Source organism: Rhinatrema bivittatum, chromosome 8 (genome assembly GCF_901001135.1).
Source record: "Rhinatrema bivittatum chromosome 8, aRhiBiv1.1, whole genome shotgun sequence".
NCBI classification, from domain to species: domain Eukaryota; kingdom Metazoa; phylum Chordata; class Amphibia; order Gymnophiona; family Rhinatrematidae; genus Rhinatrema; species Rhinatrema bivittatum.
In genome coordinates, this window is record NC_042622.1 from 142,182,358 (window position 1) to 142,253,980 (window position 71,623).

At 48.0% G+C, this 71,623-nt stretch overlaps 1 protein-coding gene across 1 annotated transcript; it reads right to left on the reverse strand.

The window, feature by feature from the left end:
- Positions 1–3,299: 3,299 nt before the first annotated feature.
- On the reverse strand, positions 3,300–53,568 carry MAP3K11 (mitogen-activated protein kinase kinase kinase 11). Its single transcript, XM_029612170.1, has 10 exons — positions 51,653–53,568; positions 36,775–36,955; positions 35,155–35,303; positions 29,469–29,644; positions 28,297–28,537; positions 20,375–20,488; positions 20,106–20,247; positions 19,749–19,834; positions 18,387–18,902; positions 3,300–4,795 (listed from the first exon to the last, which is right to left on the reverse strand). The coding sequence occupies exons 1-10, from the start codon at positions 52,356–52,358 to the stop codon at positions 4,200–4,202; spliced, it is 2,907 nt and encodes a 968-aa protein (XP_029468030.1). The 5' UTR covers positions 52,359–53,568; the 3' UTR covers positions 3,300–4,199.
- Positions 53,569–71,623: the final 18,055 nt, after the last annotated feature.

Here is a 71,623-nt window from a genome sequence, read left to right on the forward strand (position 1 = left end):
CCAACTCCTTCCTAAGTGCGGGTCGGCCGAATAACCGCCTTCGTGGCACCATTTGACGTGTCCTCCCCTCCTGGGAGGGATGCAGAGCACAGTCCGTCCCGGGACACCCATGCGCAGCAGGCCACACCACGCAGCATCGGCGAAAAACCTGCCTCACTGGCTGAAAGACTATCTCCCTCCCTGCGGAGGTAAAAACAGCGCCTGCCGAACACTGCCTTCACGGCAACTGCCATAAGAAACTTGTTTTTTTTTTTATACTTAGCTGCTTGGCGGTCCCTGTGCCAAATAGGGTGAGTGAGCCAGGCTCCCAGAATCACCCCCGCCAGGAGAGGATGCAGGGTTCTCAACCTCCCCAACTCCAGCGGCCTCGAGAACCAGGGGGGATGGTCCCCTCAGAACCTGACAACCCCCTGGGAGGCAGTGAAACAGCTGCTGAAGCTTTTAGCCTCAGTTTGTTTTTTTTTTTTTTTTTAAAGAGCCAGTTCTGACCTATAAGCCCTAGACTAACCCTAACTGCCTACTTCACCTTTTTTTTTTTTTAAGGCAAACTACCACAGACTGCAGGATTTTGCACCTCCATCATCTGCTGGGAGACAGAGAAATACTCACGGACTGCAGGTGGCACCTCAAAATATAGGGCAGAGTCAGTCAAACATAGAAACATAGAAACATAGAAATGACGGCAGAAGAAGACCAAATGGCCCATCCAGTCTGCCCAGCAAGCTTCCCTCATTTCTTCTCCCATACTTATCTGTTTCTCTTAGCTCTTGGTTCTAATTCCCTTCCACCCCCGCCATTAATGTAGAGAGCGGTGATGGAGCTGCATCCAAGTGAAATATCTAGCTTGATTAGTTAGAGGTAGTAGGGGTAGTAACCGCCGCAATAAGCAAGCTACACCCATGCTTATTTGTTTTTACCCAGATTATGTTATACAGCCCTTATTGGTTGTTTATCTTTTTCCCTGCCGTTGAAGCAGGGAGCTATGCTGGATATGCGTGAGGTATCAGTTTTTTTCTTCTCCCCTGCCGTTGAAGCAGAGAGCTATGCTGGATATGCATCGAAAGTAAAGTATCAGGCACATTTGGTTTGGGGTAGTAACCGCCGTAACAAGCCAGCTACTCCCCGCTTTGTGAGTGTGAATCCTTTTTTCTTCTCCCCTGCCGTTGAAGTTATGCTGGATATGCGTGAAGTATCAGTTTTTCTTTTTCCCTGCCGTTGAAGCAGAGAGCTATGCTGGAAATTCGTGATGTATCAGTCTTTCTCCCATGCCGTTGAAGCAGAGAGCCATGCTGGATATGCGTCGAGAGTGAAGTATCAGGTACATTTGGTTTGGGGTAGTAACCGCCGTAACAAGCCAGCTACTCCCCGCTTTGTGAGTGCGAACCCTTTTTTCTTCTCCTCTGCCGTTTAAGCAGAGAGCTCTGCTGGATGTGTGAAGTAACAGTTTTTCTTTTCCCCTGCTGTTGAAGCAGAGAACTATGCTGGATATGCATTGAAAGTGAAGTATAAGAATGGAGTGATCAAGCTAGTTGAAAGGCATCAGGAATAGAGGAAGGTGGAGGTAGTAATTTGGATATTTGGTTTGGGGTAGTAACCGCCGTAACAAGCCAGCTACTCCCGTCTTTGTGAGTGCAAATCCTTTTTTCCACATTTCCTCTTGCTGTTGAAGCTTAGAGTGATGTTGGAGTCACAGTAACCATGTGTATGTTTATTGAATAAGGGTATTGTCTCCAGGCAGTAGCCATCATTCTGGCGAGTCACCCACTCTTCATTGGCGGCCTCTTGACTTTACGGATCCACAGTGTTTATCCCACGCCCCTTTGAAGTCCTTCACAGTTCTGGTCTTCACCACTTCCTCCGGAAGGGTATTCCAGGCATCCACCACCCTCTCCGTGAAGAAATACTTCCTGACATTGGTTCTGAATCTTCCTCCCTGGAGCTTCAAATCGTGACCCCTGGTTCTGCTGATTTTTTTCTTATGGTAAAGGTTTGTTGTTGCCTTTGGATCATTAAACCTTTCAAGTATCTGAAAGTCTGTATCATATCACCTCTGCTCCTCCTTTCCTCCAGGGTGTACATATTTAGATTCTTCAATCTCTCCTCGTACGTCATGCGATGAAGATCCTCCACCTTCCTGGTCGCCCTTCTCTGTACCGCTTCCATCTTGTCTTTGTCTTTTTGTAGATACGGTCTCCAGAACTGAACACAGTACTCCAGGTGAGGCCTCACCAAGGACCTGTACAAGGGAATAATCACTTCCCTTTTCTTACTCGATATTCCTCTCTCTATGCAGCCCAGCATTCTTCTGGCTTTTGCTATTGCCTTGTCGCATTGTTTCGCAGACTTCATATCATTAGACACTATCACCCCAAGGTCCCTCTCCTGCTCCGTGCACGTCAGCCTTTCCCCCCCCCATCGAATACAGTTCATTCGGATTTCCGCTCCCCATATGCATGACTTTGCACTTCTTGGCATTGAATCTCAGCTGCCATATCTTCGACCACTCTTCCAGTTTCCTTAGATCCCGTCTCATTCTCTCCACTCCTTCCGGCGTGTCCACTCTGTTGCAGATCTTAGTGTCATCCGCAAAAAGACAAACCTTACCTTCTATCCCGTCCGCAATGTCGCTCACAAAGATATTGAACAGGACCGGTCCCAACACCGATCCTTGCGGTACACCACTTAAAACCGCTCTCTCTTCAGAGAAGGTTCCGTTTACCATCACACATTGTCTTCTGTCCGTCAACCAATTTGCAATCCAGGTCACCACCTTGTCACTCACTCCCAAGCTTCTCATTTTATTCACCAGTCTCCTGTGCGGAACCGTATCAAAAGCTTTCTCTGTCTCCATCTGCTGGAGGGGAGGCAAAATCCAGGAGTCTGGACTGATCCGGGTACATACAGGGAACATGTACTTTCACTTCCTGGGGAATAAAACAGTTCTGAAAGATGCCAATAAAGGACAGGAATAGCAACACTAGTCACTCCTACAGTTGTGGGTAAATGTTAAACTTTTTGGTAGTCTTTATAGTTATTATGAATTAATATTAAATGTAGTTAAAAAAAAAGCACCCTGCACTAAATGCAACTGCCCTCTACTCTTGAGGTACCTCAATAGCCACCCTACTACCACCAGCCAGTCAGGGGAGACTGATGTCATTGGGGAGACATGGCATGAACTGCACTCACAGCACCATTGGTGATCTCAGAAAGGCACTCTAATGCAGTCCCAGGCAAGCTGAATATATATGCAGGATCTATGGAAATATACTGAAAACCAAAAGAACATTACACAGCTCTCTGAGAACAGTAAATATTTATTTATGTTTGGTCTTTTCTGGTTTTGGATTTCGGTCCACAGGTTGGGCCACGGATAGGCACAGCTTGCTTTGTTCACAGAACTCAAGTAGAATCAGCTTAGTACAGTACAGACCACATTTCTCAACCTCACAATCACATTTCATTCAGGTTTTTTGTTGCTTTTCTTTTGCTCTAAAGTTAAGGGCTCTTGGATAAAAAAAAAGCAAAAATGGGGTCAGAAAATTTAACATGGGCTGAACAAGCTTTCTGGGAAAAAGATTACTTGCCTCAGCGATTCTTTACAACTCAAACAAATGTACGAGCAGAAGGGCCTGGAGGAAAGGAGATGCTGGGAAAGAGGAGGGTTGAGCAGTGCAATCAAAGATTTAACAGTGCAGAGTTCTAGAAGGATGGAAGCCAGCCACCTAGGGCTCCAGTCATGATGGTGGTCTGTAGCAATGTGGTTATCTCTTCTGCAGCGTCATGGCTGAACCCCTGCTCACCTAAAGGCTTTTGGGTGATAACGGCTTTGGGTTACTGCTAAGGTGGGCTGGATGTGTACTGGCACATTAAGAGGTAGTGGCTTTAACAATTAAGTCATCTGAAGACAAGCCTGAGGCCTTTCATTTGTCTTCTCATAAACAGCTGGCTTGGTCCCGTGTTTGGGGGCCCCTCCAGATGTTGCACTCAGTAGTAAATTCCCTTACATATTCACTCATCTGTGTACTAAAAACATGCACTTTCCCCCAACCCATTTCACATGCCTAACATTCCCAGACACTTGATATTATGCGTCAAGAGGGCTGGGTCCTTCCCCAGAGGGGCTTCAAGGCAAACAATGTTGCAAAGATCAGATCTATGATAATTTTCTATTACTTCAAGGACCCCCAATGATCCCTTCATGGATTTGGGCTACAGTCTCTCACTGCTTGCTTGTTCTCCAGTTTGCCCAGTAAGTGTTCAGCAGTGGTTAGAAAAGGCCGAGGGGGGACCCTGGGGGAGGCAGAGGGGCTGTGCCCTGCCTGAGGGTACAAGGGAGGTGAGAGATGAGCATTGGGAAGCCCAGTCCTATTGGGGGAGGTGGTGAAGGGGTCCAAGTCACTGGAGATGAAAGGTGATGGCCTGGGCTGGTCATAACTCACAGTGGGGCCAGGGCCCCAAGCAGGATCAAAGGGTAAGCAGGAGCTAGAAGTCCTCGAAGATAAGGAGTCCGAGTTCAAAAAAGGATTCTTGGAAAACTTGGCCTTTCCCGTGGTTGTCCAGACATGGTCAGGAGAACTCCCACCGCCACTCCATGGTGCTGATTCGGGCACTGAAGGTGCTTTGGGGCCAGATGAAACAAAACTCCAGGGGTCTATGCGGCTGCGCACGGGGGATGGCCGTGGCCGAGGAATGATCCGGACGCTGGAATGTGAGAACTTTGGGCTGACTTCACCTTGGCAAGAGGGCTCTAAGCGCTCTGGGTTCATGAGCAAGGGAGACGGAAAAGTAGCACCTGTTGAAAAGGCAAGATAAAAGGGAGTTAGTTCCAATCATCAGCCAAAGCAAATCATACAGCAGGGATGGCCAACTCTGGTCCTCAAGAGCCACAAACAGGCCAGGTTTTCAAATCATTAGATACGGGCCTGCCACAGTATTTGCTGAACGTTCTTCAGCTGGTGCAAAATTCAACAGCAATGATGACTTTTTTAAGCTAAACTAGGGTATATAAGTGAGGCCATATATGAAAGAAAGTCATTGCATATCAGGGAAAGAAATGGAATATATTCCCAGATGTTCATTGCACTGACAAACTAAAAAATTGTGTGCCTACAAGGAAAGTAAATTGCAACATACAAGATGGAATGCGATGCTTCTTCAATCACTGGATCAACTCAGTGGAATAAAATCCTTGTGGAACTGAGATTAGAAAAGGATTTCAAAGTGTTTTGGAAGAAATTAAAAGCCTATCTGTTCATATAGACATATGGGGATTGATGCTCATGGTAGAATGCAGTGGAAGACTGGCTCAGAGAGGTGCATGGTATTTTACATATAAATGTCTGTTTTTATATTATTTTAAAGAAATGTGATGTTTATGTATTGAAATCTTGTTGATTTTCTGTATGTATTGAAATGTTATCTGCATTGAAAAAATTGAGGATTTGTGGATTATAAGTCTTTTTTAATAAATAAAATAAATATTCACAATGACTGTGCATGAGATAGATTTGCATGCACTACCTCCATTAAGCTAAAACTAATGAACCAAGAGTGAAAGAATGAAAAATATATCCCCATAACGCGATCTCACTCAAACACTATATAGCTTGGATAATAAATTCACAGATAAAAAGTTTGTGACCCTCATATAGCACAACCCAGGCACGAATATTTTCGCGTTCTCAGTGAGGCATGGTGCTAAGATTTAATCATCTGTCATAACAGTTGTTCAAAAATACTGATGTTTATATTTTTTTTTGCAATTAAAAGCTGTACTTAAGTGAACTTATCTTAACTGTATCAAGATCGAACGATAAGGGCAGTCAACGCCTGTGCAGCCTGACCATCACGGTCTTCTGCTGTGCAGCCCTTAACTCAGATCCGACATTGCAATGTTTTGGAAGAGAATTTCCTTCTTCAGGAGTAGCAGTTATATTTACGTTTTCATGCTATACTGCCAAATCTGCAGGAGTTTGCAGAGTCCTTTTTCCCAATCCGTTTGAGCAAAGACACCCCCCATTGTATGCAAATCTATCTCATGCATATTCATGGTGGATATCCTGAAAAGCAGTCTGTGGTTCTCAAGAACCAGAGCTGGCCATCCCTGTCATGCAGCATTTCTACAGTGAGTTCAAGGAGAAACAATAGGCTGTGTGTCTACTGCAGTGCTTCTCAACCCAATGCTTGGGGCACACCTAGCCAGTCAGATTTTCAGGATATCCACCATGAATATGCATAAAATAGAGTTGCATACGATGGAGGCAGTGCATGCAACTCTATCTCATGCATATTCATAGTGGATATTCTGAAAACCTGACTGGTTAGGCGTGCGAGGATTGGGTCTACTGCAGGGTTAGGCAAATCCCATCCTCACGTGCCACAAATCTGTCAGGTTTTCAGGATATCCATATTGAATATGTATGTGATCCATTTGCATGTAGTGAAAACAGTGCATGCAAATGCATTTTCAGTGAGGATTTCTTGAAAAGCCAACAGGTATGCAGCACTCAAGGACCAGAGTTGCCTACTCTGCTCTACTGCATACAAACATTGCTGATGAAGTGACTCTAAGGTTGGACTAGGATGGTTCTATGGGAACTGGAAGAGCTGAATCAGACTTTCCTACCCCATGCATGCTAGGATTTGTATTTCCTGCCCTTTAGAGAAATTGGAACAAGTCCCACAGGACTGGCTTGGCCTGTCCCTGCCGACATCAAGTTTTTGGCAACTCTACTCTCAGATGAGGGTGGAGGAGTTGCTTAATAGTCAAAGCGGCAGGGTGAGAAGCAGGGAATCCAGAGTTTAAATCCCACTTCTCCCACTGACACTCCTTATGACCTTGGACAAGTCACTTTGTCCACCATTGCTCCCAGTACCAATAGAGATTGTAAGCCCTCTCTGGGACAGGGTCCTATCTACTGTACCTAAACTATAACATAACAACATAACAGATGTCAGCAGAAAAGGATCAATCGACCCATCCAGTTTGCCCAGTTATTCTGGTCTACACTATCAAGGATATAGCCCAGTTGCTGCTGTACAAGCTTAACTACTTGTAGGATAACCCTCCTTATCCAAGTCAATTTTTGTTGTCTTCCTATTTGGTTCTCCACCAGCCTGGGTAGATGAGAGCATAAAATCACATTTTTAATCCAACACCCATAGTTTTGTAATAAATCTAAACAGCTCACAACATGAATGAGGCAGTTGCCTGAACATCTGGCCTCCTGCTTCCCTGGTGGCCTTGCTGAACAATATTAACATAATAAAGCAGATAAAGCCAAAATGGTCCATCCACTCGGTCCTGTTGAGATTTGTCCACTCTGGGCAGATGTGAATATAAATTCTCATATGCAACCCAATACCAGCTCCTCCTCCTCTTTCCCCCATATCCTTTCCTTATCTTCCAACCAGACCAGCCTTAAGCATGGGTTGTGCCCCCCCACTTCACAGCAGGTAAAGACAGTAACAGGCTTGCTGATATTCCATACATATTTATTTACTTATAGGCATCTGGGCTGACCTCAGCCTGCCAATATTCTGTCTCTAGCAGCTGGAAGGCAGGCTTTTCGTGCTCTTAGGTTTGGTTAGCCTGGTTGAAGGACCTTCAGAGTGGATAGGCAGTTTTTGAGGCAAAAGCCTTGTGCTCCTTCCCTCAGTGGATCAGTGCCTTAGACAAGAGGGCTTCCAGGGATTGAGAACTCAGTCCTCTGTCCTTCCCATCTTCTCTCTCCCTGCCCCCTCTTTTTAATTTTAAATTTAACCAGGCCGCCTCAGGGAAATTAAAAAAAAAAAAAAAAAAAAAAAAAAGCTTCCTTAGGTTTCTTTACTCCCTCAGTTGTTGTGCATTAATTAAAGCACAAAAAAAAAAAAGTAGCTAGAGTCAAAACATTTCCTTTTACAGGTGAGTAGGGAAATCTTGAATTTTTCTCCAGGGAGATTTTTTGTTTCTTCATAGCACATGTGAAGCTACAGCGGCTTCTGGTGAATGTGGGAAAAAGCCCATGCTCTGTGAGAGATGTGGCATTTGGAAACAGATGGGAGAAGGCCCGTGGTGCTGTGGCTGTGCGGACAGGGGAGGATGGTAGTTGGCAGCAGGAAATGGCTGTGCCAGGGGGAGCCGCATCGGTGGGTTCCATGGTTCAGCTAGTTTCCTCCGGCAGCAGTGCTGTTGTGGAGGACCTGGTGGCCATTTTAAAAATGCGACATGACATGGCTGATCCCTCCACATTTAGATCCTGCATTACAAGTGTCTACGGAATTTTCTTCTGGAGTCGCTTGGGTGTTGGGAGCTTAAAATGGGTGATCACTTCTCACTAATGTTAGTCTCTTCTTCAGCCTGGACCACTATTTCCTCACAAGTTTTAGGATATCTGCACCAGGCATTTTGTATGGGCCAGAGTGCAACAGCAGTTCCTTCCCTAGGTGTGGCTCCTTCTCAGGAGGGCAATCCTGGGATTTCAGGCATAAAAAGGGGAAAGTATGACAGAAAGGAGGCAGAAACATTTGGATGGCTTTTCCTTTGATTTTATTGGATTGAGGGAGAGGGCCAGTGAGTCAGAGTTGGAGGAAGGGTGGAATCCCCCTGACATTAAGGACAGATCTGCCATGGCAAGTGGATGAATGTTCTGAGTCCTCAGAAGATCTCATTATTGTTGATATTCGGAAACCAGCAAGGGCTTTAGCATTACATAAGCTGGTCACGGATTCGCTTGAGTTGGCGTGGGAATCACCGGAAGCTAATTTTGAGGGAGGTCATTCCTTGGCAAAGCTTTATCCTCTGGTCACCCAAGAGACAGAGAGGTTGAGGTTTCTGAAGGAGGATGCACTGGTGTGTGTGGTATCGTAAAGGACCAATACTCCTTTGGAGGGCGGTGCTGTACTCAAAGATCCACAGGATAGACAGTACTTAAGCAAGCCTTCAAGGCTTATAGTATTTCTCTCCAGATAACAGCATGTAGTGTATTATGGACAGGGCTACACTGCGATTGCTTGTAGCATGTTTAGGAGTGCGTGCAGGAGGGCAATGCATTATGCTTGGAAGAGACTGCCCATTTGAAGCTAACTGTGGCCTTCTTTGCTGATGCTGCATTTGATTCAGGTCGGGCATCTACTAGAAGTATAGCTTCTATCATAGCAAGGCACTTGCTGTGGCTCAGGAATTGGTGGGCAGATTCAATTTCTAAGAGTCTGCTGCCCAAGCCCGCTTTCAAAAGTAAACTCCTGCTTGGTGAGGACTTGGAGAAGATGGCCCAGCCCTGGGGTGAATCCAAAATTCCCAGGCTTCCAGAAGATAAGCAGAAAAGTTCACTATGTCAATTGCTTTTTAGGAGTATGGTGCAGAGCAGTTAGAAGGTAAGTTTCTTCATTTGTAGCAAAACAACAACCAAAGCAACTTTGCTATTCTGTGCAATTCAACAAACAAAATGTGACAAAATGTGACTTACTCTCTTATCGCCGGCTGAGGAGAGACTCCCTGACCCAGAATACCTTGCTGGGTGAGCTCTTAAGGAGGACTGGGCTAGATAACTGTGGCCGGTCCTTTAAGGTGTTCTGAGATTTGTTTTAGGGACTCAAAGAGGTTTAAACCAGAAAGATCTTCAGGAAGTCAAAGGTCTAGGCCATATGGTAGCTTTCAGTCCTTTTGAAATTTCAGGAGAATAGGAATGGAAGGGGAGCCAGGAAATATAGGAACTTCCTGAAGCTCCCAATGAAGGTATACAGACCCATTCTCTGGCGTTAAAGACTGGTGGCAGGTTGACAAAGTTTCTCCAGAGATGGGTCCAGATTACTTCAGACTAGTGGGCCTTAGAAGTAATTTCAGACGCTTTTATGGTTTCTCCTTGTCATTCTCCTTGAAAGAGGGGGGGTAATTCAGGTTATTCTTTGTCTCCTGAATATAGGTGCAATGGTTCACGTTCTGTTGGAGTGAAGGGGTCAAGCTTGCTATTCGATCTTTGACGTTCCAAAACAAGAGGGAACGTTTTGGATGATTTTGGATCTCAAGCAGGTCAACAGGGCTCTGAGAATTCCTTATCTCAGAATGGAAACTTTAAGTATGTGATAGTAGCTGTAAGACAAGGAAAATGTTTTACATCTCTGGCTGTGGCAGAAACATACTTACATATTCCTATCAGAGTGGACCGTCAAAGGTTTCTACATTTCTTGATGCTAGGCAGCGTAGTTCGCTCAAAGCTGAGCACATGACTGACTGCTCATACATTTCACAGCATCATTCACAGATTTTATGTGGTCACATATATCAACTTTTCTTTGTGCTATATACAAAAATGCAATGCTAATAATGGCACTCAAAAATTGTTGGTTTAAAAAAAATTGTTGCTCACGCAAAAAGAAAATTTGCACACATCTAGTCACTCTTTGGAGGGAGCATTGCTAGGTAGTCATTTTCAGTTTCAGACTCTTTCCTTTGGTCTAGCCACGGCACCCAGAATCTTCTCCAAGGTTATGGTGGTATCAGCGGCCTTCTTGCATTGATAGGATATCCTGGTTCACTCCTATCTGGTCTACTCCCATCTTCCCAGGAAAGCACGGTTGCCACTGAAAGAATGGTTCCATTTTTAGAAGAGCTAGGATGTGTTATAAATTTCACGAACAGCAAACTGCAGCCATCACAGTCTCTGGAGAATCTGGGGATACTTTTCAACACAAGGAGGGACCAAGTGTGAATAATGGTTCTGCAAATTCGGAAGTTGCAGGTGGAAGTGGAAGCCTTGTAAGATTCCAAGGGAATAACTGTTTGGACCTATCTTCAACTGTTAGGGTTTATGGCAGCAGCCTTGGCCTTAGTTCAAGGGCTCACATGAGGTCATTACAGAGCTTTCCAGGTGGGTCTTTACTATGCGGTCAGGTTGTCTGTTCTAATTCAGACAAGGGAGAATCTGGATTGATGAATGACAATTTGGAAAGAGTAATAGATTTGAAATCTCCTGGGTGGGTGGTGGTAACTATGGGTGCAGGTCTTCAAGGTTAGGGAGCACATTGCCAAGGTCAAGTGTCTCAAGGCACCTGGACAGCAGAGGAAACCAAGTAATTGATTAACCAGTTGAGAGGCCAGTGCAATTTGGCTAGCGTTAATTCAGTTTGTGCCATTTCTGAGAGGTCAGGTGGTCAGGATTTTGTCGAAAAATGCCTCAGCAGTGGCATATGTGAATCTTTAGGGGGTACCAAAAGCCCTCAAGTGTCAGTGGAGATCATTCCATTCTTGCAGTAGGCACAGAATCATTTAAAAATGATGTCAGCATCTCACATAGCAGGATGAAGAACGTTCAGGCAGCTGCTCTCAGCCGCAATGTTTTAGATCCTGGAAAAGGGATGTATGCAGGAGGGCAATGTTTACCATCGCATTGTGTTATGTTGGGGGGGAGCCAGAGTGGGGCTCATGGCAATCCACAAGAATGCAAGGGTAGAAAGATTCTTCAGCAGAAGGGAACAGGGAACGTCTGAGCTAGATGCCTTTATTCAAGCTCGGCCAGTGCATCAACTAATTTGTGTGTTCTCTCCATGGTTTCTAATAGGCAGAGTTCTGCAAAAGATTTCCAGACATCAGTGGCCTGTGATTCTGGTAGCTTCCGCTTGCCCCAGGAGACCATAGTATGCAGATCTAATTTGGATGTCGTACAGGAATCCCTTTCTTCCCTCTAGGAATTCAAATCTGCTGAAGCGAGATCTGGTCTAGCATGAGGATCCAGTTTGATTGTGTTTTACAGACTGGTCCTTGAGAGATCTCATTTGAGTAAGAAGGAATATTCTCAAGACGTGGTGGAGACCTTATTGCATTTATGGAAAGGTTCTACTTCCTTGGATTCATCTGGATTGATGAATGACAATGAATGACAATCTGGATTGATGAATTGATGAATGACAATTTGGAAAGAGTAATAGATTTGGAATCCCCTGGGTGGGTGGTGGTAGCTATGGGTGCAGGTCTTCAAGGTTAGGGAGCACATTGCCAAGGTCAAGTGTCTCAAGGCACCTGGACAGCAGAGGAAACCAAGTAATTGATTAACCAGTTGAGAGGCCAGTGCAATTTGGCTAGCGTTAATTCAGTTTGTGCCATTTCTGAGAGGTCAGGTGGTCAGGATTTTGTCGAAAAATGCCTCAGCAGTGGCATATGTGAATCTTTAGGGGGTACCAAAAGCCCTCAAGTGTCAGTGGAGATCATTCCATTCTTGCAGTAGGCACAGAATCATTTAAAAATGATGTCAGCATCTCACATAGCAGGATGAAGAACGTTCAGGCAGCTGCTCTCAGCCACAATGTTTTAGATCCTGGAAAAGGGATGTATGCAGGAGGGCAATGTTTACCATCGCATTGTGTTATGTTGGGGGGAGCCAGAGTGGGGCTCATGGCAATCCACAAGAATGCAAGGGTGGAAAGATTCTTCAGCAGAAGGGAACAGGGAACGTCTGAGCTAGATGCCTTTATTCAAGCTCGGCCAGTGCATCAACTAATTTGTGTGTTCTCTCCATGGTTTCTAATAGGCAGAGTTCTGCAAAAGATTTCCAGACATCAGTGGCCTGTGATTCTGGTAGCTTCCGCTTGCCCCAGGAGACCATAGTATGCAGATCTAATTTGGATGTCGTACAGGAATCCCTTTCTTCCCTCTAGGAATTCAAATCTGCTGAAGCGAGATCCGGTCTAGCATGAGGATCCAGTTTGATTGTGTTTTACAGACTGGACCTTGAGAGATCTCATTTGAGTAAGAAGGGATATTCTCAAGACGTGGTGGAGACCTTATTGCATTTATGGAAAGGTTCTACTTCCTTGGCTTACGTCAGGGTGTGGCAAGTATTTGAAGGGTGGTATGAGGCTCAGCAGATGGTGACTAGAGGTGCTTCTATTCCTACCATTTTGCAATTTTTGCAGGAGGGCTTGGATAACAGTCTAGCTCTGCATTCCTTGAATGTACAAGTATGGCAGCTATTGCTCGTTATAGGTATTTAGTTCAGGGTGGATCTTTGTCTGCTCAGTCAGATGCTTTGCGTTTCCTGAGGGGAATGAAGCACATAAGACCACCATGGAGGGAGGTGATCCTGTCTTGGAATTTAAATGTGGTGCTATCTTTCCTAGTGGCTTCCTCCTTTGAGAAAGGTCTCAGTTAAGCTTCTTGCCCTCAAGGTGGTGTTTTTGGTGGCCATCTGCTCAGTTTGACAGATTTCTGCATTACAAGCTCTTTCATTCAGGGAACCTTTCTTGGTATGTTCTGAAGAGACGGTGCTGTCCTTTCTTCTGAAGGTGATCTCGGCTTACCACCTTAGTCAGGTGGTGTGTCTCCCTTCTTTTTGCAGGGACTAGTGTGGGAAGGAATACCCTTTGCTTCATTCCTTGGATGTGCAAAGGGGATTGTTGTGATATTTGAAGGTTATGAATGGTTTCAGGAGGTCTGATCATCTTTTTATTCTGCTTGCAAGGCCAAAGAAAGGAGAGGCAGCAAGGTTTTGTTAGCGCAATGGATCAAATATATCACAGCAGCTTATATGGAGAGCATTGCTGCTTCCTAAAACAATAAGGGCTCATTCAATGAGAGAACAGGTGGCTTCTTGGACTGAGCTTTGTTTGGTGTTGCCATTAAGATTTGCTCTGTCTTGGTTATATTCTTTTGAAAAGCATTATTGTCAAGGGCGTTGTTAGGTACTTCAAAGATCCAGGGCATGGGCCCATAGACCCTCTCTCTCCACCAAGACATTTGATGACATGGGGACTTCACCACTGTCCCTGAACTTGACTCTCCCCTCTCTGTCCCTCCTTTTCTAGCATCCCCAGGATAGTAGCAATGAATAATCTACTAATGGATCAATAGAATCAATAGAGCTATCACTGATGAGTAATACTGTGCGATATTAATTGAAGGATATGATAAGAATATCCTAAGTCTGAGGAACCAAAGCTTAAAAAAAAATCTGATTGCCAGTCAGCGGGTTAGAAAAACGGACACTCAATTTTACTGGCGTCCATGCTATTGTCCCTAGCACCTCCTTATTAGCGTGCCACCTCATTTAAATACAGAATCGTGTGCCCAGGAGAGCTGCCTGGGCACGCGTCAGGAGAGCGGGTGCGGAACAGCGCCTGCTCTCCCACATTTTTTATTGTATTGGCCCAGTGTCTCTCTCTCATATGCTCACACACACACACACACACACTCACATACTCTCAAACACAAGAATACACACATACTTGCTTGTTGTCTCACATACACACGCTTGCTCTCTCTGTCTCCCTGGAATGTACAGGCAGAAGCAGCCTACATCTTGGGTTCACATAGTGTCTCTCTCACATGCTCACACACACACGCTTGTCTCACATACACACATGCTCACTTTCACATACAAAATGATCACTCTCACATACTTTCTCACGCATATACATACATGCTTGCTCTCATATATGTTTGCTCTCTCACACACACATGCACTCAGTCTCCCCGAAATCTTCAGGATGTAAGCAGAAGCAGCCTCCTTTCTATGGTGATGCAGTAACAGCATTCTTGTTTCTTCTGCCGCATGACCCAACTAATGCAGCAGCCTCCCTCCCGGTACGGGCCCAGCCGACAGCAGAAGCCTTCCACCCTGCACAGGCCCGGCCTACACTGCATACAAAAGTCTTCAGGGATTGAAAAAAATATCAGTGGGGCCATAATTGAGACTTGGGGCTTTGGATTCGGGCCATGGGGTGCTAACAATGACCCTGGTTATCAAGTTGATGTCTCAGCTAGGGAGGATGTTTCCTTTTATTTGAGGTTTAGCTTGGTTACATCTCATGCATCTGGACTGGTCTGGCTGGAAGATAAGGGAAAAAAATGTATATTTACCCAATAATTTCCTTTCTTTGAGTCCAGAGTGACCAGTCCAGGACCCTCCCTTGTTTACAGAGGAACAAAGAAATGACAGCAGAAAAGGACCAAACGAGAGGGGCCATCCAGTCTGCCCAGCAAGAGCATGGTAGCATCAAAGATATCAGGCTTATTGGTCAAGGGCATCAACAGCCACATCAACAAGTTACCCCCACTTCTATTTGTTATCCCAGACCCCAAATTCCAGTGTCCTAGTTGGCTGCTGTCTGAGTCTGATTCCCTCCCACAGTTAAAGCAAAGAGCAATATTGGAGTTGCACCAAAAGCATGAAGGTCCACCGGTCAAGGGTAGCAACTGCCACACAGCAAGTTAACCCCATGCACTTCCCTCTTCACTTCCTTCCTTTAGTCCCTAGGGATCCACAGTGTTTATCCCATGCCCCTTTGAAATCTTTTTTGTCTTCACCACCTCTTCTGGAAGGGCATTCCAGGCATCTACCACACTCTCCATGAACAAATATTTCCTGATATTGGTTCTGAGTCTTCTTCCCTGGAGTTTCATTTCGTGACGACTAGTTCTACTAATTTCTTTCCAACGGAGAAGGTTTGTTGATTGTGCATCATTAACATCATCTGAAGGTCTGTATCATGTCTCCCCTGCACCTCCTCTCCTCCAGGTTATACAAAGTGAGGTCCTTCAATCTATTCCTCATAAGTCATTTGATGGAGACACCCCACCATTTTTATCACCCTTCTCTGGACAGCCTCTATTTCTGGACAGGTCTGGCTGGACTCAAGGAAAGGAAATTATCAGGGAAATATAAATTATTCCTAACTTGTCCTCTCAACTCATTTCCTACCACCGCCCTCCATATCTGTTCCAAGTATACTACAAATCTGCTACAGGCCTAACCATCTTCAACTTTGCTTCTTTATTTAAGTTAACACCCAGGACTCCCTTCCACAGGTGTATGAAAAGTTTAAGCACCTTTGGTCAAATTGTATGTTTCACTCAGGGGCAGATTTTCAAAGGGGTACGCGCGTAAGATACGTGCGTACCCCCCGAAAACCTGCCCCAAGTTCACCCTGCGTGCGCCGGGGCTTTCCTGGGGGGGGGGTTTGGGTCGCGGCGGCGCGTCATCCGGGGGCGTGGTTCCGACCCGGGGGCGTGGCCGCAGCCTCCAGACCAGCCCCCGGACTGGAACATGGCGCGCCCGCAGCTGGCCCGGTGCCGATTTTGCACAGCCTTGCGCGCGCCGACCCCGGATTTTAAAGGCTACGCGCGTATCTATTGAAATCCGGCGTACCCTTGTTTGTGCCTGGCGTGCAAACAAAAGTACGCGTGGGCATACTTTTTAAAAATCTACCCCTGAATCTTTAAGTGAACAGAAGCTGACACATTCTCTATATGTACAAAGTTAAACATGACATCTTCCTGCAATTCTGAATGCAAAATTACTATTTGCTGATTTTATAAGACAGAAAATAACCACCAGTGAACATGGCATGTGCAAAAGTTTGGACACCTTTTCAAACAGAACTTTGTAACAGCTCCTTTGGCAGAAACAGCAGCTTCCAAACATTTCCTATAGCCAGCTACAAGTTCTTGCTTCTGGAATTTGTTTCCACTCTTCCTTACAGAACTATTCTAGCTCAGACATATTCTTAGGTCTCCTTGCAGGCACTCCTCACAGATTTTCAATAATATTAAAGTTTGGGGACGTTCACAAATCTTCATCTTTCTTTCCTGCAAGTACTTCATGGTTGATGATGAGGTATGTTTCAGATCGTTGTCTTGCTGAAATATCTAACCTCTTTTCAGCTTCAATTTCTTCACTGACTGTGGGACATTAGCTTCTAGGAAGTGTTCCAAAAAATTTCAGGCTTATTAAGCTTTTGTTTTGCATACTTTAGACAATGACTTTTATGATGGGGGTCACAGAAAAAGTTTCCTTCTGACAACTCTCCAATGCAGAACACCGTTGTGTAACCAACGCTGTACTGTGGACAATTAGTTCAGTGTTGGCTAAACTTTTCAGCAGGTTGTTTTTCAGATCTGACCAGTTTTTTTGGGCAGTTCTATCAGATATTTTTCTTGGTCTTCCAGATTATTGTCTTGATTTTTTGTAATTTCCATTTCTTAATGTTTTTCACAGTTGAAATTGCTAGCACGAAGCATTGGAGATTTTTTTTCCTAGTAGTCTCCTCCTTTGTAAGAATGAATTATCTTTATTTTCAAATGAAGTTATGGCAAGTAGACAGAACAGAGACAGAGTATTTGTTAAACTGTAGACTTGTCTTCACCTGACTAACTGAAGGCCTAACGAGTCAATCAACTTTTTGGGTCTTAGTAATGAAACAACTGGAAGGGTGAACAAACCTTTGCATATGGCATATTTACTTTTCTATTATTTTCAATCTAAAAAAATTGCAGGAAGATGTTGTGCTTAACTTTGTACCATGTACAGGTTGTGTCATGTAGAGATTCAATGAAATATACAATCTGACTAGGGGTGCTTAAACCTTTGCATCAACTGTATGTTTTATTACTAAGTTGTGCCCACAGGCACCAAGGTTAGTAAGGCTGCTGTAAAAAAAAATAAAATAAATAATAATAATAATAATAAAATAAATAAACTTTCCAGCCTCCAATTCTCATTGAGGTTTGGCGTTTTACTCTATGTAGGTCACTCCAGTCTTGAGAGAGCCAGATGCTGTTGTACTACTGCTCTTTTGGGTTGTAACTATCACTCCATGCAGGTCAATCCAGTGCTTTCTTGGAGGCCCAACACAATCATACCATTTGCTGTTTAGGGTTGTATTTGGCCACTACCAACTTGCTGGCATCAACCTGGTTGGTTTCTAGGGAATTGTAGCCTACTGATAATCTGGCTACCCCATGGCCTGCTGTTATTAGGCTGTGCTTCCTTTATATCTCCCCTGCCTCCTCTGATGTGAAGAGTGAAGTGTGAGTTGTCTGCAATACTGCAATATCCCAGTGCTTTTCCTATCACTGTCCATTTTTCTTTCCTGTGCAATGCATGCCACACACATTTATGACATATCCCTGTTGCCACCCACAACTGCTTCATTATGACTTCTGTCAATGCTCCCCATTTGTCCTTTGCATAATGCTTTGGAGCATTTTTAAATTATTCTTGATTTTAGTGATAGGATTATTTTATATTATTTATTATCTATGATATATATATATATATTACCATTAATAATTAATATAAATATGATTACTTAGAAATCCATTGCTTATTCTTGGGATAAGCAGCTTGGAAACTATCTACCCCAAGGGATCCCGACAGGTACCTGTGACCTGAATTAACCACTGTTGGAAACAGGATACTGGGCTTCATGGTCTTTTGGTCTGACCCAGTTCATATGTTCATATGTAGTTTTATACTGATATTGCAGTAGTTTTGATGTTTTGTATTACAGTGTATATGTTATCTCATCTCTTTACTGCCCCAGACTTTGGGATCTTGAAAGTGTGTACTAAATACTCTAGTGATTCTTAAAGCAGGACAGAAGCTATATCTATAGCTGGGTTCCATCCTTACCCACTGGAGCTCCTCCCATGCCAGGGCACTGCTCTTCCAGCTTGGGGCTCTTTGGCGACTTCTGCCCCCAAGGTGAAACCTCCTTGTTGTTCTCAGCTGTCAATTGGTCACTCAGGTCTATCAGCAGCCCTTCCCCCTGGCGGGGACCAGCGGCCATCACACCGGGCCCTACATCTTCTGCCTCGCTCAGGTCTATCAGTATGTTAGGGGATTCCGCTGTGGGCAGAGAGGGTGACGTTTTCTGCCATTCCTTGTCCGATGCTTTTTCGTCCTTCTCCACTGATCGGTGAGCCGGCTGCAAATCCTTCCCCAAGCCGAGGGAGGCCAGCAGAGCAGCCCCACGGAGCAGTGCCCTCTGGAAGATTTTGGGAGATGGTGTCATCTTGTCTGGTGTGATGGTCAAGTGGGGAGCTGGGGGGGTGTTCCGGCTTGGGGAACTGTTTCTCCTTGATTCTTCTGCTGACTGCTGAGGTAGGGTGCCTCCCTCAGGGCTCAAGGATGGTTGCATGGCTTCTCCTGTGAGGGAAGGGGGGGATGGGACATAAACTGGATCAGGAATCCTGCTCACATTTCTATAATATATTATAATTACAACCTTCCTTTTTCCCCCCCCCAAGATAGTGCTAGAAGGGGTGTCAAGAGCTCATTTAAAGTAAGGGGCTGGCAACGTACCATACAACTTTGCAACATCAATGACAACAATCCTATCTCCTCTGGGGGAAGGTGAGTGGGTGTGTTCCTTGACACAAGCCAGCTGCACCATCGTGAACATGCCACTCCCTCTTCAATTCTGGCACCGCAAGCATTTTCAAGACGCCTGGGCGGGTTGTGTTAGTCTTGTGTGTTGCGAGACTAGCATGGCTGGCCTGCAAGTTTTGAAAACAGTCACAATGGCAGCATTCACAGGGTGTGATGTTTCTGAAGGAAGGGCTTTGGGCACCTCCCATGTGCACCAGACGTTAATGAAAGATTGAGCTGGAAGCAACCTCAGCATGCCATCTCCTGGCTCCTACCTAACCCATCCCAGGCAGACTTGCATCTGACCTGTTCTTAGAAGCTCCACCACCTTCCTGAGAAACTCATTTCCTCACTTGAGGCCTCTCACGGTTCCTCGGTCTCCCCTGCTGTAATCTAAGCCCACCACCTCCTTGCTCTTTTTATGGATAAAGGCCTGATCTGCATCCTCTGAATAACCCCTTGCATATGTTTTAAAGACGACTATTAAGCTGTCCCTCCGTCTTTTCTGAGTTATTACACTGGGATTGGAACTTGGGTGACCCCCCCCTCCCCCTCTGTCAGGAAGGAAAGCATGGAAAATAGTGGAGTAATGGGGGGGAGCTAGGGGGTGTGGGGAGGACTCACCATTTATGGCTGTGAGTGATGGCACCACAGGTTTGTGCTCCTCCACATCTATATACCAGGTGGTCTCTTCCAGCCGGGACCTCCTCCTGAAGAGGCAAGCAGGTGGGGTTAGAGTCCCAACTCCTTTGTTTGCTGGGGAAGTAGCTTACATTATCTTTTATTAGCAATCATTTTATTTTTATCTGGAGCTGACATTGCACCCAGCACTACACATGGTAAATTGGGATGACTCAGCTCAGGGATGTGATAAATCAGACCAAATACAGGCATTCATCTTTAATGCTCAGCTTTCTTCCGCACGGGGAACTCTTTTAACTTGGTTATGGGACACATGTATAGGGGCCCTTATCTGCTCACCTTTCGCTCTGGGGTCCTGGATCCCAAGGTTTGAGTGAGCTGGGCCCCCAGGTCCAACCGGACTTCCTCTCCCCGTTGCGAGGGGCCTCTGTCCGCCGCGCTGACTGCCTGCCCCAGGTCTGACTGGCCTCATTCGGATCCACTGCAGACCAGGAGGGAAAAAGAGAGAAAGTGCTGAGGGCCACCCCCATGACTTGCAGAATCTAAAATTGTGCCTGGGCTGCTGGCCTGTGAAAGAGAGCAGCTGTGGCCCCTGGCAATTAACTTACACTGAATGGCCCTGAAGCGGGGGAATGTGGGAGACCCGCCCGGTCCAATCTCAAAGATGTTCTTGCGTTTGTCCATGCCCGGAGATGCCTGCACAGTGATGCGGTGTTTGAAGTCTAAGATGTAGGAGAGAAGAGAGAAACAGTCACTCAAAGAAGCACAGGGAGATCAAGTGACTCAAACCATCGTCCATGGCAGAGCTGGGAATTAAAACGGAGCCACAGGGAGATGACACTTTGGTGCAGGCACACAGTAGCCACACAGTTTGCTCACTTATGCACAGCTCTAGCAATTCTATAGAAAACAACATGCTATTTCAGGCACTCTAAGAAATACAAATTTACTGGGGCAGGGAGGAATCAGAGAAACTGCCCTTAGATAGAGGATGGGGACACTCCCTTGCTCAGGGCCTTGTCCCCTCCCTTGTTTAACCTTAAACAGCACGGCAGCGAAAACACAAAAAACTATTTTGATCTCAGAGCAAAGAACAAAACACCCCAAACCTGTATGTGTCACTGGGCAGCAGGAGAATTGCTGTCTAACAATGTCACACAGTTCCACAGTGTTTGCTAGCCACACATTTTGAAAGGCCTGAAATCTATTTGAGAGGATATAAAACCTTAAAGGATTCTTGGCAGCCATCTTTGATTTGGCAAAACAACCCAGACATCAGTCTCGGTAAATCAACTAAATTACACAATACGCAATCCAGAATGCTGATATGATAGCTATCTGGTATTCCTGGATTTTGCTGTAAAATATTCTGTTTGCATTACATTACTTTGTAATTAGGATTCTACTGGGATTAGTGAGCATATTTCCCCAGATCAAAGATGGCTACTAGGTTCTCAGTCTTTTCCTATTGATTTGGAACAACAGTCTTTCCATGTGTCTTTCTAGGAAAACAAGACATAATAGTCAAACAAATGTAAACATCAGAAACAACCAAATCCCTACCCTCAACTTTCTAGTCTCATGATTTCATCAGCTATACCCAGCGGCGGATTCCCGAGGAATACCGGCCTGGGGATTTGCCGCCCAGGCCGGCCCAGGACACATCAACTGGTCAGCCGAGCGTGGCTCCGTCACGGCTGCGCACGGCAGACCACGTGACTGGAGCGACCGGCCCACCGGGGGATGCCAGATCCTCCGATAGGCCAATCCGCCCCTGGCTATACCAACTGTCAGTCAGTGACAGGCTAAGACCCAGCCCGAGAAGCCTGAAGAGGATGCACACTGGCATCAAAACAGGGATTGACAAGCCCAGAGTTTGAAAAGCTTAGGTTCATGGGGCTGAGTCAGTTAAAATCCAAAGCCTGCAACACATCCTGGAGCCCTGCCAACAGCAAGGGAAGCCTTGGGCAGGAAGGAAGCGAGAGAGGGCTGCAGGATAGCAGGACAAGAAGCTAGTGTTTATCTAGCAGGAAACCGCCTCTACCTCCATCCCTCAACAGAGGCAGAACCCATCACACATACAGCAGTGCCCCTTTATGAAAAGAAATTAAGGGCCCTCGACTACACACAAAGTGATGCCCTTTGAAAAGACATAGGCTTCCCTTCCCCTCTTCACCATATCCTACCAAACACAAGCAGTCTTCATAATGAGAGCCTAAGGCTTCCCCCAACCGTACACAACCAAACACAAGCAGTTCTCCTTAATGAGAGAAACTAAGGTCCCCCCATACATTACCAAGCACAAGCAGTTGCTCTTAATGAGAGAAACTAAGGTCCCCCCATACATTACCAAGCACAAGCAGTTGCTCTTAATGAGAGAAACTAAGGTCCCCCCATACATTACCAAACACAAGCAGTTCCTCTTAATGAGAGAAACTAAGGTCCCCTCATACATTACCAAGCGCAAGAGGTTTCCTTAATGAAAATCTAAGGCCCCCCCCAACCATACACTAACAAAGTTCCCCTTAATGAGAGGAAGTAAGGACCCCCTCAACCATACACCACCAAACACAAGCAGTTCCCTTTAATGAGAGAAACTAAGGTCCCCCCATACATTACCAAACTCAAGCAATTCCTTTTAATGAGAGAAACTAAGGTCCCCCCATACATTACCAAACACAAGCAGTTCCTCTTAATGAGAGAAACTAAGGTCCCCCCATACATTACCAAACACAAGCAGTTCTCCTTAATGAAAATCTAAGACCCCCCTCCCAACCATACATTAAGAAAGTTCCCCTTAATGAGCGGAAGTAAGGACCCCCCTCAACTATTTACCACCAAACAAAAGCAGTTCCTCTTAATGAGAGAAACTAAGGTCCCCCATACATTACCAAACACAAGCAGTTGCTCTTAATGAGAGAAACTAAGGTCCCCTCATACATTACCAAACACAAGCAGTTCCTCTTAATGAGAGAAACTAAGGTCCCCCCATACATTACCAAACACTAGCAGTTGCTCTTAATGAGAGAAACTAAGGTCCCCCCATACATTACCAACCACAAGCAGTTCCCTTTAATGAGAGAAACTAAGGTCCCCTCATACATTACCAAACACAAGCAGTTCCCTTTAATGAGAGAAACTAAGGTCCCTCCATACATTACCAAACACAAGCAGTTCCCTTTAATGAGAGAAACTAAGGTCCCCTCATACATTACCAAACACAAGCAGTTCCCTTTAATGAGAGAAACTAAGGTCCCTCCATACATTACCAAACACAAGCAGTTCCCTTTAATGAGAGAAACTAAGGTCCCCTCATACATTACCAAACACAAGCAGTTCCCTTTAATGAGAGAAACTAAGGTCCCCTCATACATTACCAAACACAAGCAGTTCCCTTTAATGAGAGAAACTAAGGTCCCCCCATACATTACCAAACACAAGCAGTTCCTCTTAATGAGAGAAACTAAGGTTCCCCTCATACATTACCAAACACAAGCAGTTCTTCTTAATGAGAGAAACTAAGGTCCCTCCAAACATTACCAAACACAAGCAGTTCCCTTTAATGAGAGAAACTAAGGTCCCTCCATACATTACCAAACACAAGCAGTTCCCTTTAATGAGAGAAACTAAGGTCCCCTCATACATTACCAAACACAAGCAGTTCCCTTTAATGAGAGAAACTAAGGTCCCCTCATACATTACCAAACACAAGCAGTTCCCTTTAATGAGAGAAACTAAGGTCCCCCCATACATTACCAAACACAAGCAGTTCCCTTTAATGAGAGAAACTAAGGTCCCTCCATACATTACCAAACACAAGCAGTTCCCTTTAATGAGAGAAACTAAGGTCCCCTCATACATTACCAAACACAAGCAGTTCCCTTTAATGAGAGAAACTAAGGTCCCTCCATACATTACCAAACACAAGCAGTTCCCTTTAATGAGAGAAACTAAGGTCCCCTCATACATTACCAAACACAAGCAGTTCCCTTTAATGAGAGAAACTAAGGTCCCCTCATACATTACCAAACACAAGCAGTTCTCCTTAATGAGAGAAACTAAGGTCCCCCCATACATTACCAAGCACAAGCAGTTGCTCTTAATGAGAGAAACTAAGGTCCCCCCATACATTACCAAACACAAGCAGTTCCTCTTAATGAGAGAAACTAAGGTCCCCTCATACATTACCAAGCGCAAGAGGTTTCCTTAATGAAAATCTAAGGCCCCCCCCAACCATACACTAACAAAGTTCCCCTTAATGAGAGGAAGTAAGGACCCCCTCAACCATACACCACCAAACACAAGCAGTTCCCTTTAATGAGAGAAACTAAGGTCCCCCCATACATTACCAAACTCAAGCAATTCCTTTTAATGAGAGAAACTAAGGTCCCCCCATACATTACCAAACACAAGCAGTTCCTCTTAATGAGAGAAACTAAGGTCCCCCCATACATTACCAAACACAAGCAGTTCTCCTTAATGAAAATCTAAGACCCCCCCTCCCAACCATACATTAAGAAAGTTCCCCTTAATGAGCGGAAGTAAGGACCCCCTCAACTATTTACCACCAAACAAAAGCAGTTCCTCTTAATGAGAGAAACTAAGGTCCCCCATACATTACCAAACACAAGCAGTTGCTCTTAATGAGAGAAACTAAGGTCCCCTCATACATTACCAAACACAAGCAGTTCCTCTTAATGAGAGAAACTAAGGTCCCCCCATACATTACCAAACACTAGCAGTTGCTCTTAATGAGAGAAACTAAGGTCCCCCCATACATTACCAACCACAAGCAGTTCCCTTTAATGAGAGAAACTAAGGTCCCCTCATACATTACCAAACACAAGCAGTTCCCTTTAATGAGAGAAACTAAGGTCCCTCCATACATTACCAAACACAAGCAGTTCCCTTTAATGAGAGAAACTAAGGTCCCCTCATACATTACCAAACACAAGCAGTTCCCTTTAATGAGAGAAACTAAGGTCCCTCCATACATTACCAAACACAAGCAGTTCCCTTTAATGAGAGAAACTAAGGTCCCCTCATACATTACCAAACACAAGCAGTTCCCTTTAATGAGAGAAACTAAGGTCCCCTCATACATTACCAAACACAAGCAGTTCCCTTTAATGAGAGAAACTAAGGTCCCCCCATACATTACCAAACACAAGCAGTTCCTCTTAATGAGAGAAACTAAGGTTCCCCTCATACATTACCAAACACAAGCAGTTCTTCTTAATGAGAGAAACTAAGGTCCCTCCAAACATTACCAAACACAAGCAGTTCCCTTTAATGAGAGAAACTAAGGTCCCCTCATACATTACCAAACACAAGCAGTTCCCTTTAATGAGAGAAACTAAGGTCCCTCCATACATTACCAAACACAAGCAGTTCCCTTTAATGAGAGAAACTAAGGTCCCCTCATACATTACCAAACACAAGCAGTTCCCTTTAATGAGAGAAACTAAGGTCCCCTCATACATTACCAAACACAAGCAGTTCCCTTTAATGAGAGAAACTAAGGTCCCCCCATACATTACCAAACACAAGCAGTTCCCTTTAATGAGAGAAAACTAAGGTCCCTCCATACATTACCAAACACAAGCAGTTCCCTTTAATGAGAGAAACTAAGGTCCCCTCATACATTACCAAACACAAGCAGTTCCCTTTAATGAGAGAAACTAAGGTCCCTCCATACATTACCAAACACAAGCAGTTCCCTTTAATGAGAGAAACTAAGGTCCCCTCATACATTACCAAACACAAGCAGTTCCCTTTAATGAGAGAAACTAAGGTCCCCTCATACATTACCAAACACAAGCAGTTCCCTTTAATGAGAGAAACTAAGGTCCCCCCATACATTACCAAACTCAAGCAATTCCTTTTAATGAGAGAAACTAAGGTCCCCCCATACATTACCAAACACAAGCAGTTCCTCTTAATGAGAGAAACTAAGGTCCCCCCATACATTACCAAACACAAGCAGTTCTCCTTAATGAAAATCTAAGACCCCCCCTCCCAACCATACATTAAGAAAGTTCCCCTTAATGAGCGGAAGTAAGGACCCCCTCAACTATTTACCACCAAACACAAGCAGTTCCTCTTAATGAGAGAAACTAAGGTCCCCCCATACATTACCAAACACTAGCAGTTGCTCTTAATGAGAGAAACTAAGGTCCCCCCATACATTACCAACCACAAGCAGTTCCCTTTAATGAGAGAAACTAAGGTCCCCTCATACATTACCAAACACAAGCAGTTCCCTTTAATGAGAGAAACTAAGGTCCCTCCATACATTACCAAACACAAGCAGTTCCCTTTAATGAGAGAAACTAAGGTCCCCTCATACATTACCAAACACAAGCAGTTCCCTTTAATGAGAGAAACTAAGGTCCCTCCATACATTACCAAACACAAGCAGTTCCCTTTAATGAGAGAAACTAAGGTCCCCTCATACATTACCAAACACAAGCAGTTCCCTTTAATGAGAGAAACTAAGGTCCCCCCATACATTACCAAACACAAGCAGTTCCTCTTAATGAGAGAAACTAAGGTTCCCCTCATACATTACCAAACACAAGCAGTTCTTCTTAATGAGAGAAACTAAGGTCCCTCCATACATTACCAAACACAAGCAGTTCCCTTTAATGAGAGAAACTAAGGTCCCCTCATACATTACCAAACACAAGCAGTTCCCTTTAATGAGAGAAACTAAGGTCCCTCCATACATTACCAAACACAAGCAGTTCCCTTTAATGAGAGAAACTAAGGTCCCCTCATACATTACCAAACACAAGCAGTTCCCTTTAATGAGAGAAACTAAGGTCCCCTCATACATTACCAAACACAAGCAGTTCCCTTTAATGAGAGAAACTAAGGTCCCCCCATACATTACCAAACACAAGCAGTTCCCTTTAATGAGAGAAACTAAGGTCCCCCCATACATTACCAAACACAAGCAGTTCCTCTTAATGAGAGAAACTAAGGTTCCCCTCATACATTACCAAACACAAGCAGTTCTTCTTAATGAGAGAAACTAAGGTCCCCTCATACATTATCAAACACAAGCAGTTCTTCTTAATGAGAGAAACTAAGGTCCCCCCATACATTACCAAACACAAGCAGTTCCCTTTAATGAGAGAAACTAAGGTCCCCCCATACATTACCAAACACAAGCAGTTCCCTTTAATGAGAGAAACTAAGGTCCCCCCCATACATTACCAAACACAAGCAGTTCCTCTTAATGAGAGAAACTAAGGTCCCCTCATACATTACCAAACACAAGCAGTTCCTCTTAATGAGAGAAACTAAGGTCCCCTCATACATTACCAAACACAAGCAGTTCCCTTTAATGAGAGAACTAAGGTCCCCCCATACATTACCAAACACAAGCAGTTCCTCTTAATGAGAGAAACTAAGGTTCCTCCCATACATTACCAAACACAAGCAGTTCCTCTTAATGAGAGAAACTAAGGTCCCCTCGTACATTACCAAACACAAGCAGTTCTTCTTAATGAGAGCAACTAAGGTCCCCTCATACATTACCAAACACAAGCAGTTCCTCTTAATGAGAGAAACTAAGGTCCCCTCATACATTACCAAACACAAGCAGTTCTTCTTAATGAGAGCAACTAAGGTCCCCTCATACATTACCAAACACAAGCAGTTCCTCTTAATGAGAGAAACTAAGGTCCTCTCATACATTACCAAACACAAGCAGTTCCTCTTAATGAGAGAAACTAAGGTCCCCTCATACATTACCAAACACAAGCAGTTCTTCTTAATGAGAGAAACTAAGGTCCCCCCATACATTACCAAACACAAGATGTTCTCCTTAATGAAAATCTAAGCCCCCCCCCCCCCAAGCATACACTAACAAAGTTCCCCTTAATGAGAGGAAGTAAGTCCTCCTCCCTCCATCATTCACTACCAAACACAAACTCTAGCAGATCGTTATACGAGGTGTAGTAAGGAGGACCCCCACCTCTACCACACATACAGCAGTGCCCCTTTACTAAGTCCCTCAACTTTTTGTTAAAATACTCCCTTACTCAGTATACTCTGTAAATAAATCACACAGGGAGGTGGATTAAAAGGACAGCCGACAGGATGCTGGCCAGCTGTCTTATCTCATGGCATCTTCTGACAAGGGCTCTCAGAGTCCAGGATGGACGGCTGTTACTGGGGGGCTCCAAGTCCTCATTGGAGGATGGGCTGAGCCACTCCTAGTTTTCGCTCTGTTTGCAATAAGGCTCTTAGGTCATGCTTTTCTCAGAGCATCATGGGTCAAAGCAGGCCTTAGATCTGATGACCTGGTTCAGTTGATGACCCCTTCCACGGCAGTGGTGGAGATGAGTAAGGAGATGGGGGGGCAGGGAAGAAGGGATTCCCTATCCAGTGGCAAAGGGAGAGATGAATGAGGTTCCCAGGAGAAGGAAGGGGTTGAAGGAAGCCTCTATCCAGCAGCAGTGGGAGAGTTGAGTGAGGAGCTGGTGGGTTAAGGTGGAAGGGGTTGAGGGAAGCCCCTTACCCAGTGGCATGCTGATCTTCTCGGTTTCCCGGCCCTTCAACTTATTCTTTTTGAAGGTACCCTTCCTCTTCCTCACATCCGGCCTCTTGTCATTCATCTGGTGGATGAGCAGTGTCAACTCCCGTTCGAAGACCTCCAGCTCCCATTGTGCCAGCTCGTGCTCCCGCTGCCGCAGGATCTCTTCATATGACTTCTGTTCCAGGGCCGCCCTCTTCAGCTCCTCCTCCCGGCTCAGCAGCTCCTGGTAGAGAAATGGAATAAAGGTGGCAAGCATCAGACTCAAACTGCTTTCTTTGCTAACAAGGCACAGTTAGTCAGCACTATGGCACAGGTCTGTAAGTATGGGGATCCAGTTTCTCATCCCACCTCTGCCACCAGCTCTCACAATGTCCGCCAGCTTTTTTCATGTCTTAGTTGCATATTTTTTCCCTACACTCCATGGCAGGGGTTGAGGGAGGCTGGGCTTCCTACCAACAGGAAGTGGTCACTTATTTTTTTCTCACCAGGATACAAGAAGCAGGATTGGCTCAGGCAGATATTTTCCGCTGTGGGGGCTCTGATTTATCATTGTTTTTTATTTTCCTCAGCTCCTTTCCGTTTTAGCTAACCCAGAGTGGGAAAAATAGAGGAGAGAGAGACCAGACTTCATGGCAAAGAAATAGAATTTTGTTTGATCAGGGCAGATTCAGAGGAATCACCTGTCCCTCCACATCTTGGTTTCCCATTCTAGGCGACCAGCCATGCTAGTCTGGACAAACACTTCCTCATTTAGCTTCTCTGCCTCGTTGTAGCTATGAGCCAACCACAGGGTCTGAGCCACGAGCTGAGGATGGGCCCTTCTTGGCTGAGATTGAGAAACTTGGTAATATGGGACGGGATTAACACCCTGCTACCTGGGAGCAATGGGAACATAATGTCATTACAACTATTACCAAAGCAGGTGGATTAAACCCCAAAATGTGCCCCAAAATGCAAGCAGATGGACTCTATGTCATCCAGGCAGAGTGATCCAGGCCTGGTTTTGCCCCATTGCATCTATGAATTTGTAGTTTTCTGCCTTTCAGAGAAACTTAATTACAAATCCATAGAAGCAATGGAGTAAAACCAGGCTTGGATGGCGACCTTAGTGGAGCAAGAGCTCTGGTTTCCTCTTTCCCTCTCCCTCGCTGTACCTTCTCCTTGGCCCGCAGTTCATCGAACATGCCCTGGATCTCCAGCTTCCAGTCATCCTGCATGGAGTGGAAGGAATCCTGCGGCATCTCCTCCAGCACTTGGGCTTCTAGCGCCGTCAGCTGCTCTAGGATCAAGGCAAAGCTGGGTCTGCGGTGGGGGTCCTGCGCCCAGCACTCTGCATGGGAAGGGAAACAATGAAATCAAGCAAGATTGCTTCAGTCCGCCTCTCCCTCCCAACCATGGATGCTGCTGGCTTCATCCCCCTCCCTATCCTAGGGAGGGAGATGTAAATCAAAATAGAATTTAATCGGTCGAAAACTAAGGTGGCAGAGTTTAGGTCAGTGGGACAGACAGAGACAATCCTGCTTCTGCTCCCCAGTGCACAGAGAACTGTAGTTCCCAGCTGATAAGAAACAATACAGGAGGCACATACCAGGAGCAGCTCAGTCTTTCTATCCATACTGTCTTGAATAGGCCCAGCAGGCACTGAATGAGATAAGGCTTTCCAAAAACTCAAGGTTCAGATGTGCTGGAGAAAGCAGAGTTGCTTACCTGTAATAGGTGTTCTGAGGACAGCAGGATGTTAGTCCTCATACATGAGTGACATCATCAGATGGAACCCTGATGCTGAAAACATATGTCAAAGTTTCTAGAATATTGACTAGGCACACTGAGGGACTAGGCTCAATGAGGGACTATGAGGATCATAGTTGCCATGTCCGGGAGGGTCTGGGAGGATCATAGTCCCTCTATTCTCATGAAGCTATAAAGAGAGTCTTCGCCACTAAGGGAATTGGAGAATATGCATACAGAAGACCCTTGCCCCAATGATGGGCAAGGGCATCCGAGGCTGGTTTGCTGTCTGACCTGTACAGGGAGCAGAAACGAGGCACCTTCCTGTTGCAGGGGGATGTGAACAGATCTACATCTGGGTTCTCCCAGAGGCAGAATATCTGATTCGCTATCCTCTGGTCCAGGGACCTGCCCAGGTACATGGCTCTGAGCATCATTCCGTGGGACAGGATCCATGACCAGATCTGGACCGCTCCCTGACACAGGAAGTATGATCCCGTGCCTCCCTGCTTATTAACATACCACATGTCTACTTGGTTGTGTTAGAACTGTGGACCCTTGGACTGGGACGGGAGTTGGTGCTACCACTGAGGGACGGCCCCCAATGGTCCTCGTCGCCGGAAGATGGTGCAGGTGAGGACGACCTGGCTGGAGCTTCACCTATACCAGCCCTCGTTCCCCTCGGGTTGAACCCTTGGGTACCGGGGCCAACAGGATTTAGGTGCGGGTATCCTCAGTGAAGACGGGTCCAGAGGCAGGCAGAGGCAGAGTCAGGAATCCGGGTCGAGGCAGGCAGCGAAGGTGCAAAACGTAGAACCAAGCTGTAGGTCAGGGGCAGGCAGCAGACGAGCGGAGACAAGGTACCAGGCCAAGGATCAAGAAGGGCAGCACATGAGCAGAGACGAGGAAACAAGCAGAAGTCAGAACCAGATCAAGCCGAGGAAGCAGGAACGAGGAATGGCATGGAGACAGGAACAACACGAACAGGAACCACCGGAACAGGACTCACAGGAACAGCAACTAGCACTCCGAAGAGATGAAACCTGTTACCAAGGCAAAGAACTGAGGGCTGAGTCAGGGTTTAAATACCCCTCAATCCTGACGTCATCTTCGGGGGCTGGGCCATGGTTTCCCGCTTGGCCCCTTTGAGTCGGGCCAAGTCGCGTGCACGTGGAAGGAAGGTTGGCGACGTCCAGCAGCTGAGTTGGGAGTGGGGTGCGCTGCGCCGGAGACCTGCCGAGCGTCAGGGCAGGTAGAGGGGATCGGCTGCGGGTTGCCGTGTCCGGGAGTCCCAACAAGTTGTTGGTATGGATCAGGGCAACTTTGTTGGACAGCTGATCTCTGAAAACCCATAGTGCGTACCGGATTGCCCGAAGCTCCAGGAAGTTGATTTGACAAGAACGTTCCTGAGCAGACCAAAGACCCTGGATACCGAGCCCATATACATTAGCTCCCCGCCCCAGGGTAGATGTATCTGTGGTTAGAGCAATTTGAGTGGGCAGACTCCACAATGAGATCCCCTGTTCCAGATTAGAAAGTACCCACCACCCGGACAATGAGTTCCTGAGAGACGAAGCAACTCGGATGCAATCCTGGGGGCTCTGAGTGGACTGGCGCGCCACTGTGACCTCAGGGTCCAATAGGATCCTCGCATGTGTTAACGTGCCAGGGGAGTAACATGGATGGTTGCAGCCATATAGCCCAACATCCTCAACATGTGCCAGGCTGATACCTGCTGGCTCTATTGAATCTCTGCCGCCATGGGGATGACCCTCTGGCAAAGCAGAAAGGCCTTGGCCTGAGCCGTGTCTAGCAGGGCTCCTATGAAGTCCAACTGAGGTGACGGGCTGAGATGGGACTTTGGGTAGTTGAGAATCAACCCTTGTGATTCCAACACTGGGCTGGTCAAGCGCATGGACCTGATAGCCCCTGGCTGAGACATGCTCGACTGATCAATTGTCCAGATACGGGAACACATGCACTCCCAGTCTGTGGAGATGCGCCTCCACAATGGCTAGGCATTATGTGAAGACCTGTGGAGCAGTCACAAGCCCGAATGGCAACACTCGGTACTGGGAACTTCCAGTGACTGGGGAAGATCTCAATGTGAGTTTATATGTCCTTTAGGTCAAGGGAGCAAAGCCAGTCCCCTTTTTGCAAAAGAGGGATCAAGGTGCCCAGGGAAACCATTTTGAACTTTTCTCTTTTTAGAAACTTGTTCAAGGCCCTTAGATCTAGGATGGGATGGAGTCCTCCTGTTCTTTTTGGAATCAAGAAGTACCTGGAGTAGAATCCCCACCCTCTTTGCCCTGGAGGAATGCGCTCAACGGCTATGGCCGATAAGAGGGAGGAGAGCTCCACTTGTAGTACCTCCTGATGTGCGACCGGCCCCCAATGTGGGCATGGAGGGCAACTTGGCTGGACACCCAATAGACTTAATTGGTACCCCTGATGGATAATGGACAGAATCCACTGGTCTGAGGTTACACTGGTCCATGAAGAACCTAAGCTTGCCCCTGACCTGAAAGTCCATTGTCCTGGGTATGGGCAACTGGCTTATGATTCCTACGGCCTAGCCAAAGCCCCATCCCTGGAGTTGATTGGGAGCTGGCCAGGGTTTGGGAGCTCTCTAGTGCCTGGAATGGCCACAGGAGCTCTGATGGTGCTGACGGGATTGAGGAGGCAGAGGATATTTCCTTTGGCAAAAGAAAGATTTCCTGGGCCCCGGTCTCCACGGCCTCCTGGATGAGGAGGCCAGGAACGGAGTACTAGCAGAGAGTTGTTGGAGGGTTTCATAGTGGTCCCAAAGCTGGGCCACAGCATCCCTTCCCCTATCTCCGAAGAGATTCACTTCAGTGCATAGCACAAAAGCAAGTCTTTCCTGTTCCTCTGGTCGGAGATCCTAGGCCTTTAGCCGTGCCATTCTGTGGGTGCCGATTCTTGCTGCAGAGACTCTCGATGTTGTCTTGAAAATATCATATGTCGCACTGATCTCATGTTTTCCGCACTCCAGACCCTTGTGCACCAGCGACATGAGGGTGTCTTGCTACCATTGAGGCAGCTGCTCAGCCACCTCCTGCACTTGCTTCCAGACGTTCCACGAGTGCTGGCTCATCTAGAGCTGGTAGGCAACAAAATGAGCAATAAGCATGGCGCCTTGGAACGTCTTCCTCACAAAAGCGTCCATCGCTCTATGATCCTTTCCCGGGACGTCGAGGAATGTGTCTCAAAGTGCTTGACCCTCTTGAGAGCGGATTCAACTGACTGGTGAAGCAGCTGACGCTTATCGAATCTGGCAGCCTTCTGGACAAAGTAGACCCCGTCCGCCTTCTTGTTAACGGGAGGCACTGTGAGGGGGTGTTCCCATATTCTCAGCAGCAATTCCTTAAGGATCTTGTGTACCGGGACCACCATGATTTCCTTAGGAAGCTCCATGAACTGAAGGATCTCATGCATTTTGTGCCTGGCATCCTCCTCTGTCAAAAACTGAAAAGGGATGGCCTCCGCCATCACCCTCACAAACCCTGCAAAGGTTAAGTCCTCAGGTGAAGACTTCCTTCACTCATCTAGAGGAGAAGGGTCTCACGGGAGACCATCAGAGTCCTCAGAGGAGGGCTCTGTCGGATCATCACTCCAGGGGTCATAGGGATCCTCAACCTCACTATATGCTACAGGAGATGGGGCCCTAGGTGTTTGGCCTACGTCCAGAAGTGCAGGCACTGGTAGAATTGAACGGGGAAGGCTGCAGGCCTCGGCGTAGCTTCCTCCTCAAAGGAACCGGCAACAACCATCGTATCGGTAGGGGGAGGTCTCAATGCCCTGCTGGGCACCAATGCTGTCCCAGAAACAGATGCCAGATGGGTTGGTACCGTACCAATGTGCACATTGAGCTTCTTCAGAAGTGGTAGGAGGAGGAGCGGCATCGGCTCCAGTGCAGCACCTGCTCCACCGCCAGCTGGACTCAGCACTCCAGCTCCTCCTCGAACTTTGCCAATGCAAATACTGACTGGGAGGAAGGAGGGTTGGCCAGATTTTCCACAGACCCATGAGGGGGATCAGCGATTGCCATCAGGACCGGAGGAGACCATTGCAGATCTGGGCATTGATAGAGGATGGATGCTCCTCACCACGGGGGCCACTTGGGGGCATCACAACAAAAGCCGGTGCATCCCCATGCTTGGCACTATGCATAGACTGGGACCGGTGCTGATGCTTCTTAGGCTTCCCTTGATGCTCAGCCCAGTCTTTCCCCGGTGCTGAGGTCGAAGACAACAAACTGGCATCTTCGACCCAGAGGAGATTGACAAAGGTTGGTCTCCTGCGTCCCATCCACCGGAGACATCAACAGAACTGACGGTCCCGCCGATGTCAATGGCATAATGTCCATTGGTGCGGCTCTGAGGTCCTTCGATGCCGATGGCTCGGACTTCCTCAACCCAAAGACCTGATCCATCTTGTCGAGTTAAAGCCAATATCCCTCCAGACGTCATGCGATGCCCCCAGACAGAAGATGCACACCTCATGAGGATCAGTGATAGATATGGTCCTCGGGCACGGGGGGCAAGGGCAAAAACCGGATGTGGCCATGACAGGTTGAAACAAAAGGGCCGTAAGTTGAAAGCAATGGCAGTGGACATCGATGGCTGGTGGGCACCGAGGCACCACCTCCATGGGGGAAATTGACTGCGAAAGGAAACTTACCCAAAATACTGAAAACCCTGACTGGGGACACTATGGGAAGGCACCAAGAGGGACCCGGTGATGGATCAAAGTAAAAACAGCGAAAAAACATGAAGAGCAAAAGTTTTCCCCAAGGCAAAAAACAGCCAAAGTGAGCTCAATCACACAGTGAGGCTTACAGCTCCTCGGGAAAAACAACAAAAGAGACTGAAAAGGGACCCCGCATGGACATGTGGTATTGGGCATGCTGGGCTTGCTCAGTGTGTCTAATCAAAGTTTCGGAAATGCTGACATAAGTTTTCCGCATCGGGGCTCCATCTGATGTCACCCATGTGCGAGGATTACCCTCCTGCTGGTCCTCGGAGAACACAGAAGCTTGCTATGACCAGTTCCTGCTTACAGCCCATCTATGCCACAGTGCAGCTTCCTCACCTGCCATGAGCTGAGCGAACGGCTCCGGGCAGGTTGACGGGATGGGGAGCGTGAGCTTATTCACAGCCACGCCGTAAGCTACGGCCAGCCCATCGATGCCACGGTATGGGACCTCCCCGGTCAGCAACTCCCACAGCAGCACGCCATAACTGAAGGGAGAGAGAAAGAAAGAAGAAGGGCAGAGGGGGTTATGCAAAGGTGAAATGCTGAACCTTGGGAGAGGCTAGGTGTGCTTGCTTGCCAGACTCTATGCACTCTCCATCCTCTCCAGTCAATGGCATGCTGGACAGACACCATCAGAGCCAAGAGCTGACACAGCACCTTGTTTCTATTTTCGGCACATAAGCTGGTAGCACCTGGCACAGACTGCAGCGCCCCCCCCACCCAACCCCAAATCCACCCCCAACCAGAGCCAGATTTAGGCATAAGCAAGTGCCTAGGGTACTAAATTCTGAAGAGGTCCAAAAACTGGGATTCCTCCTGCTGCTCTTTGATTTCTGGAGGCAAAAACCTCCATCCCCAGTCTTCTGCCTGTGAGTGCCAGAATCTTAAATTTGGCCCTGCCCCCCAACACTGTGATAGCAACACAAAGGCCACAGCACTGAAGGATGCACCACCCCTGCACCCTTTACTCTGCATCTTTGAGGCAGCTCCAAGAGCCTTCGGCCTAGTATGCATGGCTGAAGAACCTTTTAAGCACCAAGAAGATGCCTAGCTGTATCAACATGTACACTTTTTATTCCAAAACATTAAAAAAAGTGTACAAATTTAAGACATAAAACATACTAGGACACAGACTAGCAATCCAACAAGAGAAAGGAACGTGGAACTGGATTTCTGTGCCCTTCTGGAATGGATTTTTGCTGCAGCCCCTGGGAAGGAACTAGATTTTGTGTGTTCTTAGAATTGACACAAGAAGCAAGCTACATGGGTGAAGAGGGAGGGAAGAGGAGACTCCAGACTGGATCTCCTGCTCTTCTACAGCAAACTCTGGATATAACCCTGGAGGGAGGTGGAAAAGACCCAGAACTGAATATTTCTGTTTTCCTGAAAAAGACTTGCTGCAGTCTCTAGGTAGGAGAAGAGACCCAGCACTGGATCTGTCTGCCCTCCTGGAATGGATTTTGGGTCCATTCCTAGGGAAGCTGAGGAGACCCAGCACAGGATCTTTCTGTTCTCCAGGAGCAGACTCAGAGTGCATCTCCTGGGAGAAGAATACTACACACTATTTCTCTGCCATCCTTGAATGAGTTCTGGGTACAGTAGAAGGGAGGAGGAGACCTGGCACTGTATCTTTCTGCTCTTGTGAAACAGACTCTAGGTGTAACCCTAGAGAGGGAGGAGACCTAGCATTTCATCCCTCTCCCTCCTGGAACAAACTCCGGTGCAGCCCCTGGGAGGAGGAAAGGGTGACCTGGCACTGGACCTTTCTACCCTCCTGGAATGGACTCTGGGTGCAGCCCTGTAGAGAAACTGAAGGAAAACACCTGCCACTTATATCTCTGCCCCTGGAACGGATTCTGGGTGCAGGCCAAGGGAAGAGGAGGTGGAGGAGACCCTGCACTGGTTCTCTTTACCCTCCTGGAGTAGACTCGGCGTAGGAACTGGGCAGGTCCTTACCTCCAGACATCACTGCCCTTGGAGAAGGTGGAGGACTTGATGACCTCGGGTGCCATCCAAGCGTAGGTGCCAGCTGTGCTCATCTTGGTGGTCTTGTGCCACTCCCGGGCCAGCCCGAAGTCCGTAATCTTTAGGGTCTTGTTCTCCATGTCTTCATTCTCGATCTTCTCCAACAGCAGGACTAGAGCAAGAGAGGAGTCACAGGTCAGTAGGCAAATGGGAGTGCAACAGGTTTTCAGGAGAACAAGACGGGGGAAGGGATCGGAAAAGTTGGAAAATCTCTTGGTGCTAAGCATCCAAACTCATAGATCACTCCCTGCATTGTACACAAGAAAAATAACCAAATTCTTCCATCCATTGCCACATATATACCACAAAACAGAGGTTTACCACCTTGTTTGCCTCCAATAGGAAACAGAGTAGAAAGACCTCTTGGTGCCCCTCAGCTGAGTTGGCTATGCAGTATCCTGAGATTGTGCATTCCGAGAATCAGTCTCATGAGGTGTTTTTTGGGTTTTTTTTAATAGCTGGCCACTGTAACCTGTATGGTTGAACGACTTCTTTATTCTTGCAGCCCCTGCAGGCATAGGGAGAGTCTGGATCAGTGGCCACTGGTTCAGGCTGGAGCTGTGTTATGTGCACACAGAAACTTAGGGCTTCAAGTTGTGCGTGCCCTTCCACCAAGCAGAACCATGACAGAAACTGCAGGCATGCCCTTCCACCAGATAGAACACGCATGCCAGGCTCCTGCAGTGGTAAACCTAGGCCCTCAACTTCAGCTAACACATAAGAACATAAGATATGCCATACTGGGTCAGACCAAGCCCAGTATCCTGTTTCCAACAGTGGCCAATCCAAGTCACAAATACCTGGCAAGTACCCAAACATTAAATAAATCTCAAACTACTGTTGCTTATTAATTAATAGCAGTTTATGAATTTTTCCTCTAGGAACTTATCCAAACTTTTTTTTTTAAGCCCAGTTACACTAACTGCCATAACCACATCCGCTGGCAATGAATGCCAGAGTTTAATTATCTGCTGAGTGAAAAAGAATTTTCTTCTCTTTGTGCCCCCTCCACATAACACAAAGTGCGCTGCCCCACTTGTCCTCCCCCCCCCCCCCCCCCCCGCCATAAGATTGCACCACCTGTTATTTCCAATCCAGAGTTTATTAATTCCAATGCAACCTAACAAATTAGCTCTAATCTGGAAAAACAAACCAACAGGCCGATACAGTAAATCGCGGCCGCGGTTAACCTGTTTCTAACCCGCTTTGTACGCACAATTTGGACGCGTATGTCTAACCCGCGATTCAGTATCCGGTTTTACGCGTCCTTACCGCTTCTTGAAATCGACACGTATCCCTTTCCGCCCGCGGCATGTATATGATATGTTAATGATCGGATTAGCTATTACCTTCGATACAGTAACGTGCGCCCAGATTATCGCCTTTTTAACCAGCTATTTTGCCGCGTCTTTAACCTGCAAATTTACCGCCTACCCTGACCCTGGCGTTAGTGTAGTGAACTTAGCCACCCAGTCCCAAACCAACCCAATCCACAGAAAAAAATGCTTCTCGCACAAGGGGGAAAAATTATTACAAAAAATAAAGCAAGGCGCAGGGCGAAAATCACTTCTGTATTATGCTCGGGCATCGGGGATTGCCAGCTTGACAAGCGTCAGGCAAGCCCCAGCAGCCGGCGATCGGCGGCAGGGAGCGCAACAAAGCACCTGTGCGCGCAGCTCCGATTTTCCGCCTCCTTTGGACGGGCAAGAGAGAGACGAAATTTCACGGGCAAACTTTCCCCCAGCCCACGCTCACCTGCCCTGGCCGCGGCCACGCAAGCCCCCAGCAGCAGCAGCAGAAGGGCGTCCATGGGTGCCGGTCTCCCATGCGGGCGCGCTGACAGCTCTGGAGCAGCCCCAGTGCTCTCTCCCCTCCTCCCGAGACGCACACCGCGGCTCCCCTGCCTCCTGGGGGAAGCCGGCAGCGAGAGCGGCTTCAGCAGCCCGGGGCGGATCGGGCGCTCCCCATGCGAGGCGGCTTCCAGCAGCCCCCACCGGCAAAGGTGCATGAACGCAGGCCTGTACATCCAATTTGGGCGCTCAAGGCAGCGAAGGCGCATGAACGCACGCTGTGACCTGGGACGTCCAGCCGGGCGCTCAGATCACGGCGTGCGTTCATGCGCCTTCGCTGCCTTGAGCGCCCAAATTGGGCGTACAGGCGCGCGTTCATGCACCTTCGCCGGCAGGGGATGCTGGGAGCCGCCTCGCATGGGGAGCGCCCGATCCGCCCCGGGCTGCTGAAGCCGCTCTCGCTGCCGGCTTCCCCCGGGAGGCAGGGGAGCCGCGGTGTGCGCCTCGGGAGGAGGGGAGAGAGGACTGGGGCTGCTCCGGAGCTGTCAGCGCACCCTCACAGGAGACCGGCACCCATGGACGCCCTTCTGCTGCTGGGGGCTTGCGTGGCCGCGGCCAGGGCAGGTGAGCGGGGGCTGGGGGAAAGTTTGCCCATGAAATTTCGTCTCTCTCTTGCCCGTTCGAAGGAGGCGGAAAATCGGAGCTGCGCGCACAGGTGCTTTGTTGCGCTCCCTGCCGCCGATCGCCGGCTGCTGGGGCTTGCTGGCGCCGGGCGCTCAAGGCAGCGGGGTCTGTAGGAGAACCATCCATTTTCCTGGTGGAATGACATTTGAAATGACAGGTACCAGCGCACCCAGGATACTGTATAGGCGCTGTATACCGCTCTATACAGTAAAATGGATTGCGCACGCCTACCACTTCATGGACCCGCTTTGGACGCTGCTTGCATTTGCGTCTCATTTGAATACTGTATCGAGCGGTATGTGATCCAAACTGTGCGCACTGCTGCACTCTTTCTTACGCATCCTTACTGTATCGGCCTGCAAAACAGTGGAACACATAGGCCACAGCTTTATTTGAACGAAACCCCAATCTAAGTTACTGCAGCACTCACCGCGTGGAGACTTTTCTTATTATATTTTCTTGCATTTATTTATGCCCGCCTATTGCCCCTCATCAAGCCACGGCATGCAAGATGTTCAGGGACTGGAACAGCTGTGCTGTCCCTACCATTTATTATTTCGCCATATCCCCAGGCAAGCCAGATCCCTGCCTGAGCTCTTTATTCTTGTTTAAACTGTATTCACATTTTCTCTAGCCACCAGATATTTGTGGTCCGAGTACTTGGGCTGTCTGAATTGAACTAATATTAAATACCCACCACCAGCCCAGCTGCCCCCTAACCTAATGGCACTTGAGCGCCTCCCCCCCACCCATTTTAACTGTCTTCCTTTTTGGCTGGTAAGCTGCTGCCTGTTACGGCTGTGACAAGCTCCTACCCTTAGCCCCAGAGTGCTGGATGTTCCTTGGCTCACTGGGACTGCGGGTGCAGTGGGATCAAAGCTTTCTGCTGGCCCTTTGCCTCTTCCTCCGCTATTTGCTTGCCCACCCCTGACCTGGACCTTTTATCCCCCCCTTTCTGTCTCTCCCAACCCTTACCTGCCTTGACCAACTGGACTGGTATAAGAAAATTATTCCTTACCTGCTAATTTTCGTTCCTGTAGTACCATGGATCAGTCCAGACAGTGGGTTATGTCCCCCGTCCAGCAGATGGAGTCAGAACAAAGCTTCGGAGGGTGCTGCCTCATAAGCCAGTGCACTCTCTGAGAAGTCTCAGTATCGAGAATATCAAAGCTATATAGAAAGAAGGATGGATCAAGCTACACAACCATTGATGACTATGAATAAAAATTTATATGTAACAGATAACCAAAACTGGTGTCAAGAGTGAAACTTGCATACAGCACTCTGAGAAACAGCCCCTTAAACATAGAGGTTAACAGCTGAATAGAGTGAAACAGATTCGCAAAGTCATAGGGAAGTCGAGCAGTAAACCCCAATCTCCAAATTTCTTAGGGAGGGCGTCTGGACTGATCCATGGTACTACAGGAACGAAAATTAGCAGGTAAGGAATAATTTTATTTTCCCTGTACGTACCAGGATCAGTCCAGACGTTGGGATGTACCCAAGCTTCCCTACATAGGGTGGGCCCCTAAAAGCCCTGCTCGAATGACACTGTCGCCAAAGTAACCGGAGATAGACGACTGGAGCTGTAAGCGATAGTGCCTTGCGAATGTATGTAAGGATTTCCAGGTCGCCGCACGACATATCTCCTGAGTGGAGACAGCCTGGCTTTCCGCCCAGGACGCCGCCTGGGATCGGAGAGAATGAGCCTTGACCTCCAGCGGGGGTTGCCTACCCGCCCCAATATATGCCACTACAATCGCCTCCTTGAGCCAGCGAGCGATAGTTGTCTTTGTCGCCTTGGAACCTTTCTTTGGTCCTGACCAGAGGACAAAGAGATGATCCAAAAGACGAAAGTCATTGGTGACCTCCAGGTACAGAATCAATATGCGCTTAACATCAAGTCTTCGAAGATCCCGTGAGTCATCCACGGAGAAGGAGGGTAATTCTACCGTCCGATTCAAGTGAAAACCGAAACCACCTTGGGCAGGAATGAAGGTAGGGTTCCTTGCATGATAAAGCTTGTAGTTCGGAGACACAACGAGCAGAACAGATGGCCACCAAGAAGACCATTTTGAGTGTGAGGTCTTTTGAGGGTGGAGGAACGCAGGTGTTTGAAGGAAGGTCCGGCAAGGATCCGGAGAACTAAATTGAGGCTCCAGGAGGGACAAGGATTCTGGACCGGAGGCCTCAAGTGCTTTGCCCCTTTGAGAAAACGAACTATGTCAGGGTGAGAGGACAGCGGCAGGTGTTCCTGCAGATGAACCAAGGACCATAGGGCCACGACTTGGACCTCAAGGAGTTGTAGGCGAGCCCTGTGTCCAAACCGCCCTGAAGAAACTCAAGGATCTGCGGCATGGAAGCCGACCTCGGACTTGTGGAATGAGAGATGCACCAGGACTTGAAAACTTTCCAGACTCGCACATAAGCGATGGAGGTTGATGTTTTCCTAGCCTTTAGGAGGGTCATGACTACAGCTTCCGGGTATCCGCGGCGTCGGAGCTGCCTCCTTTCAAAAGCCAGACCGCAAGACAGAAGCGTTCTGCCTGGTCGAAAAATACTGGGCCTTGATGCAGTAGACGCGGCAGGTGGCCCAGGTGTAGGGGTCCGTCCACCGCGAGGTTGATCAAGTCCGCGAACGAAGGACAGCGTGGCCCTTCCAGCGCTACCAGAACCACTGGGCCCTGGTGGACCTCTATTCTTCGGAGGACCTTGCCCACTAGTGGCCACGGTGGGAACACGTAGAGAAGGAGATGGCGAGGCCAAGGGAGGACCAGCTCGTCCACGCCTTCTGCGCCGTGGTCCCTTCTGCGACTGAAGAATCTCAGCGCTTTGGTGTTGCGAAAGGTGGCCATAAGATCTAAGTGAGGGGTCCCCCAGCGATGAATGAGGATCTGCAATGCCTCCTCGTAGAGTTCCCACTCCCCGGGATCCAAACGTTGTCGACTCAGGAAGTCCTCCTGGATGTTGTCCACACCCGCAATGTGGGAGGCTGCAAGGTGAGAGAGATGGATCTCCGCCTAAGACATCAGGCGGTCCGTTTCCAAGGAGACGTGTCAACTCCTCGTGCCCCCCGGGGGTTGATGTACGCTACTGTGGTCGCGTTGTCCAAGAGGATCCTGACCGCCTGATGTTGAACGAGAGGAAGAAATTGTTCCAGTGCCAGACGTACTGCCCTCGTTTCCAGGCGATTGATGGGCCACGCGGCTTGAGACTTTGTCCACAGACCCTGTGCAGATCTCATCTGGCAGACTTCTCCCCAGTCAGTCAGACTGGCATCCGTGGTGACTACCACCCAGTTTGGGATTTCGAGGGGCATGCCCTGCACCAGATAGAGCGGGTCTAGCCACCACAGGAAGCTGTCCCTGGCAAACTGGGGGAGTGGGAGGACGAGCTGGTAGTCCTGTGAGACTGGTTTCCAGCGCGAGAGTAGCGCCTTTTGTAAGGGGCGCATGTGTGCAAAAGCCCAAGTTATGAGATTGATAGTGGATGCCATGGATCCCAGCACCTGCAGGTAATCCCAGGCTGTGGGCTCGGGGAGAGTAGAGAAGCGATGCACCTGCTCCTGAAGTGATTGCACCCGGTCCGAATGCAGGAAGACCTTGCCTTTGGCCGTGTCGAAGCGCGCCCCCAGGAACTCCAAGGACTGTGATGGAAGAAGATTGCTCTTGGTGAAGTTGACGACCCAACCCAGGGATTGTAGAAGTTGCACCACCCGAGTGACCGCTGCATGCCCCTGTGCCAGTGTTTTGGCACGGATGAGCCAATCGTCCAGATATGGGTGAACTAAGATCCCTTCTCGTCTGAGGGCTGCCGCCAACACCACCATTACCTTCGTGAATGTTCGGGGGGCGGTCGCAAGCCCGAACAGGAGGGCTTGGAATTGAAAATGCTGACCCAGGATCTTGAAGCGGAGGAAACGCTGATGAGCTTTGAGGATGGGAATATGGAGATAAGCCTCCGTCAGGTCCAGCGAGGCAAGAAATTCCCCCCGGTGGACTGTCGCTATCACTTACCGTAGAGTCTCCACCGAAAGTGGAGGACCTTGAGGGGCTTGTTGACCATCTTGAGATCCAGTATCGGTCGGAAGGAACCCTCCTTTCTGGGAACCACAAAGTAGATTGAGTAGTGTCCGGAGCCCACCTCCTCGGGAGGTACTGGAATGATAACCCCGAGAGCCAGGAGCCTGTCGAGAGTCTGGCGAACAATAAGCTGCTTGTGTGGTGTTCCGCAGGGAGAAAAGAGGAACCTGTCTCTTGGAAGTCTTACAAATTCCAATGCGTAACCTCGTCTTAGGATGTCTAAAATCCACCGATCCGAGGTGATGTGGATCCACTCCTCATAGAAGAGCGAGATGCGCCCCCCCCCCCCCCCAATCCTGGGGGTCGAGGAGTGGATCAGTCTGGCATCGAGAGGACTTGGCAGGAGCCCCTTGGGCCACCCCATCCCTAGTTGGTCTGCGGCCTCGAAAGGAATGAGTCCACGACTGAGACCTGGAAGAAGGCGTCCTAGGTGTCGTCTGTCTAGTGGTGCGGGAGCGGCGTTGCGTGCGAAACCTACTTCTGGAGGGATTAAAAGACCTAGGGGATCTGTGTCGGTCCTCAGGTAGACGATGTACCGCATTCTCACCGAGTAGCTTGATGATCTGGTCCAAATCCTCCCCGAAGAGGAATTTCCCTTTAAACGGAAGAGATCCTAACTGTGCCTTGGATGACGAGTCCGCCAACCAGTTGCGCAGCCACAGGAGGCATCGTGCTGAAACCACCGACACCATAGACAGTGCCAGGACTCACAGCAGGTCGTACAATGCATCTGCTCCAAAGGCTATAAACACCTCCAGGCGGTCTGCCTGACTTGCTTCCTCCGGTGGTAGAGCCTGAGAGGTCAGAAGTTGCTGTACCCAGCGAAGCCCCGCACATTGCGCGAGGGAGCTACAAATGGCTGCTCGGACCCCGAGGACGGAAACCTCAAACACCCTTTAGAGACAGACCTCCAGCTTCCAATCCTGAAGATCCCGCAGGGCCGTGCCTCCCGTGAACGGGATAGTCGTACGTTTTGTGACCGCCAATACTGCAGAGTCCACCAGGACCCAGGAACATGAGGGCGCAACTGATCGCGCGATGGAGGCCGTCCCATCGGGATGAGCCTCGAACCTGGCTCCCCGCATGCAGAACATTGGTGCGCTCTCGGCATGAGAGCCAGGAGGGAGAGAGGGGGGGCCGCAAGGGAACCTGTGCTGCGGGCAGCGGGTAAACGCGTCCGCTTGTCACTCCGACCCTGGGCTGAGCAATGTGCTCTCTGCAGACGGCAGCCCCAAGGAATGCGCGTCTCAGGGCCGCGGGTCGGGCCGCGGCGGGGGGGGGGGGGGGGGGGGGGTAGGGGCTGAACCCTTCAGCTATCACCCCCGAAAAACGTCGGTTCTAAGGAACCTAGAAAAAGAAAAGGAAATTCACACAGACTTACCCCACAGAATCAGGCCTGTGCCGAGAGAAGGAAGAAACAGGCTAGCCCCAAAGGAAACAGAACTATCTGCAACTTAGGAGCAACAAAACTGCCTGCTCTCTGTGTACAAATTTTTTCTTTTTCAATTAACTTGATCCATCCACAGAAGAAACAGAACAGAAACGGAGAAAGAATAATCTCTCTTCAATCACAGGGGAAGCCAAGGTTCCCCTACTCCTATCTGCTGGAGTCAGAAAGATACTGAGACTTCTCAGAGGGTGCACTGGCTTATGAGGCAGCACCCTCCGAAGCTTTGTTCTGACTCCATCTGCTGGAAGGAGGACATAACCCACCGTCTGGACTGATCCTGGTATGTACAGGGAAATTAAATTTCCCCTCCAGCTTTCTGCCCTGCCCCGCTCCTTGGGACTTTGACCCACCTAGCATTTTCCCTCACCACAGGGGGGTCCCAACAGCTGGAAGCTGGAACCTCCTTTTAACTAAAACTAGTGTGGGGGAGGCTAGGAGTGATGGCTGTGGGGGTGGCTTTGGCAACTTCATATACCCAGAAGAGCGAAAGCCTTTACAGCAGGGCGTACCCAGACTGGGGGTCGGGACCCCAAATGGGATCACAAAACATTTAGCTGGAATCTTCAGTGTCTCAAAGGTCAGAACTCTTCAGGCACCAGCACCAGCATTAGTAGAAGTCAGCATGGGGGCTCTGAGCCAGCACTCACTCACTGCCCTCTGTTGGCCCTGCCCCTGCATGAGTTTCTGAGGTGACGGGAAGCCCTGCATGAGGAGAGATCAGGACCACTGCAGGGTCTGTGCGCTTGCACTGGCTCACAGGCCCAATGCCGACTTTCATTCCTAATGCTGCTGCCACTTGGGGATCAGAGTCAGGTTTGGAACCAGCAATGAAGGGAAGGGTGGACTGAGCACGTACAGGGAGATTGCCACTGCTCCTCGTTCTTCACCTGCTACGGAACGTACACAAGAGAAAAGTATCGCCCCTGTCAGAAGCTTGCCCTCTCTTCGTACCAGTTGTCATCCACTTTTGGCCCAGACTCATAAGGAACAAGTTGCCGCTGACTATGACCGGGGTGGGGGGGGTGCTTAGAAGTGGGGCTGTTTGAAGGGAGGGATCAGATGCAGGAGGGGTTTGAAGGTTGGATCAGCTGAAGAGGGACTGGCTGTAGAGGGTAAGAGGGTATGTAAGAGAAGAACCAGGGGTGAAAGTTGGGAGGGATATGAGAGGAGGGTTGGAGGGGATGAGGTGAGGCTGGAAGGTTAGAGAGAGGAGATGGACAAAAGGGTGAGAAGGAAGGGATGACTGAGGATCAGCTGGGAAGATATGAAAAGGTTGGATGGGGTAAGAGAGGGGATGTGATGAGGAAGTGAGAGGAGTTGAGGGATGTAAGAAGTGCTCTGTTAGAGGGGCAGAGGTTGAGAGAGGAGGTCTGTTGGAGGAGACAGAGGTTGAGAGAAAGGATTGAATGTGAAGTGATTATTGATAATCACCCTGATAATTTTGTTTTTGTCATCCTCTGGGTTCATGTGAATTTTCAAGTTCTAAAACGGAGTCACACTGGCTAAAAGTTTAGGAAGCCCTGGTTTACAGGCCTCTTCTGGCTTATTTGCTCTAGAACTTTATAAGCCCCTGCCTGCCTCACACTATCCCCTCCACAGCAGTTACTGTACCTGTTTATTGCCCCTGCTTCCCTCCTCAGTAGTTATTTTATCTCTTTATTGGCACTCTCCCCTCAGAGTTTCCGGTTTATCAGTTTATTGACCCTGTTTTTCCATCTACCTCTCTCTCTCCTCAACAGTTCTATATCTGTTTATTGCCCTTGCCACAAAGTCAGGTATTAGAACAGAGGCAAAGGAAGATAAAGTGACTCCCCCCTCAGGGTCACACAGAGAATCAGAGGCAGAGGTTAGAACTGAGGCACAGGAAGATAAAGTGACTCTCCCCAGGTCACATACAGAGTCAGTGACAGAGCCAGTGATTAAGGTGGATGATTCTTGCCAGGCTCTCAGACAGTTTCCTCCCTGCAGGGGAAGAAGCTGAAGTCACATGATTTCACTTAGAAACGGCAGCAAACTTTCCTCCTTAGTGAGGTGGCACCCAGGCCTATGGGGGAAGGGGAGAGGTGCAAGGACAGAGTGGGGCTTCCTGGCCCACAGGGCTAATAAGGGCCTTCTGCGTCACTGCAGAATGAAGTTGCTACATTCCTTCCTCTGGGCAGAGACCTGACAGCGCAGTTCACAAAAATCAGGAAATATAAATTTATCCTGAGTTTCTGTGCAGCAAGAGAGACAAGTTCAGCGTCAGTGCAGCTTTTTCACATTGCATAACTACAAGGAGCCCAGCAATGATGATCCCCCTCCTCTCTCACATTATACAGTAATACTGAGTAAAATGACTGGTAGGCCGTAGGACGCATTCCTGTATCTGTCCCACGGTCTCCATAAGCGGCCCATTGTGCCCTGGTCCCTGCAGCTGGCGAGGCTGTAGGAGGAGAGGGGGATGGAGAATCAGAACTTTGACAGCACTCCTGAGACACCCTCCACCATAAAGAGCCAGCTCTGGGGGTGCTTGACCACCCCCCCCCCCCCAATATTGAATGAATTCCTTCATTATGTGCAGGGAGGGATAATTAGTGTTGAGTCTAGCACCCCCAATCGTTTTGAAATGTTGGCATCTTTGCCCTCCACCCCCGCTCCAGACCACCACCACCCTGTAGACCCAGCTGCAGAGCTCTGTACCTCTATCTGATCTCAACTTTTGAGTTCCTAGAGGGAGATCACCATTCAGTTCTGCCTTTCTGCTACTCCTGCCTCTTCCCCTACAGACCCCCATGTATCTCTGGTGCAGATAGCAAAATGAAAGTAGGCACCACAAATACCACAGTGCACTTAGGATGGGAGGGAGGAAGTGTAGAAGTCAGAGTGCCTTCAATAAGCTGGTTGCTCAGCAGGCTCTCCCCCCTCCCCCAGTCTAGGCATGCTGGTGGTGTCCCTATTGTTCTGGAGGATGGGGATCTGGGAGCAGGAAACCGGTAGAAGAGCCAGCATTAGCTTTCAGGAAACAGAGCTGGGCGGCCTTGCTGTGGACGATTGTTGCAGTTTGTACCGAAATACCCCTCTCTTCTGAATCTGCTCAGACCCAGGCTGGTTTTGCCTCTAACAAGCCTGCACAGTGAGTCAGTTTCACTTCTAACAGGAACTCTTTCATGCACCATTCTCAGGATGCTCTGAAGCTGGAGGTGGCATGCAGAGGTTCACTCACAATGAGCTGAAAGTAACCAACCATCTGGCTTATGCAACTCCTTCTCTCTCTGCCTCCCGCACTCAGACTGTTGAGCCCCGAAGCATTAATGATAAGAGGCATACGCATTGCTTTGATTAGCATACGTACAGGGGTTACCAGGTCCTCAGCCATAAAGCTTGCCGGCGAGACAAGAGGAGAATGAAACCAAGCTCAGCGTTTCTCCCATCTATGGATCTGTAGTTTTAATTTTCTCCGATACAAGCAGGACCTACCCTCCCATAGATGCAGGGGGAGTGTAAAACCGGAACCAGATCAGTCTGCCTTCTATGGAACAACCACCCCATGACTCTTAAGCCATCAGCACAGCCACAGCAGGAGGGAGAGTGTTTGCCTCTCTCAGATAACCCCAGGGTTTCCTGTGCTGGCAGATGCTCTCCTGATGCTCCAAGGGAAGAGGAAGGCAGGTTGGAAAAGCAACTGCCCTGCAACCCAGTTCCTGCAGGGAGACTTTAGGCCGCTCCTGGCATTCTGACACACATGCCCACTCACCAATGGCATTCTGGTCCTTATGGTGAAGATTTTAAATGAGAGAAAGAGGGCTGCAAATCCCACAAACCACTGCAAAGTGAGAGTAAGGTGTAATGCTGCTCTTCTGATCTTCATCCGAGCCCCACGCAGGCATCACACTGATACACAGAAAGCAGGAATACAGCAGGAAGAGCAGATCTTGGGGTTAGAGATTATTTTTAAAAAGAAGAAAAGCAATCATATTTAAAAAATCTGTAAGAAATAAATGTTATATTAGGATGAGACAAAAAGCAAGGAAAGCTAGTAATAAGACCACAGACAAACACCCAGCAGGAGGACAAATAGTGGAATGGTTAGAGCATGAGCTGCAAGCCACAGTTCAAACCCCACTGCTGCTCCTTGTGACCTTGGTCAAGTCACTTCACCCTCCATTGCCTCAGATACAAACTTAGGGCCTCATTTACTATGAATTTTTCCCATAGACCCAGAATGATTGAAAAGCTTTAGTAAAGCAGGCCCTTAGATTGTGAGGGACTAAGTAATACCTGAATATAATCTGCTTTGAAGTGTCTGAAAGGCGGAATATAATCAAATAAAAAAGAGAGGACCCTTTTGCAATGGAGAACAAATCACTGATAGTGTATTGGCCCATGTTTGTGATGATATCAGTTTCCAGGATTGCTGCCAGAGACCCTGTCTACAGTACAGTTTGCTATCCTGCCTAAATCTTTGGGGAACTAGAGGCTGAGAGGTGGGGGAACAGCCTGAGCACAATGCCCCATTCTGAGGTTTCTCTAACACACAGCACCCCCAGAAGACACAGACTATTACCCCAGGCCTTAAATCATAAGAACATAAGAAATTGCCATACTGGGTCAGACCAAGGGTCCATCAAGCCCAGCATCCTGTTTCCAACAATGACCAATCCAGGCCACAAGTACCTGGCAAGTTCGCAAGCACTAAGTAGATCCCATGCTGTTGATGCCAGTAATAGCAGAGGCCATTCCCTAAGTCAACTCGATTAATAGCAGTTAATGGACTTCTTCTTCAAGAACTTATCCAAACCTTTTTTTAAACCCAGCTACACTAACTGCACTAACCACATCCTCTGGCATCAAATTCCAGAGCTTAATTGTGCGTTGAGTGAAAAATAATTTTCTTTGATTAGTTTTAAATGTGCTACTTGCTAACTTCATAGTATGCCCCACTAGTCCTATTATGTAACACCTGGGTTCTAATCTTTGGCTGTATCGCTGACCTGCAGCTTGCTGGGACAGGTTTTCAGAAAAAGGATGGAGAGGGAAAGTGAAAGGTATTTTGTATGTAAGAGGGAAGGATATAAGAACATGAAATACTGGGTCAGACCAAGGGTCCATCAAGCTCAGCATTCTGTTTCCAACAGTGGCCAATCCAGGCCAAAAGAACCTGGCAAGTACCCAAAAACTAAATTTATCCCATGCTACTGATGCTAGTAATAGCAGTGGCTATTTTCTAAGTCAACTTAGTTAATAGCAGGTAATGGACTTCTCCTCCAAGAACTTATCCAATCCTTTTTTAAACACAGCTACACTAACTGCACTAACCACATCCTCTGGCAACAAATTCCAGTGTTTAATTGTGCCTTGAGTGAAAAAAGGAGGTAGGGTATGGTGTGTGTAGGAGGAGGGTGGGGTATTTAGTGTGGATGGGAAAGAGGTGTATTTAGGGGAAGGGCAGGAGTAATAAAGGGGTTGGGGAGAAACTGGGTATTGTGTTTGTGTATATGGAAGGTATGGTATTTAGTGAGGGTGAGGAGGGGATGGCCTACAGCAGATTAATGTGGAGGGGTGGGGCTATTTAACAGATGGGGAGCAGCAGAGGCTTTTAGTATGCAGGGGTAGGGGCAGCATATTTCGTGTGTAAAGGGCATTCATCAAAACTGAAGGTGGTCAGAGGTATTTAAGCATGCAGGAGGTTTTTAGCATGCAGAGGATTGGTGCAGGATTATTTAGCATGGATAGGTGAAGGAAGGGGATGGGAGGTATTTAGCATAAATGTGGTATTTACTGTTAATTGGGGAATAGGCAACGTACTTAGTGTGCAGAGAATTGTGGAAGCGTATAGTGTACAGGAGGTCGAGTGTAGTATATATATTGGATGGGAGGGATAGTTGAATTTTGCGTGAAAAGGTTTGGAACAGGACATTTAGGGACCAATGCAATATGAGCACGTAGAAAACGGGTGCTGGTATTGAGTGCTCGTTTTCCTAATGCGTACGCATCCACCTTTCCTGGGCATGCGTTTCAATATGTTAACGAGGTACCGCACTACAAAGGACGCACTAGGGATCAACTGTGCATCCCTAGCACATCCTTGTCATTAGGTGCCCCGGAGAGGTAGCTATGCACAGTTTAGGAAAATGGATGCTCGTAAATTGAGCAGCCGTTTTCCTAATCTGACCATCAAGACAATTTTTTTCCTGATGGTGCTTTCTGTGGTTCCTCCTACTTAGTATCGTGACAATATTAAGAAGGAACCACAGAAAAACAGTATTTTCTTCTTTTTTTGTGTAGATTTGGGGCGCCTCAAGACAATGCCAGTTCCAGGGCTAGCGGAAATTTGGGGTGCACTGTGATTTTTTGCTTCAGGGGTATTATCCTCATCTACATAACATTTACATGTGATGAGCGCTATTAGCTATGGGAACTGCTAATCCCATTATTGCATTGGGAGTTATTCTAGCGTGTCAAGCTGCGCGCTACGCTGAGCGCACTATATTGCATGGGCCCCTTAGTATTCAGGGATCGGGTATTTAACATGCAGGTAGAGAGGTGGGGAATTTGGCACAGCTGAGAATGGGTATTTAACATGCAGGGGGATGGTCAAAATATTTAGCATGGATTGAGAGGGATGATATTTAGCACAATGGGGGTCAGGTTGCAAGGGATATTTAGTATAAAGGAGTATTTAGCGTGCAGGGGAAGGATGTGGTATTTAGGGTTGATGGGAAGGGGATCAGACCCAGGATATTTAGCATGCAGCTGGGCGGAATGGAGTATTAGTGTGTATATAGCGTACAGGAGCAGGGTATCTAGCCTGTAGGGGCACTTACTGTTGTCGGACTTGAGATCCCGGTGGATGACGGGCACGATGGCCTCGCTGTGCAGGTAGTGCATGCCGCGGGCGATTTGCACGGCCCAGTGCACCAGCACGTGTGGGGGGATGCGTCGTCCGGCCAGGGCGCGGCTCAGGGCCCCCCCGCGGGCGTACTCCATCACTAGGCACAGGTTGGGCTCCTGAAGGCACACGGAGCGCAGCGCGATGATGTTGGGGTGCTGCAGCATGGCGAAGAGCCGCGCCTCCTGCCGCACGCGCTCCGCCGTGGCGCCGATCTCCTCGTCCGGATCCTGGCGGGCCGCTTTCACCGCCACCGGTTCGCCGCGCCAGCTGCCTCGGTACACTTTGCCAAAGCCGCCGGCGCCGATCACCTCCTCCAGCCGCAGCTCTCCAAAGTCCACCTCAGGTGGGCGGCCCGGCTCCCCCTCCGGCCCGGCGCCGGGGAGCGGCGGCTGCGGGGACACGAAATTGCAAGGGAAGATGCCCAGCCGCTCGTTCACCCGGCCCGCCCACCAGCCCTCGTCTCCGGAGACAGCCGCGTCCCGCGACAGCACCTCCACCCGGTCCCCCCGCCGGAGGGTGAGCTCGTCCTGCTCGGCCGCCTCGTAGTCGAAGAGGGCGGTCCAGAGCGGAGGACCAGGACCCAAGCCCGACGGCGGCGCGAGGGCGGCCTTCAGGAGCAGGTTCCGGATCGGGTCCATCGTAGCCAGCGCTACCCAGGCCGGCTCATCGCCACTGAGCGTACGAAACTCGGCCCAGGGCCGGGCATTTCCTCATTCCCAGCCGAGACTGGCGGGGGAAAACCATCCGTTCCCGGGCTTCTCCCCCTTCACCCGCCCCCAGCATTCACAAAGCTCCTCCTGATCAATTTCACCGGTGCATCCTGCAAAAGGTGCCAGGTAGTCCCAATAAAAATTGTTTTGTCTTGAAGCTCGCTCCTTTGGGGATCTTTCTTTCTACATCAGTGGTTTAAAAATGCAAAAACCTCCATGCCAGAGTTTCTCGGAAGCCGAGTCTGCGACCTTTTTTTTTTTTTTTCTTTTTTCTTAATGTTCTTTCGGCTTTACGCCTTGGATCTCTTTAAATTTACACACCGACAAACAAAACTCAAAAAAGTCTTTTAACAAGCCACATTTTTCACTCGAGAGAAGGGGCGGAAACCCCTCCACAAAACAATCTCTCCAGGGAAGAAAAGGAATCCGTCACGACTTACTAAAGTCAAACTAATGTAAAATTTCCAGCGAGCACAAAGAAATCCTCTTCCGGAGTCCGAGTCCCGGTGACCGGTCCATGTGCGGGCAGAGACGGTTTCGGGAGCTGGTTTTTTCCCTTAGCCAGAGCGAAACTTACTTGAGAGATTGTGATCTTTGTGTGTGTGTGTGTGTGAATGTTTTTCCTGTTCTTGGGGGAGGGGAAGCTGCCTAAAGGAAGGAGTGTGACATTGCACACAAAATCCGGGCAAACCCGACCAGCACAATGCCAGAAGGGAAAAAAAAACAAAACAGAGAGCCACCAGCCACTTCCTCTGGGACTCCGGACACAATAACCGGCCCTGGCTTCCCCGCTCGGCCCTTCCTGTTGTTCTGGAATCAGGGCTGCGTCCCCTTCTCTCTTGCACTTTTGCCCCAGAGGCGTCTCGATGGGAGGGGTTTGCCACTGCAATTTGCTTTCTTTGCTGGGCTGGCGACACATCTGCAGATATGGGTTCGTTGACTGGGGATTGTTGGACAAGTTTGGGGATTTTTCTTTCCAAACAACTTTTGCATTTTTGCTTGCACTGCAACAGGTTGCCTGGATTTCCAGGACGAGGAGATTGACTCGGTTGCTGTCGCCAGCACAAGCATGTTACCACGCAATGCCAGCGTGGTGTAAGCTCGCCCCCCCTCCCAATAACCTTGTCAGTGTCAGCTGGGGATCGCAGTGTGATGTGAGCTTCCTTTGAGGCAGTGCCCTGTCGACATGGCTAGGACTCCAGAATTGTGAGCTTCTCTCACACAGCAGTGCCCTGTTAGCAGCAGCAGCAGCAGTATGAGACTACTCCCAGCAGTACCCACATCAGTACCAGTATGTGGCAAGCTTCCTTTCAGCAATACCCTGCTCAAACTCTGACTAGTGAAGCAGGATTTAAAAAAGGTTTTAGAGGAAGAATCCATAAAATATTATTAGCCAGTTAGACTAAAAAAGCTACTGCTAGTCCTTGGTGTACAAATAAATGTACTTTTTGGGATCTGTCTAGTAGTTGTGACCGGAACTGGATGCTGGACTTGATAGAGCTTGGCCTGCCAGCTCAGCGTGTCTTATGTTCTAGAAACATAGAAGTATGTTCCTTTGTTTTTCCTCCATTGCATCTATGAGATGTGAAGTTCCTACTTTTCTTAGAGGAAACTGAAACTAAGTACACTAGCACGAAATGAGAGGCAAAACCAGGACTGGATCTGTCTATCTCTGATGCCTTGACTCACATTTCAAGAGGAGCTAAGGCTATTTTAGACAGACATCAGTCTTCTGATGGAGGTATCGTATGTACCAATATTAGGTCTTTCTTAACAGAGGAGCAACTAAGCAGAATGGGTCTAACTGAAAATTAATAGAAGACAGTTGATAGATGACTACAGTAAAGCAGAAAAAAACAAAAAAAAATATATGTACAGAAATAATCCGAACTCTGGAGGTGTACAAACATTTAATGGCCACTGGTCAGCAAATACATATATAGAACCAGAGGACACCACTAAAAAATGGACCATGATCCCACAGTCCAAAGGGGGGGGGGGGTGGGGGCGCAGCCAAACATTGCCCCTTGGTCATGTAAACAAAGGTCTAAGCGAGAATCAGGAGGGGGCTGACCAGGAGGTCTCCTGCCCATGGTGTTCTCAAAAAATAAATGGGGGGGGGAAATGCATCCAGAACTACAGCAGGTTTCTTTATGACTATAAAATAGGGCCGCAGCCTAGTACAGAGAAATAAAAAAAAAAATGTAAAAAAAGACTCCAGTATAGAGTAAGAGATTGGTGCAAGGGGAAGGCAGCCTGTGAAATTCTCCACCTATGGTCACTGGTAGGTGTAGCACAAGATGTGAGAAGACATAGTTGGAGGCTTCTCACCAGTGACAGCTGGGGGCAGGGATACTACTGGGGAAATGAGGATCATTGTGGCCCTGTCTTTCCAGAGCAACAGAATAGTTCTGGAGATAAGTGAAGGTGGCCGTTGGACCAAGGAATGGCGAAGGCATCAGAGGCAAGCACTGAGGCAAAGAAACCTTCAAATAGAAATGGGGAAGCATTTTGGTTGAATTCTGACATGAAGAGATCCTGAGTCAACATCCCCAGTGCGCAAAGATCTAACGCGCCATATCTAGATGAAGAGACCACTCGTGAGAGTGTAACTGTCTGCTCAAGGCATCCATTAGTTGGTTGTGGGCATCTGGTAGATAAATTGCTGTCAAGCAAATGTAACGCTGGACAGCCCAGTGCCAGATTACTATCATTTCCCTGCACAGGCTGTAGAGTCCTTTCCCCCTTGTTTGTTCAGGTAGAACATGGCAACTTGGTTGTCGGTTCATAAGAACATAAGAAATTGCCATGCTGGGTCAGACCAAGGATCCATCAAGCCCAGCATCCTGTTTCCAACAGAGGCCAAACCAGGCCACAAGAACCTGGCAATTACCCAAACACTAAGAAGATCCCATGACACTGATGCAATTAATAGCAGTGGCTATTCCCTAAGTAAATTTGATTAATAGCCGTTAATGTGACTTTGTTCACTACCCAAAACTCAAAGCCACCATGGCTTTGAAAATCGCTCTGAGTTCCAAGAAATTTATGTGATCTTTGCACTCTTGTGCAGTCCAGAAACCTTGAGTAGACATATGATTGAGGTGCACTCCCCATGGTATCCATGGCTGCGGAGGGGCTCTGGCACTGAGTTTTATAACCTAGAGCCTGCAACTGATAGCGCCCTATCTTGGATTACTCCCAGATGCGCTTGATACATGGACAGTACCTCTAGTAGCCCATCAACTGCAAATACAAAGTGCGTTGAGGAATATATGTATGATCTGATAATCCCAGCCATGCCACTTCAGAGTTATACACTATTTTATGTAATAGTGTTAAAACTTTGTATTGTATTCTGTAATAAACTGGTAACCAGTGTAATTCCCGAAGCAGTGGTATTATGTGATCATACTACAAGGTTCCTTTTAGAACTCTAGCTACAGAGTTCTAGAACAGCTGTAACGCCTTCAAATGAGTAGCGGGAATTACCAGGAGCAGAGACTTAACAATAATTAAAACTTGTAAATAAGAGAGTTTTAAATGACAGTCGAAAATCTGCAGGATCAAGATATATTTTGTTTCCTCATGATTCTTAACTTCAAATATCTATCTGTTTTTTAATATGAGGTGCCAATGTTAATTTACTATCAAGAAACCCCCCCATATTTCTTATCGTTTACTCTGCAATAAATGTAAAACTGAGAAAGGTACATTAAAACAAAGTTTATTATGTTCTAAGCTCTACCCTTTTTGTGAAAAATGTACTGTCTCTTATTACAAGGTTCGCCTTTTCTTTGATGGAAGCCTTTTGTTACTTGGCTCATCCAAGTTTTTTCCACTTCTGTCCAAAGGTTTTAATAAATTTGCATATATGGCTCTTTTGATGGCTTAGTTCTATGTTCTGAAACTATGGGTTCAAAGTGATATACCTACTGTTTCTGTGTGGCATCAGTTTAGGTCTCATTGGATGCAATTGGAACTGTACATTGTACACAATGGGTGGTTGCCAAAGATTATGTTTGAGCCTGAGAATGCTATTATGCTTATTACCCGCATGAAATTCTTGATCATTTAATGGTTTTGGGCTATTCTTCTCAGTGGGTCTAATCCTATGTGACAACTAAGGTGTGCGTGGTATATGGATGTGTGGTGTATGGGTGTCTTGTGTTGTGTTAATACAATGGCATTAATTTGTATTTTGATATATGTTCATAAAATGCTGTGATACATTTCAGAGATAAATGGTTTATAAATATGCTCTTTATTTCTATGCTCTGAATATTTTTAGATATATATACTGAGCAATATGATGTCTTTCTATATGTATTTGTCGCATCTTCTAATAAATATTAAAAAAAAAAAAAAAGAGTCCAGACATTCTTCTGACTGGGAGTCTGTGTTGGGATGTAACTGAGCGTGTCTTGCTCTGCGTAGCAGGACCAGAGGGCACCTTATCGTGCAACTATGTCACCCTAACATCCTTAGTTCTCGCGTCGAGTCATAGTTTGCGAGTTGTTGGATCAGCCAGTGCATCCCATGGGCGAGGGGAGCCTGTTTCAGGTTGTTGATCAGGAGATAAGTATGGAGAAGAACTCAAAGGGGTACTCACCTGGTTTCCACTATGGGATGTAGCTGAAAGGTTATCAGGTTTGGAGGTCCAGTGAGTCTCAGAGACCTCTACTCTGTTGTCCTCGGCACCGAGATGTGAAGCTCTCGATGGAAAATGCCTGTCAGTGCCAAACATGATCTTTTCTTGGGCACTGATTGTTTACCCTGTGCAGAGCAGTTGGCGTCATAGGAAGCTTTCTTGGCACCATCTCCTCTGCATGATGTGTCAACACCATCTTTATGGCACAGGGAGGCTTCGGCGCCGTAGCTTGGTGCTATACTTTGGGGAGCCCGAGATGCTTTCAGTGCCTTATACCGGCACTAACGAAGAACTGCAGCTTTGCTCCAATGAGGTCAATTTATAGAGGAAAGTACAGGTAGTTGCTTATCTGAAGCACTGCCCTTGCTACTCAAACTATGGGCGCTATGGTGCTTTTGCAGCTTATGAGAAGACATGCACTTCCTCTTTCGATTTGAGCGCCTCATATTTAATCTTTCCCTGTACGTACCCAGATCAGTCCAGACAGTGGGTTGAGCCTCCTGTCCAGCAGATGGAGACAGAGAAAAACTGAAAGGGTATCCTATATCAGGACAGAGCCCCTCCCCCACGCCCCTTCAGTATTTCTCTGTCTCCAGCAGATGCAGGTAGTTGAACCTGCGGTTCCCTCTCTTTACTAATTTACTTCTCTCTGTGAGATTTTTCCTTCATACCTTTTTAGGATCTAGCAAGTATTACCTATCTAATTCATAAAACAAAAAAAAGTTTTCTTTGCAAGATTCAAAACCTGTTCTCTAAGGAAGACAGCTCTGTCTCCTCGCTCTTATAGGGTCCTAGGGTGGCTTGTCCCTTGATTGTTCAGCCTAGGATTCCTTTCCCCGGTGACCTTCTCGCCTGGCTTCGGGTGATACTGGTGGTCCAGTCACTCCCCCTCTTTGGCTACTTTGACCCTTGAGATGTCTAATGCCTCGGGTCCCATAGCAGGAAGGAATTAATACCTCTGCGATTGTAAAAAAAAAAAAAAAAAAAAGGACAAAGCCTGAATTAAGTCACTTGGAAGCACAGCTTTCTCTCACCTGTGTTTGTTTGGCTCTGATTTCAAGGGAAAGCAACGTAGCAGGGTTTATTCGCCTGCTCCTGCTTGTAAGTGCAGCCAGGCTCAGCTGTTTTCATTTTCTCCGAGGCAGCTTTCCCTTTGATTATGCCACGTTCAGCTTGCTGTCTGGCCTGCAGGGAGCCTGCTTCGCAGCTCTCCCGCGATGGGCTGTGCTCTGATTGTTTACCCAGCAGAGAGGGTCCCTTTGTGGCTGCGGCGGCAATGTCGGCAGTCCGTGGTCAGGCTCCCAAGCGTGTTTCCAGGCCGACTCCCTCACAAAAAACACGGGAACGGCGGCTATTTTGAGCTCAGGTCTAGCAGTGGATTGGGGCTTCAGGAGGGAGGGGAGCCTGATTTTGCAAATTCGCCGCCGGATTTGTCCTGTGGACTCCCCGGAGGGGGCCCCGGTCCTTCTACCTTGGTTTACCCTCCTCCATTACCCGGGAAATCTAAGCCTCATTTTTCTACTGATTTTGTGCTTTAAATGCACAAATCCTATTTGGCCAGTCTGCAGGAAGAGGATGATCCCGCTTCGGAGCCCCCTCCAGCAAAAATCCCTCGGGTGTCCATTCCCCAGCCCCCTAAAGCTCCAGATGCACAGGGCTCCTTCGGGGTCAGGACTGTACCGGGTGTTCCGACTTCCCCAGACCCTCCCCAGCCCTCTCCTACCCCTGATCCTGATCCGGACACTGATTTACTGCTCCCCAATCTGCCAATCGAGGGGGGCGATCTGCAGGTTCTAAGATTGTTCCAAAGGGAAGAGCTGGATCTGCTCATTCCCTTTATATTGGGTAAGCTGGGAATTGTCCCACCTGAAGAATCCACCAGTGCCTCTATTCTGGGCAACGTGGACCCGGTCCTGGCGGGACTTAGGGCTCCTCCACGTACATTCCCATTCCATCCCATGCTCATGCAACTGCTCCTCCGGGAATGGAAGTCCCCTGAAGCAGGTCTCCAAGTGGGGAGGGCAATGGACAAACTCTATCCCCTACCTGACCAATGTTTAGAGATGCTTAAGGTTCCCAAGGTGGATGCTTCGGTCTCCGCAGTTACCAAACGAACCACCATCCCGGTGATGGGGGCCACGGCGATGAAAGACATCTAGGATCGCAAACTGGAACTGCATCTCAAGCGGATTTTTGAAGTGTTGGCCTTAGGAGTTCGGGCGACAGTCTGTAGCAGTCTCATGCAGCGGGCAGGTCTCAGGTGGGTTCAACAATTACTCAACACCTAGGACCTCCCATCTGCAGAGGCGGAACAGGCAGAACAGCTGGAAGCTGTGGTGGCGTGTGGGGAGGATGCCCTCTACGATTTGCTCCGGGTGCAGGCCAGGGCTATGGTTTCAGTGGTGTCGGCCAGACGACTCCTCTAGCTGCAAAATTGGTCTGCAGATCCATCCTCTAAGTCACAATTAGGCACGCTTCCCTTCAAGGGTATGTTGCTTTTTGGTGAGGAACTTGAACAGCTTATTAAATCTTTGGGAGACAAGAAGGTTCATAAGCTGCCTGAGGACCATCCTAAACATCCTAAGTCCTTTTTTCCTTCGCGTTCTCGTTTCAGAGGTCAGCGCCGGTATAACAACAGAACGCTGGGATCTTTCCAAAGAGGTTCCTCCACCAGATCCCAGTCGTGGTCTCATTCCTTTCGTGGCCGACATCCCTTCCGGGATGGTAACTTATAAGGCTCTACCGCAAAGTCCTCCTCCCAATGAAAGACGGCCGGCCCATTCCTCCGTTCCCAAATTAGGTGGACGTCTGTCCCTGTTTCTCGAGGAATGGGTCAAAATTACGACGGATCAGTGGGTCCTCGATGTGATCGAACAAGGCTATGCATTAGAATTTGCTCGGGACCTCCCGGACCGCTACCTAATCTCTCCCTGTGGAAGTTGGACGCATCCTGCAGTGCGCCAGACTCTTGTCAGGCTGAAAGAGCTCGGAGCCATAGTCCCAGTTCCCTTGGAGGAACAGGGATCCGGCCAGTATTCCATCTACTTCGTCGTTCCCAAAAAGGACGTCTCTTTCCGCCCAATCCTGGATCTCAAGAGAGTCAACTGGGCCCTCAGGGTTCCCCATTTTCGAATGGAGACCCTGAGGGTAGTTATAGTGGCGGTTCGCTCAGGCGAATATCTGGCCTCTCTCGACTTAAAGGAGGCTTACCTGCACATCCCAATACGCCATGAACATCAGAAGTATCTTCGTTTCAACATCCTGGGGCAACACTTTCAGTTTCGGACACTCCCGTTCGGTCTCGTCACCACACCACGCACTTTTACCAAGGTCATGGTGGTGGTGGCTGCCCTCCGCCGGGATGGAGTGCTAGTCTACCCTTTACCTGGATGACTGGCTCATTCGGGCCAAGTCGGAGACACTCTGCAAGATAGCAGTCGACAGAGTCTTGGCATTTATCACCTCCCTCAGGTGAATAGTCAACTTCTCCAAGAGCAACCTTCAGCCCTCTCAGGTCCTGGAATTCCTGGGAGCATGCTTCGACACCTGTGTGGGCAAGGTATTGCTGCCCGAGGCTCGTGCGCTCAAACTCATGGATCAGGGGCAAAATCTCCTATCCCTCTTGGTGCCCACGGCCTGGGTCTACCTTCAGGTCCTGGGCTCTATAGCTACAAATATCAGTTTGGTTCCTTGGCTTTTGCGGAAATGGGTTCTTTACAGAAAGCTTTGCTGTTCCGCTGGAAGCCGGTCTCGGAGGAGTTTCGGACGCCTCTACCGCTCTCTGACTCTACCATCGCCAGCATGCAGTGGTGGCTCTCGCTCGCTTACCTTCTGAAGGGGATGCCCCTGCATACTCCCCAGTGGATTGTTGTGACGACGGATGCCAGTCTTTCCGGCTGGGGAGCGGTGTGTCAGAATCAGCCCATCCAGGGACTATGGTCCTCAGTTCAATCCCAGTGGCACATCAATCGCCTGGAGGCCCGATTGGTTCATCTGGCACTCAAGTCCTTCCTACCCTTGATCTGTCACAAAGCGGTACGAGTCCTCTCCGACAACGCCACCACAGTAGCTTACATCAACTGCCAGGGTGGCACCAGGAGTCGTCTGGTGGCCTTGGAAGCCAGCAAGCTCCTCTCCTGGGCGTAGCGCTATCTGGATCGCCTGGCAGCCTCCCACATTGCAGAGAAGAAGAATGTTCAAGCCGACTTCCTCAGTCGTCAACATCTAGATCCCGGAGAGTGGGAGTTGTCTGAAGAGGCAATGGATCTGGTTGTGCGCAGGTGGGGAGCTCCCCACTTAGATCTGATGGCCACCCTGGGCAATGCAAAGGCTCCCAGATTCTTCAGTCGCAGAAGGGAGCACTGTTCGTAAGGCGTGGATGCCCTTGTCTTACCCTGGCCTCGCAACGTCCTCCTCTACGTGTTCCCACCCTGGCCTCTGGTGGGAAAAGTACTCAGATGGATAGAACTTCACAGGGGAGGAGGAACAGGAGGTGAATTTAATTGTATTGCCTGACTCGCTGGAAAGTGAACTGTTTGGGTTTTTTTGCCTATCTTGCTGAGGTCCATGATTGCTGGAGGGAAAAGTTGATGTGTGAGGGCTCACAAACCCAACTGATTAACAGCTGTTTCCACATTCAGCTTGAGAGGGCTGACCCGGACTCAAGCCCAATAAGAACGGGCTTGACTGCAGCGCGCGCCTAAGGGGCGCACAGATGAGCAGCTTAGCCCGGCTTTGCTCGGACTTTGCATGGACGTTTCAGCTGTAGGATATTAATTGTGTTTCTTGCACCTACCTGTTCTTCTCCATAAGGATATCTCTCTGAATGTTTGAATTGTTATGGTCCTTTCTGAGAAACTAAGAAGCCCGGAGAAATTGCTCTTCAAATATGCCTCACACTAAAAGGAAGGCCAAACTAAGGCTTTCCTCAAATTTACCAAATGTTGATCCCGGGCAACGAAGTGTATCAGAATGGCTAGGATCTCCAATTGTAAACCCAGATGGACTGACCGCGTTGGAGGAGGGAGTGGAGCGAATCCCTACTTCCATGGTCTTAGAAACATCATTGAGTCCGGGGGCCCCGGAGACACTGCTCCCACCCGGTAGCGAAGGGAGGTCCCCTTCGGTTGCACAGGGAGGAAATGAGGAATTGAAAGATGTAAAATCCCCAGAGACTGAAGTACAAATGGCACCAGCCCTAGCCGAATCATTGGAAGAATCCGATATTGATATCTCTTTATTTTCTCCCAAAAAGGAAAGTACTCCTATTGGGAAATTAGTTGGAACTAGGGAACAGGACACTGGTAGATCAGTGATATTTAAAGCCTCCTACCATTACTTTAGAAAATCTATGGAATTTTATAGCAAAGTTAGACGGTTCAATAGGAAAAATTATGGAAGAAGTTAAGGAAATAAAGAATTCCCTAAAGATCAATTTGGAGAAAGTAGAGGAACAACAAAAAGAAATTAAAGATTTAGATAAGAGATGTGTGCAGATAGAGAAAATTCAACAACATCAAATTAAAACGGAAGAAGAATTCCAAAGGAAATTTGAGTTTTTGGAGAACATAAATTTTCCCATCATAGATCAATTGGGACCAAGGGAACTGTTTAAAGAATACATTACGCAAATTCTAAATATTCCAGACGTTAACCATCCAGTTATAGTAAGGGCTTTTTACATAGGCATAAGGAAAAAAATTCCAACAAAATTAGATCAAATACAAAATTTTCAAGAACATCAGGAAACCATGAATATTTCTGATCTGTTGCAAACATCACAAGGAAAGATAGAAATAAAAAATAGAGGCACATTGTTGCTACAGTTTGCCTTTATTACTGATAAGGATGTTATACTTAAATCTTTTTCTTGCAATAGAACAAAAAATGTTTATGGTCAAAAAATATGGATCTTTCCGGATTTGGTAAGGGCTACTCAGCTCCGTAGAAAGAGTAGCTACCTTTATCCTTTATCCTCCTTTATCCACTACCTCTTTTCTACTACTTAGAAAAGAGGTAATGGATAAAGGAGGATTCTTTTTATTAAAATACCCCTGTAGATGTATCATCAAGAGTGAGGGGAAAAATTACTCATTCCTAGAGCCAGAACATCTTAGAAATTTTCTAGGGGGGAAAACAGCCGGTTAATATAGATTGATGGAAATCCCATAACATTTTCTGGTTAGGTTAAGATTTCAATTAGATTTTCGCTCATAATATGTTTCACAGAGGATATTCTTAATTTTTCCTGTAGTTAGGAGGAACAAGAATTATTTTATTGTATTTCAAAATTATATTATGTATATTTCTTATTTAAATGTTTCTTTCTTGTTCTGCTATTACTGTCTTGGTAATTATGACTATAAACTGAAAATTCATAAATAAAAAATTGAAAAAAAAAAAAAAAAGAACTTCACAGGGGACCAGTCATCCTTGTGGCTCCGAAGTGGCCACGGAGACCATGGTTCGCGGATCTTGTAAATCTCGCAACGGAGGGTCCTCTTCGCCTCGGTCACCTTCCCAACCTGCTGCGCCAAGGTCCCATATTTTTCGATTAGGCGGATTGCTTCTGTCTAGCGGCCTGGCTTTTGAGCGGCGGCGACTGAGGAAGAAGGGTTATAAGGAAGAAGTTATATCCACGCTGTTATGGGCACGTAAAACCTCTACCTCTCTCGCTTACATCTGGGTTTGTAAAGTGTTTGAGAATTTGTGTGCCGAATCTGGAGTACCGGCACACAGGGCCCCGGTGTTCCAGGTTCTTTCCTTTCTCCAGAATGGCCTCTCCAAAGATTTGTCCTTCAATTCCTTACGAGTGCAGGTTTCGGCTCTTGGTTCTCTCCTACGCGGGTCGATGGTTACGCGGTGGCGACCCATCTGGATGTTGTTCAGTTCCTCCATGGTGCCAAGCATTTGAACCCGCCTGTCCGGGCTACTTGTCCTTCTTGGAGCTTTAATTTGGTGCTTCGAGTTCTCTGCGAGGTGCCCTTCAAACCTCTCCGGCATGCCACTCTTAAGGATCTGACTCTTAAGACTGTTTTCCTTGTCTCTATTTGCTTGGCCAGAAGAGTGTCCGAGCTCCAAGCCTTGTAATGTCGGGAACCTTTCTTCGTTTCTCTGATTCGCGTGTTTCCCTTAAAACGGTTCCATCCTTCTTACCAAAGGTTGTGTCCTCCTTTCACATCAATCAGTCCATGGAACTTCCAGCTTTTTCTGCAGAGGACATTGCCAGAACGATGGGAGGAGAACTCCGGCGACTGGATGTGAAGAGAGTCCTCTTGCAATATTTACAGATCACTAATGAGTTCCCTGTCTCAGATCATCTCTTCGTCTTGTGGAACGGACCCAATAAGGGGAATAAGGCTTCTAAAGCTACTACTGCAAGATGGCTAAAGGAGGCGATTGCGTCGGCGTTTATCTGTCAGGGCTGGATGGTTCCGGAGGGCTTAAAAGCCCATTCTTTGCATTCACAGGCTACCTCTTGGGCGGAGAGCCAGTTAGTCTCACCACAGGAAATATGCAGAGCAGCAACTTGGAAGTCTCTGCATACTTTTGCTCGACATTATCATCTTGATGTCCACGCGCCCGTGTTTGGCTCCTTTGGCAGACAGGTGCTTTGAGCAGGACTATCTCGGTCCCACCCTACTTAGGGAAGCTTTGGTAAATCCCACTGTCCGGACTGATCCAGGTACGTACAGGGAAAGGAAAATTGGTTCTTACCTGCTAATTTTCGTTCCTGTAGTAACACGGATCAGTCCAGAATCCCGCCCTGGCTACGTTTACGTTTTTTTCATTCGTCCGCTCGAAGTTTTTTTTTTCCTTTGTTCTTCACAGCATTTTGAATAGATTGGCTTCCTATCAGAACTTTAAGGCACCGGAAGTATCTAACAGATGGATTTATATGTAAGAGCGGTTTTTTACGGTGTTTTGAATTGTTCAAATTACCAGTTAGTTGTTACTTGCTTGATCTTATCCTACTTATCTTTATATTTCTCTGCTTTGATAACATTTATACTGAAGGGGGGGGGGGGGGGGCTCTGTCCTGATATAGGATACCCTTTCAGTTTTTCTCTGTCTCCATCTGCTGGACAGGATGCTCAACCCACCATCTGGACTGATCCGTGGTACTACAGGATCGAAAATTAGCAGGTAAGAACCAATTTTCCTTTAGATTCCAGTAGCAGCGGGTTCACAGTGATATGCTTCCACAAAGCCTGTAGTCCTGGAATCGTGGTAAGGCCCCAAGCAGGTCAGGCAGAGGATGTGCTGGCCATTTTCATGTCGCAGCGCTCATAAAGTCTGAGAGGGCATTCTCAATTCCTGGAACCTTTGTTTCAGACAAAGAGGAATTCTGAAGAATTTAATCTAAATAGTGGCAATTCTTAGAGTGACAAAGTGACCCGACTGTTTGGGTTGGTAGACTGAAGGTACCGCACAAGCTCTAAAATCCTCAGCTGGAGAGACCAGTGGCTGATTATGCACTGTTCGATGACGTCACCCGATCGTGTGGCTGTATTGACCAGCTTGTCCATGGAAAACAGAAGACTATCTGGTGCAGATAGTGAAGTTGCTTACCTGTAACAGATTTTTTTTCCATGGACAGGGGGACAATCGGTCACATAAGTGGGTTACGTCATCCAATGACGTCGAGTTGGGCCTTGTCTCTTAAGATGAATATTCCAGAAGTTTTCTTAACATGTGAGATAGATTTGCACCAATAGCCAGTGCATGAGCCTTGCTCCTCCTACTCAGTCACGTGCAAAGCTGAGAACAGAGAAATAGAGAGAGCAAACATGCCAAGAATAGGAAACGCACTTTTTGGGGAGGGATCATTTTATTTATTTATTTATTTATAGATTCTTTTATACCGCGGTACGATTAGACATACATCACCTCGGTTTACAGTGAAACAATAAATTAGCAACAGGCTTTACAAGTAAGTTTAAAAAACAGTAAAACATCATGTGACTGATTATCCTGCTGACCATCGAAAACACCAGTTACAGGTGAGCAACTTCACTTTTTCCATGGACAAGCAGGTCAACAGTCACATAAGTGGGACTCCCTAGCTGAGGGTGCAGTAATAATAACTGTAAAATGACTGCAACCATCAAATAACAGGTAGACCAACCTTAAACAGTGCAAGCAGAAGCATTGGAACAGGATTTACACAACAAGCTGAGAAGGAAAGAGAGTAAGTGAAAAATGTAGCGAGAAAGTTAGGACATAGTCGTAGGAAATCAGTGGAAGATTCTCTGTCCAAGCAATAGTGATGAGTTAAAGTATGGATAAAAGATCATGTAGCAGGTTTGTAGATATCCAGGAGAGGTGCTGCATTGTGAAAGGGAGCAGTGGTGGCCCAGGAACTGACTTGGTGCACAGTGATGTAGACCCAGGCTGGCAGATCCCTGCGTGAAGTAACAAAAATGAATGCAACTGGTGATCCAGCAGAAGATGGACTGCTTAAGAACTGGAGAACCAGGCTGGTTGAGATCATAAGCGACAAAAAGCTATAAATAGGCGTGAGTCAAATGAGTCCATTATAGGTAGATGCACAAAGTGTGAGTACAATCCAGAGTATGGAGTCGAGCAGCTGTATGAAGAGATGGCAAGAAGGTCAGAAGGACCATCGACTGGTTAACGTGAAAGGGTGAAACAACCTCTGGAAAGAATTTGGGATGCATGTGAAAAACCACTTTATCTAGAAAAAAATAGGTGTAAAAAGGATTTGCCACCAAGGTCTGGAACTCATTGACTTTACAAGCGGAGGTGACAGCAACAGTCCAAGAAAAGAGATGAATTAGAGTACTGTCCAGTGGCTCGAAGAGTGAAGCAATGAAACAGTCCAGAACAAAGCTGAGGTCCCATTGTGCAGGGGAACCGCCAGTGGAGGTTTGAGATTATAGAGGTCTTTCATGAACTGAGAAGCGATAGAAAGATGAGAGACAAATTTCCCCTCAATGACAGAATGGTAAGCTAAGGTGACTGACAAATGGACTTTAACCGAAGAAGTCTTCAGTCCAACGTCAGAGAAATGGAACAAACAGTAATAACAGATGGTGGGTGGGGCAGTTCCTAGGTTGGAGATGGCGAGCTATATACCATTTACTGGCATAGGATTTCCTGGCAGAAGGTTTCCGGTGGTCAAGAGAACAACTTGCAATTCGGGCACAAGATGAGGAGACAGTATCAGCGACCCTGTAACAGCCATGTCATCAGCGACAGAGATGCAGGATCGGGGTGGATAAGGGACCCATACTGCTGAGTGAGGAGGTCCAGACGAAGAGGTAGATGAAGCAGAGATTGGACAGAGAGGCAGCGAAGCCAAGGGAATCACATCTGCCTTGGCCACTCTGGGGCAATGAAGATAATGTGGGCTTTGTTGTTGCAACTCTTCAGAAGTGACTGAAGATGAGGGGAAACAGCAGAAAGGTGTACAGGAGTGCCCGTCAATGGAATGGCAATAGCGTCCAGAGCAACTGCCACAGTCGATGGGCACTTGGAACAGAACCGGGGAAGTTTATGATTATCTGGTGAGGTGAAAAGAACCAAGTCCAGCATTTCCCAATGAAGGAATAGTTGATGAACTACTTCCTATTGGAGCGACCATTCATGGGGTTGATGCTGACAGCTAAGGAAGTTGGCCAGGTGGTTGGAAGCACATGGAAGGTATACAACTAACAGCTTGATGTTTCATGAAATTGCCCAGCGCCAGATGGATAGGGCATCTCAGCAGAGATGGAGAGAACCCATGCTCCCTTGTTCTGGTAGAACATTGCAACCATGCTGTCCAGTCGAACTTGGTTACATTTGCCAGCAGCCAGTACCCAAAGGCCACAAGAGCCTTGAAAATAGCATGGAGCTCAACGAGGTTGATATGGCGGTAACGATCAGATGCTGTCCAAATCCTTGTTGTGTCGGAGGGGGACCCTTGGGCCGAGGTGGAGTGATGCAACCCATAGTCAAGGACCTATGGGTCCCCACCGTCGGCAGGCGGAGTGGGCTGATTGACAGAGGCCACTGGAGTTTCACCTATACCAGCCCTCATTCCCCGTGGGTTGTGCCTTTGGTTGCTGGGGCCGGCAGGACTTAGGTAGGCCTCTGCATGTAGTTGCAGTAGGAGTTGGTTCAGCCCAGAGACAGCAGGTGAGAGATGGTACAGTCTTACTCCGGACTGGGTAATGTCCTGGAAACTCAAGCGCCAATGGAATGAAGGCAGACAGAGGGCACTCAAGCAAAATCAGGCCGAAGCCTGAAGATCCATGTCCATGGAGTAAGCAGGAGAGGCCTCCAAAGGTAGGCTTGAGTCAAGTCTGCCAGCGATCTGGAAGCAGTAGCAAGCAAGGCTGAGGTCTGATCACAGAGATGGTCAAAAGTGTTGTCAGGCAAAGCGAAATTCTGGGTCTGGAGATAGGCAATGCGTAGGCGGACGAAGCAGAAGTCTGGGTCTGGAGATAGGCAATGCGTAGGCGGATGAAGCAGAAGTCTGGGTCTGGAGATAGGCAATGCGTAGTCGGACGAAGCAGAAGTCTGGGTCTGGAGATAGGCAATGCGTAGTCGGATGAAGCAGAGGTCTGGGTCTGGAGATAGGCAGTAGCTTGGTCAGGCGAAGCAGAGGTCTGGGTCTGGAGATAGGCAGTAGCGTAGTCAGGCAAAGCAGAAGTCTGGGTCTGGAGATAGGCAGTAGCATAGTCAGGCGAAGCAGAGTTCTGGGTCTGGAGAAAGGCAAAGCAAAGTCGAAGTCCATGTAGTCAATCTGAAGCATAAGGCAGGGTAGGAACGAAGAGACAGGAACCAGGAACAATGAGGAACAGGAACGCAGAGATGAGACGAATCTCTAGGAAGCAACGAGTACTTGACCAGCAAGGAGACCTGTTGCAAAGGCAATGCTAGGGAGCGGAGCCTGAGTTTAAATACTGTAGTTAGGTTGACATCATCATCTGGGGCCGCGGCTAGGTTCCTGCTGTGGTCCCTACTTAAGAATCAATGATGCGCGAGCGCCTGGGGGTGGGCACGGCGTGAGTAGCAGCATCTCTCCATGGGCCACGCGGAGAGGCCCGAGAAGTGGAAGCAGGACGAGGAACGCCGGGGACTATGGGAGAGCCGGAGGCACTGGGGGAGGCCCGAGGACGAAGCTGACGGCCCACTGCCACCAGTGAGGAGGAACCAGAGGCTGGAGTCACTGCAGAAAGGTGAGGGAGCCATGCTGCAGACGGCATGCGTAACGGTACCCCCCCTTTTACGCCCCCATCTTGGAGGTCGGGGTTTGTCCGGATGGGCACGATGATAGTTCAGGAGAAGGGTTTTGTGCAGGATGTTCTGAGCTGGTTCCCAAGAATTTTCTTCGGGTCCATAACCCTCCCAAGAAAGGAGGTATTCCCACCGGCAGCCCCTATGGTAGATGTCGAGGACTTCATGTACCTTGTACGTCGTATCAGTTTCAGCCACGAGTGGAGGTGGTTCAGGAGCCTTTTGGGCAGGCCAGGATAAGACCACAGGTTTTAAGAGAGATACGTGAAACATATTATGTATTCCCAGCGTAGGAGGCAGCCGAAGCTGGTATGTAAAAGGTCCAATGTACCTTGGAGCGAACCTTTGAGAAGGTATTCTGAGTCGGATTTACCGAGTACTTAACCAGATGTTCTGGCCAGGAAGGAATTCAGGAGTTCTTTTGGCCTGATGTAAGTGAAGATTCGTCTGTTCCCATAAAGTCTTGAGCGCATCCGCAGTTTCCTGCGCCGCAGGGGACGGTACTGACAAAGGTATAGGCAGCGGTGGTCGTGATTGCTTTCCATAGACGATGGAGAACGGTGATGTGCCTGTAGCAGTGGCAATTGTGAGAAAACTCCGTCCAAGGGAGAAGTTCTGTTGCGACCGTCGCTGCCCGATGGCTTCACTCCGCCTACCTTTCCTTTTTGGCGACTCCTCCTGCTCCTCACGGACGTCTGGCTTCCGTGGTGTCCGCCTGCCGTTCTCTCCTGCGTCCCCGGACCGGCTTGGGCGCTGCCTCCCGCCATGTTCTACAGGTACCTCAGGGTGCGCGCCACGTGGCCCTCATTCTTAATTCCTCATTGGCGCGTTCCTCAGGGGCATCCCTCTGTGATGACGTCACGCTGCCCAGATATTTAAGCCTACTGTTTATTGCTAGCCACAGTGTCCAAGAGTCCACCCAAACCTCACTAACTATAACAGATTGCTAACTCCATGGATCTGGCACAGCTCAATGCCTTGCAGGCCATTCCCGGCCTGGCCCTGCGCATTGCTGAACAACAAGACGCATTGAAGAAACTCACTTCTGTGTTCCATCAGCTGCACACACAGAAGAATCAAAGCGCTGCTTCCAGTAATGAAGGTCAGTTACCTGAAGCAACTATAAAGACTATGGTACCTCTGGCTGCTCCAGTTTGTTTCTCTGGAGAGATTCAAAGAACTAGAGATTTCTTAAATTAGTGCTGCATGCATTTTGCATTACAGCCTTCTCACTTCCTCACAGCCTACGCCAAGACTACTTATATTCAATCTTATCTTGATGGAAGGGCCTTGTCTTGGGCTTCAACGCTGTGGGAACATAAGGATCCAATTCTGCAGGATATTGACGGATTTTTGGATTTGTTTAAATCCGTTTTTGATGATCCTGCTCGAGTGATTGTTGCTGGTTCCGCTCTGGTGGACCTGAAGCAAGGCAACCGACCACTGGCTGATTTTGCAATAGAGTTCAAGACTCTTGCTACAGAATTATGCTGGGATTCCAAATGTCTGAAAACCCTCTTCTTCAGAGTTCTGGATACTTACTTGAAAGACGAGCTGGCCCGCTCGTGAGACACCTGACTCGCTGTATGAACTAGTTGCTTTGGCTACTAGAATTGACCACCGGCTTCGTGATAAAGTGAAAGAACTCAAGCCTAGTAAAGGACCGGTTCAGAAGGAAGTTTGTGCTAAACCTGCAATTCAGGTGGTTCCAGCAATACCTGTCTCCGTGGAGAAGAACCGATGCAACTTGGTCGCAGTCACCTGACTTCAAAATAGAAAAGATTTCGGAAGAGGCATGACCTGTGTATGTACTGTGGACAAGCTGGTCACGATGTCCCAACATGCCCAATTTGTCCGGGAAATGGACGGGCTTAAGTCCTGCAGGAGGACTGTTCTTAGGCCTCACTATGCCCTCTCCTCCGCTCTCTCTCTCAGTCTCCCTGATCTGCGGACCGTTCAAAATTCAAACTCTTGCCCTGGTGGATTCAGGGGCAGGAGGCAACTTTATACTTCGCCTAGTGGAACATTTGAGGATTTCCGTCATCACTTTGAAGATTCCACTGCTCTTATCATCTATCCATGGAGAGCCTTTGCCAGGTGACGTGACCTGTCGCACCGAGCCAGTAACCCTCCATACTGGAGCCCTCCATACTGAGTCGATTTCCTTCTTTGTGTTAGAGAAGGCCATGCACTCTATCGTTCTGGGGTTACTTTGGTTGCAATCAATTCGACTGGGCCACCTTGGAACTCTCCCGCTGGGGCCCAGGTTGTCATGGCAAATGCCTTAAGGAGGTTT

What these genes read in the sequence shown, in the direction of transcription:
- MAP3K11 (XM_029612170.1), bottom strand. Translation starts at nt 52,358, where the DNA reads ATGGACCCGATCCGGAACCTGCTCCTGAAGGCCGCCCTCGCGCCGCCG. An exon ending in GGATCTCAAGTCCGACAACA is followed by an intron (nt 36,956 to 51,652) that starts GTAAGTGCCCCT and finishes CTCTTGCTCTAG; the next exon opens with TCCTGCTGTTGGAGAAGATC. An exon ending in GAAGATCAGCATGCCACTGG is followed by an intron (nt 20,489 to 28,296) that starts GTAAGGGGCTTC and finishes CCTACATCTTAG; the next exon opens with ACTTCAAACACCGCATCACT.